General features: G+C 42.3%; 1 protein-coding gene across 1 annotated transcript; it reads left to right on the forward strand.

Moving 5' to 3' along the window:
• Nucleotides 1-612: 612 nt before the first annotated feature.
• nudt8 (nudix (nucleoside diphosphate linked moiety X)-type motif 8) lies at nucleotides 613-31,933 on the forward strand. Its single transcript, XM_056243815.1, has 4 exons — nucleotides 613-1,806; nucleotides 1,908-2,040; nucleotides 31,444-31,521; nucleotides 31,648-31,933. The coding sequence occupies exons 1-4, from the start codon at nucleotides 626-628 to the stop codon at nucleotides 31,876-31,878; spliced, it is 1,623 nt and encodes a 540-aa protein (XP_056099790.1). The 5' UTR covers nucleotides 613-625; the 3' UTR covers nucleotides 31,879-31,933.
• The last annotated feature ends 40,156 nt before the right edge of the window (nucleotides 31,934-72,089 follow it).

A 72,089-nucleotide genomic window follows, 5' to 3' on the forward strand; every position in this document is an offset into this window, starting at 1 on the left:
TACTCCACACGGCTCCGGGGGGTTAATAAAGTACGCATATTACGCAAGTCGACTTGCGCCACAAGAGTAACCCGTGGCGCATGTATGATGTAGGAGTAGCGTAAGCTTAGACGCATCTCGCGGTTTAAACAAATAGGGCTGTGCAACAAACTGAAGCTCCTCTTCTATTATAGATAGCTTATCCTCCAACATTTTTGTTCAAAATGTCTAATTCACGACCAGTGTTTTGTTTTGCTCTTTGCTCTGAGTTTCCACTTCGTCATTACGCTGTGCATTGGGTCAGGGGTTACTCTTCCACCATAAATCGATGGGTACGGCTGTCTGTCGGAAACAGCATTTATAGTTTAAAAAGTTTTAAATATGGATATTTTCCTTACACCAACGCATGGTTTCACTTCAGAAGGCCTTTATTAACTCCCTGGAGCCATATGGATTACTTTTATAATGGATGGATGCACTTTTATGGACTTCAAAACAGAAACAGCAATTCACTGCCATTATAACGCTTGGAAGAGCCACGACATTTTTTAATATAACTCTGATTGTATTCGTCTAAAAGAAGAATGTCATATACACCTAGGATGGCTTTAGGGTGAGTAAATCATGGGCTAATTATCATTTTTGGATGAACTATCCCTTTAATGTTGGACTGTGTTATCACAGGATGTTCAGGACTCCACACATGAAGACTTGTGTAAACCAGCTGAGGTTTCAGAGACTGCAGTTGATGCTCAGAGACGCTCGTGTCCAACATGAACACGTCTGCAGCCGCTCTTCACATGTCCTGCGGGAAAAACACACCCGCTGCTCCGTTTCTAGAGGATTCTCTGTCGTTCTGGACTCTTCTGAACATGTGTGTCCACGGGCCACAAGACGGATATGCATCAGCACTCATTTTCTGTTACCCCACATGGATTTTAGCAGGATTAACTGGGTACACACACCACAGACTCTTGTCCTGTGTTCACACGCCTCTCTGAATGGATCTCCATCCCAGTGCTCCACTAACTGGAGCAAGTGCCTTCTGACCTACAGCAAACTGGAGAAATGCCAACATTCTCCCGAAAGCCATATTAAAAGACAAGCATGCAGCACACACAGCACAGGCAGCTCCCGGTGGTTGGCCGACATTGGCTCAGGCCTGTGGAGGAGGCGTTGTAAACCTGCGGGCCGCTCTGCAGTGCGGACGGGTCAGACCCGCGGGCTGCACAGAGACGGCCAGCAGCGCAGTGTTACGGGCCGGTGTCTGTCCGCGGGGAACGAGGCTCGTGGTGTTACGGGCCGGTGTCTGTCCGCGGGGAACGAGGCTCGTGGTGTTACGGGCCGGTGTCTGTCCGCGGGGAACGAGGCTCGTGGTGTTACGGCCCGGTGTCTGTCCGCGGGGAACGAGGCTCGTGGTGTTACGGGCCGGTGTCTGTCCGCGGGGAACGAGGCTCGTGGTGTTACGGGCCGGTGTCTGTCCGCGGGGAACGAGGCTCGTGGTGTTACGGGCCGGTGTCTGTCCGTGGGGAACGAGGCTCGTGGTGTTACGGGCCGGTGTCTGTCCGCGGGGAACGAGGCTCGTGGTGTTACGGGCCGGTGTCTGTCCGCGGGGAACGAGGCTCGTGGTGTTACGGGCCGGTGTCTGTCCGCGGGGAACGAGGCTCGCTGCCGACGCTCTCTGCAGGCCAGCGCTGCTCTGTACGAGCAGGAGGGGAAGAGCTGGGCGGCAGTGCTGGTGTGTCTCTGTGCTGTGAGCGGGGATCCCGCACTGCTGTTCACCCTCAGATCGGCCCAGCTGAAGGGGCGGCACAAAGGGGATGTCAGGTAAAAGGTCACCTAAAACTCGTTTCTAATGCTAAAAGCTGCATAGAGTAGCTCACGTGTCGGCCCTCTGCTGAATGCCCTTCTCATCCCTCTTGTGTCAGTTTTGCAGGGGGGAAGAAAGACCCGTCAGACAGATCTGTGGTAGAGACGGCTCTCAGAGAAGCTGGTGAGGAGCTGGGAATCCACATCACAGAAGATAAAGTGTGGGGTGTGATGAAACCGCTGCGGGATATGGTGAGTTTACAAATGTGCTGTTCAGTATAAGATTAAGAATTTCACCATTAAAGGGACCCTATTATGCTAATGTAAAGATTCCTAATGTTGGTGTCTCCTACAATAGATTTACATGCATCCAAGATTAAAAAACACTGTCTTTTTCTCATAATATCCACTGTAGCATCAGCTCTTTCCTCACACTGAAACGTTTTGTTCAAGGATTCAGTCTCTCTAAACCCCTCCTTCCCGAGAACTGCTCTGCTCTAATTGGTCAGATGGCCCAGTCTGCTGGGATTGGTCAGAAACCAAATGCTCATTATCATATCTGAATTTCAGCACTTGATACACAGTGATACGAACAGTAGCGATGGCATGGGTTTTACCGTACCAATCTCATCACAGTGGATTTGCTTTGGCAGCAGAAAACAGCGTCTTCTCGACATGAACAACACGAACCAAACTCTTCCAGTCTCAGATACACTACAGTGTTTGAGGGGGGGGGCAATGAGACGCTGTTCAGTTAATCAAGACCAGAGGCTGCTATTATGAAAATGTGTTAAAAATCTACATAGCTTTTTTTTTAGGAGACAATAACATTCACAAACTGCTATATTACACACTACATGAAAGGTCATATCCGAAAAAGCATAATAGGTACGCTTTAAATGGATAAGGTATTGGGCTAGAAACATACTTTGCTCAGATATGTGAATACAGCACAAGTGCTTGGCCAGTGCCCTGCCACCCTGTGGTCCGATTAAACACACTATATTGCCAATAGTTTTGAAACGTCTGCCTTTACATGACCATGAATATTAATGACATCCCATTCCTGATCCGTAGGGTTTAATAAGGAGTTGCATCTATAACAGCTTCAACTCTTCTGGGAAGGCTTTCCACAAGGTTTAGGAGTGTGTTTATGGGAATTTTTATCGCATTTGTGAGGTCAGGCACTGATGTTGGACGAGAAGGCCTGGCTCACAGTCTCCGCTCTAATTCTTCCCAAAGCTGTTCTATCGGGTTGAAGTCAGTACTCTGTGCAGGCCAGTCCAGTTCATCCACACTAAACTCCTCATCCATGTCTTTATGGTCCTGCTTTGTGCACTGGAGCGCAGTCATGCTGGAACAGGAACATCCCCAAACTGTTTCCACAAAGTTGGGAGCATGAAATTGTCCAAAATGTCTTGGTATGCTGAAGCATTAAGAGTTCCTTTCACTGAAACTAAGGGGCCAAGTCCTGAAAAACAACCCCACCCCATAATCCCCCCTCCACCAAACTTTACATTCGGCACAATGCAGTCAGGCAAGTACCGTTCTCCTGGCAACCACCAAACCCAGACTCGTCCATCGGATTGGCAGACCGAGAAGCGGCCATTGAAACCCATTCCATGAAGCTCTCTACGCACTGTTCTTGAGCTAATCTGAAGGCCAAGTTTGGAGGTCTGTAGCTATTGACTCTGCAGAAAGTTGGCGACTTCTGCACACTGTGCGCCTCAGTATGCGCTGACTGTGATTTTACGTGGCCTACCACTTCTTGGCTGAGTTGCTGTTGCTCCCAATTGCTTCCACTTAGGTTCAAGGTTCTTTATTATTTGTCACATACGATGCAATGTAGTGAAATGTTTTCCCCCTAGTTTCTCGTCCCACAACGCAAAATACTAACAACAATATATTTAAAACTGCTCACCCTTTCAACTGTGGCCCCATCGATCATCAAATGATCAAATCAAATGAAGTAATTCCTCACTTCCTCCCATAGTTGACGATCATCTCCTTAGTCTTAATAACATTCAAAGAGAGATTATTAGTATGACACCATGTGGAAAGAGCATCCACTTCCTCAAGGTAGGCCTTCTCATCGTTTTTACTAATGAGGCCTAAGACCACTGTGTCATCGGCAAACTTCACCAGTTTGTTAGAACTGTGTCTAGCCACACAGGTGCTGGTTTAGAGGGAGTAAAGCAGGGGACTGAGGACACAGCCCTGAAGGGCTCCGATGTAGAGGAGGTGTAGTTTCCCAGTTTAACCACCTTTTGACATCCCGTCAAAAAATCCATTAAAGGGGGGGTGAAACACTCAGTTTCAGTCAATCTCATGTTAATCTTGAGTACCTATAGAGTAGTATTGCATCCATCATATCTCCAAAAAGTCTTTAGTTTTATTATATTTATAAAAGAAAGATAGGCTGTACCGAGTCTTTCCGGAAAAAGCAGAGCGGGTGGAGGCGTGCCGTGTGGGCGGAGCTAAATAATCACGAGCGCACGAAGTTTTAGAACATTTGTGTGTCTACTCGTGGTTTATGAAGACATGATTTGGTTTTACAATAAACAAACAGACACCTACAGTAGCCACCTAAACAAATGTATTTAAACAAACACACAACATACATCGCATACTCCATAGATGCATTAACTATTCGTGATCATGTTGTTTAGCCTACTTGCTGTGCTTAAGTTACACGCCGATAGACACACACAGATATTTGAAGCAGTTCTACTCACCGCCTGCGGTTCCAACGCAAGACCGTTAACCTTTAGTGTTGGGACTGCTCCATCCTTGAGAACTAAACGATTAGCAAATCCGGCTTCGAACTGGGCCTTGTTTATAAAAAAATCATCCTCGAAATGCATGGAACAAACAAGAACAATTGCACAACTGTGTTGATGTTCTGGAAAAACAAACTCCATCTACTGGCCCCTTAACGCTTGATTCTTTGGGAATCTGTGCAGTGTTGTCTTGCCTTGGCAACCGAAAACACACTTCTTTGGTGACATATTGCAGCGCAGCTGCTGCACAGCGCTTTGATGGGCATAGGTTACGGCTATCGCTCTACAGCTGCGCGCGCGCGCCCTTCCGAGAGAAGTGCGCTTAGGACCGTATAAGGACATTCCGGCGCATCTGACGTCATACGCGCCCATACTCGAAAAAAACTTTCCGAAACTTGTGACAACCAGGAAGGAGTATTTTGAGAACAGAAATACTCAATCAAACGTACAACTTAATTTTTGAAACTTTGTCCATGTTTAGCATGGGAATCCAACTCTTTTAACAGTGTAAAAAACTCACTATGCATGAAATAGCATTTCACCCCCCCCCCCCCCCTTTAACAGTTGAACGTAGAATATTTAGTAGTGAGGAAATTTCACAAATGGACTTATTACACAGGTTGCAACCGATCACGGTCACACGCTTAAGTTCACTGAGCTCCTGAGAGCGACCCATTCTTTACAAATGTTTGTAACTAGTGCTTGATTTTATACATCTGTGGCCATGGAAGTGATTGGACCATCTGAGTTCAATGATCTGGAGGGGTGTCCCAATACTTTTGGCAATATAGTGTATTTGACATCTTGCACTGGTCTAGCAGTAATACATTTCACAGAATTACATCCAAACCACTCTATGACAACTGCATATCTTATACTCCTATTGATTCTCTTCAAACTCTTGGTCCGCCATGGCCATCGTTTACCTGAATGAGAAGACCTTTCCCATAATTCCTGCCATAGCACTCCTTGCGGCAGTGAATACATCATATGCTTATGAAATGCTTTGACACATTCATCAAAATATATATATTGGGCTATTTTATTTCACTTCAGAATTCTAGATCTGAGCTGTAGATAAACAATTTTTTTTCGTTTTTATTGACTATATCTGTTCTGTCAGAATTTGCACTGCAAAACATTCATGAGTCATGACAGCTGTTATCTTGTCCATGCTGGAAATAAATCATGTCCACCCGACATGAATTATAAATAATTTTAATACCACGGCCATTCAAAACCAGGGTCTACCATGTGGATAGTAAAACGATCACGGAAAATCATTTTGGGGCGTCAATTAATGTAAACACAGATATCGGATACCAGTCATGTCTAAAGTGAGTGTAAACAGTCGGGCCAAAAGATCGGATCTGTGCATTAAGACTTGCAGTGTAAATGCAGCCACATGTGCTGTAAGTAAGAGAGTCATTGTGCAGTGTAGTCGGCTTCATTGATCGTAACAGGAGTTTTTGCGAGACTGAAAAAAGTCAGTGACCGTTTCAGTGATGGGGACCATTCTTTGCTCGCCTTCGGTACATAATTTATTCCCAATTTGAATAACCGTTTTGTTTTTCATGCTACTAAAGCTGGGGACGCACTCAACGACTGTAAGGCCGATTATGATTGCAATTTGATACTTTATGACTGATCATGCCCACACGAGCCAAGTCGCCTTCAGTCGGTGTTTCAAATCTGCTCCGATTGTTGGAAACAGTGTGTAAGTTAGAATATTTCAGCTAGTCGATGAAGTCCCCGGCTGAAGTGAACCAATGTGAAGTCTTAAAGGGGTCCTATTATGCTTTTCCACTTTTTCAACTTTAGTTAGTTTGTAATGTTGCTGTTCGAGCATAAAAAACATCTGCAAGGTTACAAAGCTCAAAGTCCACTCCAAAGTTATTTTATTGAACAGAATCCACTTTCCAAGAACTACAACGAACAGCTCGTTTGGACTACAACGCAACTTTTCTGGGCTTTATGAAGTCACAATGTTACTCATTTGAATAATCCCTGGCCACTGAATACTCGAAAAAGCTGACGAGGCCTGGACGAGCTAAAATTCTGTCATCATTTACTCACCCTCATGTTGTGTAGTCAATGGGGCACATCAACTGTCTGGTTACCGACATTCTTCAAAATATCTTCCTTTGTGTTCAGCAGAACAAAGAAATTCATACAGGTTTGAAATAACTTGAGGGTGAGTCAATTATGACAGAATTTTAATTGTTAAAAGACCTATTCCTTTAACTCATTTGTTTGACCTTTCTAAGGCTGACAAACTTAGAATGGGTAAAATGTATTTAAAATACTGTTCCTGAACATTATAATCCCAACGTTTATCTGTGCGCTGCACATTTTATGGAAAACAGCTTCCAGAACCTAAGATGAGTACAATGCAGACTTCTCCTGATGGAGCAGTTCCCACTTTTCCCAGTTCTAAGTTTTATGTAGTTACTACGCTCTCCTGCTCGCCAACATTAGTGTTGATATAGTGTTTACTGTAGCTTTTGTAAGCTCTTGCTTTTATAAGGCTGTTCACCACCCCTTAGGAAAATCTCCATGTTCTTGTGATCGATTACTGTTTGTATAACCATAGTTTTCTGAAAAATATCTTGATTAAATGGTGGATAACATCATACCTATAATGTATAAGAAAAACATACCACTCTGAAACGTCCTGTGAAATCCGTGCTTGCAAAGTCCACACGTGAAATCTGTTCAGCACAATCCTCTTGTTTGTTGACAACAACACTGTCAGGGTCTAAATCGGGCTTGAATTGGTTTGAAATTGCCACCATCCTTTATTTACACTAGAGCAGAACTCGGGGCGGGACATTTCCCGAACACACGCTAAGTGCTGCCAATCACAACACATTGGGCCAGCTGACCAATCACAGCACATTACGTGTTTCGCAAGGAGGGGCTTCATCGAAAACAACGCGTTCAACCAGACTGGGGAGAGAGGTGCTGTAATAATATGAAATTAGTGAAAAATAATGCGTTTTTTGAACAATCAAGCATGAAAACATATTCTAGTACATCCCAAAAATAAATCAAGACTTAAAAGAGCACAATAGGAGCCCTTTAATTTACTAATGCATAAAACAGCAATAAAGTAATTCATAAAGGGTTCTTAGCTTGTTTTGTATGGAAGCAAATGGGTAGCAATATTCAATTTGAAAATGCAATATGTAAAAGGCAATGCATTTCTGTATTTAAATTGACATTTTCCATTACATCTGTGCAATGTTTGGTGCAAAATTAAAATTCAATTATGTAATTTACATTTGCCATTGCATACACTAGTTTTAATATGTAAATTGAATACATATTTTTACGCTTTATAAATTGCTAAATTAAAATGTATTATAGAAATGATGAGATATGTTTAGCGTGTTCAAGCAAAAACTGTAGCAAAATGATCATTTAAATGTTATTTTTCTTAATTCCATTTACACTCACAGTTAAGACACTTGCAATTGCGTTTTCATTAAAGGGTAACTAAACCCCTGGTCAGAGCCTGACTCCACCCACTGGCAATATTTGAAAAATGCTGGAAAAGTGGGCGGAGCCCAGCGGAGATAGAGGGGATGAACGGATACTCTATCCTGATCGTTTTCAAAACTCGCAATTCCAACTCCTGACTCGCTACAGTGATTTTGACGAAACAAGATGGTTTTTATACTGCCATGGTAGCTCGTACCAAGGGCGTGGTAAGCTGAAACCTGCTTACGTCAGCTCTCACCGCTACCGTCACGAACTACCGCAAACATCCAATAAGAAAATTCAACTGCAGTAGCCACCGTTCAACCTGAAGAGGGCAGCACTCAGACGTTTTTACACCATATATTGAAGAAATAAAACACTTTATACTCAAATGTCAAAAAAGTTATTAGAATCAATGAACAGCACAAATAAAGCCCTAGTCTTACAGATCATTAATTTAAAAAAGTTGGTTTAGTGTTTAGTTACCCTTTAAGTGTTCCGCAATGAATGTAGCAAAATTCAATGTACAAATTGAAAATTGTATTAATTGATTCAATTGAAGTATTTCACATAAAATATAAAACAGATACATTGATTATTGTAATTATAGAATTTGTCCCCTGAAATTCAATGTAGGATTGTTTAGATATTACAGTGGTGTGAAAAAGTGTTTGCCCCCTTCCTCATTTCCTGTTCCTTTGCATGTTTGTCACACTTAAGTGTTTCGGAACATCAAACCAATTTAAACAATAGTCAAGGACAACACAAGTAAACACAAAATGCAATTTGTAAATGAAGGTGTTTATTATTAAAGGTGAAAAAAAATCCAAACCATCATGGCCCTGTGTGAAAAAGTGATTGCCCCCCTTGTTAAAACATACTATAACTGTGGTTGTCCACACCTGAGTTCAATTTCTCTAGCCACACCCAGGCCTGATTATTGCCACACCTGTTCACAATCAAGGCATCACTTAAATAGGAGCTGCTTGACACAGTAAGGTCCACCAGAAGATCCTTAAAAGCTACACATCATGCCGAGACACAAAGAAATTCAGGAACAATTGAGAAAGAAAGTAATTGAGATCTATCAGTCTGGAAAGGGTTATAAAGCCATTTCCAAAGCTTTGGTAATCCAGCGAAGTTAAGGTCAGCGTTCATGCCTCCACCATCAGGAAAAGACTGGGGAAAAATGGCCTGCATGGCAGAGTTCCAAGGAGAAAACCACTGCTGAGCAAAAAGAACATCAATTTCTCCACAACACATCTTGATGATCCCCAAGACTTTTGGGACAACATTCTGTGGATCGATGAGACAAAAGTGGAACTCTTTGGAAGGTGTGTGTCCAAGTATATCTGGCGTAGAAGGAACACTGCATTTCATAAAAAGAACATTATACCAACAGTAAAATATGGTGGTGGTTGTGATGGTCTGGGGCTGTTTTGCTGCTTCAGGACCTGGAAGACTTGCCGTGATAAAAGGAACTATGAATTCTGCTGTCTACCAAGAGATCCTGAAGGAGAATGTCCGACCATCTGTTCGTGTACTCAAGCTGAAACGAACTTGGGTTCTGCAGCAGGACAATGATCCTAAACACACCAGCAAGTCCACCACCGAATGGCTGAAGAAAAACAAAATGAAGACTTTGGAGTGGCCTAGCCAAAGTCCTGATCTGAATCCTATTGAGATGTTGTGGTATGACCTTAAAAAGGCCGTTCATGCTCGAAAACCCTCTAATGTAACTGAATTAGGACAATTCTGCAAAGATGAGTGGGCCAAAATTCCTCCAGGACGCTGTAAAAGCCTCATTGCACGTTATCGCAAACGCTTGGTTGCAGTTGTTGCTGCTAAGGGTGGCCCAACCAGTTATTAGGTTTAGGGGGCAATCACTTTTTCACACAGGGCCATGATGGTTTGGATTTTTTTTCACCTTTAATAATAAACACCTTCATTTACAAATTGCATTTTGTGTTTACTTGTGTTGTCCTTGACTATTGTTTAAATTGGTTTGATGTTCCGAAACACTTAAGTGTGACAAACATGCAAAGGAACAGGAAATGAGGAAGGGGGCAAACACTTTTTCACACCACTGTATATGATCCAGTACAAAAAGCTAAATTGTAATGTTGTTGGTTTACATAATCAAAATTGTGTAATTATTGTCTCAGAAACATACTGACATACAAAACCTTCCTTTATGAGTCTGTTAGCTGCTATATCTAGAGTGTTGTAGCCAAGAAAAAAAACTATTCTGATTTTAATCCCTGAGCTCGTACTGATGATACTGATGTAACAAGATGGAAATGGATAGATGTTATAGTGTTGAGTTCACACAGCAAACTCGTGCTTTTAAAAAAGTGTTTTTCGAATATTCCCCTTCATGCAGTGTGTAATACAGCTGTTGGTGAATGTAAAAGGTCTGCAAAGTTGTAAAGTCGAAAGTGCAGATAAATAAAGTTATTGTCTCCCAAAAGAAATAATCGACTCCAAATATACTGGGTACTGACCCATCTTTCAAGAGAAAGTGTTTTGCGTATCCTGCGTTAAACTCCAAAAGCAGTCGTCAGTAAAACGACATTTAAGGGCTGGTCAAGTTGTTTGTGGGCCGGCATTATGCAAATGTGTCTTCTAGTGACGTAGAACCGTAAAGCAGTAGGATTTGAAACACAAACGACACGAAAAGGAGATTCGGACTAAATTGCTTCTCAGAATCACAACCTGTAAGTGTGAGTATTTATTAGGGGTGGAACGGTACATGTATTCGTACCGAACCGAAACGGTACGGGCGTCACGGTTCGGTGCACGAATTTACACGGAGAATACACGGTATAAAAATAAATAAAACTCGCATGAAAATTAATTAATGTAATGCGGAACTACTGTTAGATACGCGGGTTCTTTAGGGACACATAATCTGTACCATCGGCTTAGCTCTGAACGCGCGTTCACTTCAAACGTTGGCTTTATACGCGCGTCCTATTCGCTTTGGGCTAGCGTCGAACTAGACGCGAATTTGAAGCTCTATTCGCGTTTGGTGTGACCGCATAATGAACAGGATGCAATGTCAAGATTGCAATGCTGGAGTGTGTGTGTGTGTGTGAGAGAGAGAGGCGCGGCCGCGATTGAACAGTGGAAACATAAAAAACATACTCCGTCATTTTGTTCATACAGATCATTAAACCTGCAAAGTGTTTACTTATATTTGTGTACACTCGCAATAAAACACAACATGTGCTTTTGTCACACTGTAAACTCTTGTCAAACTGCAACTGTCACCCAACCAAAATCTCTCTCTCTCTCTCTCTCTCTCTCTCTCTCTCTCTCTCTCTCTCTCTCTCTCTCTCTCTCTCTCTCTCTCTCTCACACTCACACTCACACACACTGTTTTAAAAGCAAAACATATTTATCAAACTCCATTTCAAAACAGTCTGTGGGTCCCATCTTTTAGACATTCATCATATCGCATTGGTTTTCATTTCTCGTCCTCGGAGCACTAATCTTAAACATTCTACATTGATTAAAAAAGAAAATCGAATGCTTTTTTAATGGTAATATTATTTTATACAGAAATCAATTATTTATAATTCAGATGAGAATAATGTTACATTGTTAATTAATAATGTTAATTAAAATTAAGGAAAACAAATATATTTATCTGAAATATAGCAAATTAATTTTAAATTAATTCAGGTACAATTACCAAACATATCGCAAGGTCTTTTTGTCTTTTTATTAATTTAATTAATAAACGAATTATATAAAACTATTGTCAGTGCACTACAAATAAACTGGTTCTATGCCTTTATTAATAAAACTTATTTAAAAAATACAATGCCTTCTGCATTTTTGTTTTGCTTTTCCCTCCACTGTACCGAAATCGTACCGAACCGTGATGTCTGAACCGAGGTATGAACCGAACCGTGACTTCTGTGTACCGTTCCACCCCTAGTATTTATAGATGTACATATTTTCTACCGGGTGTTCAAAATACTGTGTTTTATATTGTGTAGGTCTCCTGCTAACTGGCTAACTCACATTATTACTGTCTTACTGAAGTACCTCTGCTAATCAGCTGTGGGCCACTATTATCTATGAAGGCTAAAATTTCATCTTTTAAAATGTTTTCATTATTTAATATTATCTATCTGTATTATTATTCTTTATTAATATTCATAATCAGTTGTATTATCTTATGGAGTTTTAAATGCATGTGTTTGAATGCATGAAGAGACTACAGATAGCATGGACCTATTGTAAGGAACCCACGTCAGACAGAGGGATGCTATATTTTGCTTAGAGGTATGTGTGCAGCATGTTCACTGAGCATAGATGTTTCTATTGATACAAATGTATCATGTGTATGTATGACATATAAGTTCTATTTTTAACATAAGCAACATGTTTTGTTACCTTACAAGGCAGTTGAAAGTCTCTCTGTGATGTACATAAGCTCAATCTTACTATACTGACTCAAGGAACCGCATAGACCTGGCATGAATACAACATCATCTAAAAGTTTCTCTCCTGACATATAAGAGTAAAGATTTTTCTTGGCAAGATAACTGGTGTCCGGTCCCGTGAATCAAATAGCAACGGGGAAAGGCTTAATTCCAAGTCTACAACCTAAATCTGTGTCTATTAATGCAGATTATCTGTCGTTCTTACTACTTTCAGGAAAGATTAAGGATGGAGCCAGATTTGTTTTACCAACGTTTATGTTACATCGGTCATTCACGCTAGAGCTTGGCTAACTTATGCATCGTTATTGATACAGTTCCCACATGTTTACCGCAATAAATGAGCAATATTCACATGGGTTTGTTGATGGAAATACACTTGTTGATGCTGATGGTGAGGAATTACAGTACATCTCATAATGTACCTCAAACTGAGTAGTGTATCACTGAGAAACGTCCTGCTCAAGTCGTCCTTGCGATGGAAGTTCTGGTTGAATAACTAGTTCTTCTAATCATTCATCATCGGACTCGTGGTCAGATTCAATCAATCAATCACATTTATTTATATAGCACATTTTAAAACAACACACGTTTGCCAAAGTGCTTTACATACAGCCCAGCACATATAATCTAAGATTATAAAACAAAGTATGATACAATTACAAAAGTTTATTTACAATTACAAGAGAGAAGAGATGAGTCTTTAAATAAGATTTAAATGCATCAAGTGTGGCACAAGATATAACATGGAGGGGTAAACTGTTCCATAAAGAAGGAGCTGCAACAGAGAAGGCCCTGTCTCCTTTTGATTTTAGTTTAGACTTTGGACTGGTTAACTGAAACCTTTGTACAGATCTTAAAGGTGTGTTGCTGAAGAAGTTCACTAATGTAACTTGGTGTCATCCCATTTAAGCCCTTAAAAACAAATAATAGGGGGGCGCTAGCGAGCAGGCAATGGAGTAGGTTGCAAGTTTAGAGAGCTCTGCACAAAACTATATTTTTTACCCTTTAAATGGTGCTTTGGTCGACTGTGTCACACAAAAAGACTATCTTAGACTGTCCTGCATCTTCAAAGACGATTTATTCCCTGATAAATGTAAATAGCGAGCAACCTGCGTAAATACAAGTATAAGGGCAAGGCCTCTGCTAACAAGACGAGCACCGACACACCTAGCGTTAGCAACGAAGCTAACACAACACCCGGGATTGCTGAACAAGCTCAACAAACTGGAGAACAGATTGATATGATGACGGAGATGAAGGAAGAGTTATTGTCCTCTATAAAAACGGAGATGACCACGCTCTTCCAATCCGAGTTAAAGTCAATCATGGCTAAAGAGTTTGATGGAGTTAGATCGGAGCTACAAGCAGTTAGACAGGAGATAGCTGGCTTATCGGTCAGACCTGGAAGTGATTAGAACAACCGTGTCGGACATGGAAAGAGGACTCTCAGGATGCTCGGATGATATCACGGAGCTACAAAACTCTGTGCGCAAGCTGGAGGAAAATTTTCAAAATCTACAGGAGAAATGTTTGGACATGGAAGGTCGAATGCGGAGGTCAAATATCCGTATTTTGAATGTAGCTGAGGAAGATGGCTCCAGCACCCCTGCTTCCAAGGGCGTAGGTTTAGGGGGGGACGCTAGGTACTAGTCCCAATCAATATTTTAAGATGACAAATTTGTCCCCACCAATATTTAGCAAGCTCCTTTGAACTTTGAACTATTTTGATATTTGCGCTGCATTTGGATCTTTGCGCTGCTATTTGGATTGATTCCAACGGCCAGGACGACGACAGTACAAGATACGCCGTAATTTGATTGGCGGCGGGCTATCTGACAGGCTACACGCGCGGGCCGGGACTACTTTTTGTGCTTGCACTCACTGGCAGCGAGCGGGTGGTGTGTGTGTTTGCGCGCGTGACGACGCCGACGGTAAGTTACCAGGGCTGTCTCTCTGCCTGCAATATACAAAGGCCAGAGTAAAACATTTTAATATTCCGTTTTTTTTGCCCCTTTTTGTACTTTGTAGATCAGCTATGTCACCCAAGAAGAAGAAAGGGGACATACGAAGCTTTTTCATAAAGCAGAGTGTAAGTAGGCAAAATAACTAGCCACACAAATAACTAGCAGTAGTAGTGACTGACCAGGCTTTCAAATGCAGATTCTACTGTGGGAAATAGTATTAACCCTCTGGGGACCAGAGTGTTTTTGGGGCCCTTGGGATGTTTTGACATGCACTGACATTTGTGCTTTTTTCAGTTATTTATAAACATGTTAATGGCAAAGGTGTAAATTCACTCTATATAGCACAGACGGGACTACCATGATAAGTGAGCAACATGTATGTACATGTTTGTATTTTTAATAGAATAATGTTTATGCGTGGTTATTGAAAAAAATAAAAATGAAAGTTGCTGAAATAAGACCACAAAACACATATTAATTATTTCTTCACAAGACTTTTGAAAATTGTATCACATAGCCTAGAATATTTGCTCCAAAACTATGTGAGAATCATCCTGACTGCTCATTCAGATAAGTCAATAAAGTCTTTTACATTTTTAATGACGTGTTTTGTTTGAGAAAGCTTTATGCAGGAGGCTTGATCTCTCATTAATATGTGTGGCATTCCACACCTGAGAAAGACAAAGACCCTCCCCATAATAACCCTATTAGGTGCTATCAAGCCATATCATTACAGGAGCCTTGCACAAAGAATGAGGAGATTTAAAAAAGAATGGCTTTTAGATTGTTTGGATTTATATAAGGAAAATACAGGGTGCATACGTCTGGACACTTCTATCACACACCCTTCACCATATAGACATGGTTTTATTTCAGTTCAAAGTTAGAGTTGGAAACATCTTGAAAAGAAAATAGTCTTTTTCCATAAATGTCTTAGTTTGATCATACATATTTCAAAGTTGAGGATTCATTATTTTGATATAGCTTGCATTGGAACAAACATCTTAGTTGATTAGTTTATTGACAAAACATAAGCTTATTTGATGTCTTTATTTTGAAGCTTATTTGATGCTTATTTGATTTGAAAAACTTTATCCAAAACTAGTCAAAGAAATGTTATTTTATTTCGTCTGTAACAGTGCGTATCTGTGCGTTCATTCATTCATTCACACACACACACACACACACACACACACACACACACACACACACACACACACACACACACACACAGAGAGAAACATAATTCACAATTAAACAGTAGGATATGCTATTTGTCCGTTTACAGACTCTAACGTTATTCTATATCGCGATTAGAACAAAGCACAAAACACTTACACTTCTCAGCTGAATCTGTTGCTCCTCCTCGAAGTGAAACCAGCACTTGTTCTGTGGTAAATGTCCCAGGATTATTCCTCATAGCCGCGCAAGACGAATCTTAATCTGACTAAAAAATATTGTGTGTTTACAGCATTTGCCTGGGGGCGTTTATCTATTTTGCAAATGGCCTCAACACATTATCTTATGAATAGCGCGCTCTGCGAGTGGGTGTGAACAAATTAACGATAATGAGCTGAGACAGGAGAAACTGTACTTCTCTTTAGTTTTTGACAGATTACATTGCAGGAGAATATTTGTTTTAAATGTGAATTGTTTTATTTAAAAGTAGAAATTTAAAGCGTTCTTTAGACGTATGTTTCATGTTTGTGTGATAAGTATTAGTGGAGTTTCCGTTCATTTTCCAGACATGTTTCAGAAAGATTTTTGCGGAGACAGAGTGAGCTGAAAGCGCACCCTGTTTATTTTATTTATTTTTAAAAAAGCACAAGGTTTTGATGTTAATGTGAGTGTACACAAAAAAAGAAGACCCTCTATAGTTTATAATCATGTATTGATTTTATTTATATGACCATAAATGACGGAGTATTTTAAGTCTATGTTGCTGCTATGTGAAAAAAAAACAGCAAAACGCGCGGGCGCGTTCTTGGTCCCCAGAGGGTTAACTGGTGATTCTGGTTACCCAGGATATTGTTACAGTTAAACCTAGCTTCTGCAATCTTTCAAGGTTAGGAGCATTAATTAGGGGTGTGCAGCACGGAAACTAATGTACATAATAATTTATGTTAAATAAAATGTTTGGTTGTTTGGTCTCCTGGTTTGGTTGTCTCAGGTTTTTATTTTTTGAGAGTGCATTTTTGAGATTATACAGTATACTAGCTCTTTATTGACAGTATACAGGATGGTGTATCGGGGTCAGGATACAATATAATGAGATGAAGTAGATTAACTTCTGTATTGTGATATTCTGTATTGCCAGCAGTCTGAAATGACAAAGGAAATCGCCATTAAAGCACTGTTATCTTACAACAAAATAATTCCCGGGGTGGGGGATGTCCCTACCAAAGCTGAGACCAAACCTACGCCCATGCCTGCTTCTGTTTCAAGGCTGATTAAAAAAGTCCTTAAAATGGATAAAAACGTGCTGATTGACAGATCCCATCGCACTTTACAGGCGAAACGAATGGATTGCAAATCAAGTGCGATTATAGCAAAATTACACTACTATCAAGATTGTCGAAATCCTCCGCCTCGCACGGGAATCAACACAACGGCTCAACCATTCTCATCTTTCCTGATTATCCACCGAGTGTAGCCCGTGCCAGGTCGGCGTTTAACGAGGTCCGTAAACTACTTCGAGGACGAGAGGGGGTCCTCTATGGTCTCCCACATCCAGCCCGATTTCGGAGTACGTATAACGGAACGGATAAGCCGTTTCAAGACGCAGCGACGGCCATGGCATATGTTAAGGATAGTGCTGGGCAAGTTAACGCGTTATTATCGCGTTAACGCATTTATTAATTAATGCCGACAACTTTTTTATCGCGCGTTAACGCAGTTTTTTTTTGTTTTGTTTTTAAAGTCCGTTGCTCACTGGCTCTGAATACACATAGGCCTACAGTCAAACCATGATCACGGGAGGGGTGGGATGTTGGTCAGCCAGCAAATAACCCACCCAAACCAGCAGTGGAGAGGCTTTGGCAGGTTCTCTCAGGTGATCAGAAAGGGAGACAGCGCTCCGCGAGTGAATGACAGGCGCTCTATGGATAGTAACCATGGCAACGGCTTCTGTGCGCTACGCAGCTGTAGTCTTTTTAACTTAAATTAAAATTATACATAACTTTACCTGATAGGCCTGCGTTAAGTTTAGCGGGGATGCTCTGCCATGTGAATTCCCTCCTGTTGATGTCCTGATAACTATTTAGATTCTGGAAACTCACAAACAGCGAGCCGAGGATCAGTCTCTCTTCCAATGATTTGTGCTGCGCGTCGTGTACAAAAAGTTAGACAATTCAACTTCGGCAACGCGCGGGCGCGGGCGTGAGGCGAGCATGACTGCAACAGTTTCACAGGAACGCACCGCACCCGCTTGTCGCTGCACCTGTGCTCGACCACTTCACCTCACTCTAGGCTGATTTATACTTCTGCGTCGGACCTACGCCGGAGCCTCTACGCTATAGACTGGTTTTCATTTATATATCTGCGTCGTTGTCCACATGCAGAGGGAGAGTGTGAAACCCGGGGAGCGGTTCTAGCAATCACAGCGCTTGCGGTACGCGTAGAATTGACGTTATATTTTTGGAGAGATGCACGTCAGGGTACGCGCGCTACACAGCTACGGCGTGAGTTCGACGCAGATGTATAAATTGGGCTTTACCTCTGTTTAATGTAATCTTACGTGGGAAACCATGGCATGCCATGACCAAACCTAAGCTGCTATCAGAGAAGCAACGTTGGTCGACTTATATCTGTAGTAGTGATCATGACCCTTTGACTACATAGACTGTTTCTGCTGCTCCCTGATACAAGATACCTGTTCAGAAAGAAAAAAAAACACAAGAAAACAGGACTCGTTTTAACAAGCTAGATAAAAGGTAATGCCCTGGCAGTGGCAAATAGCTTTGTTTAAATATTTGATTTGATTACATTAATGTTTAAGTTGAGATTTACAAGAAATATTTTATTGATACTGAGAATACTGCTGGTATAAAAGCACCTTATTTGTTTAAGGTTTCTGCAAACCACATGTTATTGCACTTTTGTAGCAGTACATTTAAATCAAAAGTGCGCAATACACTACTTTAGAATTCATTATTTAATTTTGCGCGTAACAATGCGATTAATCGCAAGAAAATCATGCGATTAATCGCGATTAAAATTTTTTATCGTTGCCCAGCACTAGTTAAGGACAACATTTTGCGTGAGGTGGCTTAGCTTCGCTTCTTTCTTTTTTTCTCTATTGACAGCAGACTGTTTTTTTTGGTGAGTGCACAAACTTAAATTTGGTAAACAATAATGCAAAAGACAACAATGAGGCGTGTTGATTTGGGACTAGAGTTAAGTTAATTTCTTTTAAGGCCTTTTTTCAGTCTTAAGGCCTGTACACACCGGGACGAATATCGGCTCGCGTTATTCGTCAGCGTTTTTCAACGCATTTTTTGTGTTCACACCCAAGCGATTTTCGCTGACGATGAGCCGAGTGAACACGCAAATTCATTCCCTGACATTAGATGGCGCTTAATGTAAAACAGAAATACCCCGGTCCACAAAGTGGCGCTGCGCAACTACGCTTCTGACACTCGCTTGTCACTCAGAAGAAGAGAGCAAGTTTGTCGCGTTTGTCATATAGTTCTTTATTGTCGTTGGTGTCTCTTTATAAAGACACCAACAAGACCAGCAGCTCTACATTCATCTAGCCTTGCATCTTCCTCGTCTTATTTCTTCCCGGCAGAGTATAGACGCTGTATATCTTCTTCGCCATTACGTATGTGTGCTCAGCAAGACCGTTTTGTGTTTGAGCGCCCCCAAGTTGTGTTTTACTGTAACTTCAGAAGCTCCAGACACGTGAGCAAAAGCGGCAATCTCATTGGTCGGATAGTTTTTGACGTGGCGCGTCAAACCAAAAAAACGAACCCGAGGCGTTTTTTAAAAAATGACGCTTTTACGCGTGGCGTTTTACGCGTCGGTGTGCACACTCGCATAGGCGCCCTTTGTTTAGTCACGAGGCGTTAAACGTCGGCGAATAACGCGCGCGAAATTCGTCCCGGTGTGAACAGGCCTTTAAGGTCTGCTAGAAGATAAAAAGCACCACTCTTCCTTTATTTTTATATTTAATTTGAAATATTGGGGTAATATTAAAATATTTTGTTAACAAATCTGTGCAGAGCAAGCTGGATAGCTAGAGTTCTTTTAAAAAGCACTTCATGTGTGGATTTGTTATTTGCGAGGGGTTATTTTTTCACCATGTTCTAGTTGGTGAATGGGGAAGTTACTGTTGCACTAAATTGACTGCTCCTATTTTTTGTTTTGCTAACTTTGGGTTAGTGGAGGGACTCTCTTCTGGTTACGTGGCACAAATGTTACTTAGGCTGGATTCGTACTACTACAATTTATAAATACTTAACACTAATATAAATGAACGCTCACACTGATGTATCAGGTACTTGCCAGATAAACTTTGTTAGTTGGAATGTTAAATCTTTAAATCACCCAGTGAAACGCCGAAAAGTACTCACACCTTAAGGAGTTGAATGCAGATATTGCCTTCCTGCAAGAAACCCATTTTAACACATCTGACCATTTTAGACTAAGAGGGGGATGGGTGGGACAAATTTTTCACTCTATTTTTCATTCTAAATCTAGGGGAACAGCTATTTTGATCAAAAAGACTATCCCGTTTGTAGTGTCAAAAGTTGATGCTGACTCTGCTGGCCGTAATATAATAGTAGTGGGCAGACTGAACAGTACCCCAGTAGTTCTTGCGAATGTGTACGCACCTAACTGGGATGATAGTGCATTTTTTACCAGCCTCTTCTCTCGAGTACCTGATATAGATACGCATCATGTCATATTAGGAGTAGATATTAATTGTGTACTGTCGCCCTCACTGGATCGTAGTTCACCCAAAACCATGCAACTAACTCGCTCAACAGTAGTACTCAATCAGCTTCTTAAAACTTATGGAATAACTGATGTTTGGCGCTTTCAGAATCCTGGGCGCAGATGCTACTCCTATTCACCGGTTCACAAAACATATTCTCGTAACGATTATTTTTTTGTTGATAATTGTTTACTTCCATTAGTCAGTAAATGTGAATACCAGGCAATAGTGATATCAGACCACGCACCACTGTTAATTACTTTAAACTTGCCTACTACAAGCAGTGGATATCGGTCGTGGCGATTAAATACATTACTTCTCTCGGAAACCAGGTTTGTTACATTTATTTCTAAGGAAATATATGAGTTTTTAGAGTATAACCGGACCCCAGGGGTGTCCTACTGTCTAATTTGGGAAACGTTAAAAGCCTATCTCAGAGGCCAAATCATATCGTATAGTGTAAAAACAACAGGAAAGGCTTAAAAAGATAGAAAGAGATATCCTGCAAATCGATGGGGTTCTCTCACACTTGCCATCAGTTGATTTATTTAAGGAACGATTGGCTCTTCAGACAGAATTCAATCTGTTATCTACGAAACTTATTGAGAACCTTTTGAATAAATCCAGACACAAGTCTTATGAACACGGCGAAAAAATAGGAAAAATCTTAGCTCATCAACTACAGCAACAAAGTGTTTCGACCAGTCAATCTTCGAAATTATTGATGAACATGATAAAAGATTAATTAAAAATGAACTGATCCATTAGAGATTAATAATAGGTTTATGGAGTATTATTCGCACTTATATACATCTGAATCCAGTAGAAATGAGGTACTGTTTGATTCATTCTTTAGCAAATTTACTCTACCCACTATTGATGAACAATATGCCTCAGATTTGGGAAGACCATTTTCAAAGGCCGAAATATTGAAAGCAATTGCCACCATGCAAAGTGGAAAATCGCCGGGGCCAGATGGCTTTCCGAGCGAATTTTTCAAGAAATTCTCCTCAGAACTTTCCATTATCTTACTTGCTGTCTATGATGAGTCCTTCATCTCAGGGTCGTTACCAGAAACCATGAGACAAGAAGTTATTTCTCTAATTCATAAAAAGGGTAAAAGTAAATTAGATTGTAGCTCATATCGCCCTATTTCATTGTTAAACGTTGATAGTAAAATATTTGCCAAACTTTTAGCATGTCCATTAGAGATTGTTATACCTTCAATAGTGTCTGATGATTAGACTGGCTTTATCAAAAATCGATATTCATTCTACAATATACGCAGACTTTTGAATATCCTCCATTATCCCACTCCACCCGATATACCTGAGGTGCTTCTGTCACTTGATGCTGAAAAAGCATTTGATCGGGTGGAGTGGGACTACCTCTTCTATGCATTGAAGAAATTTGGCTTTGGTGCCAAATTCATTTCATGGATTAATGTTTTATATTCCTCTCCTGTAGCAGCAATTCGGACAAACAATAATATATCATCCTTTTTCCAATTGGGCCGTGGGACTAGGCAGGGTTGCCCATTATCCCCCTTACTATTTGCACTGATGATTGAGCCCCTGGCAGTGGCAATACGGTCCGATAATACTATTAAAGGCATACTGAGGGGTGAATCCGAACATAAAGTGTCCCTTTATGCGGATGATACCCTCTTGTTTGTGTCTGAGCCGCTTAAGACCCTGCCTCGTCTACTGTCATTACTTGGTAGTTTTGGGAAAATATCAGGATATAAAATAAACATGCAAAAAAGTGAACTTATGCCGATTGACACTGCAGCCAGACTTATCACATTTAACTCCTTGCCATTTAAATTGAGTAAAGACAAATTTAAGTATTTAGGTATATGGGTTACTAATAATTACAAGAACCTTTATAAAACAAATTTTATTCCATTAATAGATTCTATAAAACAAGACTTTGAGCGTTGGGGTACATTACCGCTATCACTAGGAGGCAGGATAAACACCGTCAAGATGAACATCCTACCTAGATTTCCATATTTGTTCCAGTGTATCCCGATATTTTTAACCAAATCGCTTTTCCTACTCGATAGACAAGCTGATATCAGCTTTTATATGGAATGGGGAAAATGCACGCATCCGTAGAAGTGTTCTGCAGCGACATCGAGAGCATGGAGGACTATCATTACCCAATTTTCAGTACTATTATTGGGCAGCCAATGCTCGTTCTATGTTATATTGGTTTAATTCGCATACTGGTGGTCCTAAGTGGCTGTCCCTTGAGAATTTATCATGCCATCCTGCTTCTTTGCATGCATTGCACTGGTCAACATTGCCATCACCTCATCCAATTTATAAATACTCTCTGAATCCAGTGGTTAAGCACTCCTTCAAAATATAGGGACAGTTTAGAAGACATTTTTCACTTAACGATGTATCAGTCTATGCTCCCATAGTAAGAAATCACGTTTGCTCCTTCTATTATAGATGATTCTTTTGTTGCCTGGTCTGTAAATGGTCTTAGGGTACTAAAGGATATGTATATTGAAGGCACTTTTGCAACCTTCAGCAAGTGAAAGCTAAATTCCAAATTCCCAACACGCACTTCTTTAAATATCTTCAACTTCGCAGTTTTGTTGCATCATCTGTTAGTCACTTCCCCTCATTACCACCTGAGTCACTTCTTGAGACTGTTCTAAAAGTGAATCCATACTCCAAGGGGGCCATTGGTAAAATCTATAGTGCAATGAATACTCATAATATGGGACCTCTGGCTCACGTGAATAGATTGTGGGAAGAGGAACTGGCTATAGCCAGAATCTTTGAGGATGTATGGGAATTTATATTGAAAAACATTCATTCATCTTCAATATGTCAAAGACATCGAGTGATTCAATTTAAAGTTGTTCATAGATTGCATTGGTCTAAAGTAAAACTGGCAAAATTTAAATCAGACATAGATCCTCACTGTGATAGATGTGAAGCCGAACCATGCACTCTGTCTCGCATGTTTTGGCTCTGTCCAAAACTCAAAGATTTTTGGAAGCCTATATTTAAATTTATTTCCGACACATTGGGGACAGTCATAGAGCCTGATGCCATGATCTCTGTATTCGGCATTGTACCGCAGCATCTTCACTTAAATCAAAACAACAAAAGCCTCATAGCATTTACTACTCTTTTAGCTCGATGGCGGATACTGCTTAAATCCAAAGACAAGTCCCCTCCAACTTTTAAAATGTGGCTCATTGATCTTTTATACAATCAGACCATGGAAAAAATAAGGTACGCTACAGCAGGCTGTGCCTATACATTTTTTTATATCTGGCAACCGGTTCTGGACCAAATTAGGAAGGTGGATCCCTCTCTAATCTCAATTTCAGAGGAGTAACATACACAAGTATGCCTTCTCTTAATAATTTTTTTTATTTTTTATTAATGTGTATTGGTGCAACGGGTGGGGATTGTTCTTGGGTGGGTTTATTTAACATAAAATAAAATGTATTGTAAAGTGTATCTTATGTTTGATAAGATGTTTAATAAAAACACTTTGGAGGAAAAAAAACAAATAATGACATCTTATAATCCTAAATTTGACTGGAAGCCAATAAAGGGATGCTAGTACAGGTGTTATACTCTCATAGTCCCGGTTAAAAGCCTTGCAGCAGTATTCTGAACCAGTTGTAGACGTGAAAGTGATGCGTGAGAAATAACATAGTACAATGAATTACAATAGTCCAATCTGTATGTAATAAAAGCATGCATTACAACTTCCAAATCAGTAAAAGACAAAAAAGGTTTCAATTTCATTATATTCCTTAATTGGAAGAAGCCACCTCTAACCACTGAATTTATATGCTTATCAAACTGTAACTCGGCATCAAAAAGAACTCCAAGACTCCTCGCGTGATTATGTACCTTCCATTTAAAAAGGCCTAATTCATTAATTATATGTTTGGTAGATATCGGAGGGCCAAACACTATCACTTCAGTCTTTGATTCATTCAATTGGAGAAAATTGGCTGACATCCACTCCTTAAAATCGTTAAAACAATCAAAAAGAGACTGCAGGGCTGAATTATTCCCCATTTTTATAGGTAGATAAAGCTGAGTATCATCGGCATAAAGATGATAATATACATTGTTTTTTTTTATACAAATATCAGCCAGTGGAAGCATGTAAATAGAAAATAAGACTGGACCCAATATTGATCCTTGTGGAACCCCACACTTCATTAGAGCAGAAGGAGATGAAAAAAATCCTAATTCCACAGAAAACGTTCTCCCAGAAAGATATGAGTTGAACCAGTTCAGAGCTTTTCCTTGAATCCCTGCCCACTCTCTTAGACGCTCCAACAGTATAGCATGGACTATAGTATCAAATGCAGCAGTCAAATCAATTAAAACTAAAATTGCACACTTTCCTGAATCGACAGCCAAAAACAAGTCGTTTGACACTTTGAGAAGGCTTGACTCTACTGTGTTGAGCCCTAAATCCTGATTGGAACTTATTAAAAATACCCTTTCCATTTAAATAAATAGAAAGCTGTTGAAAGACAGCCTTCTCTAAAACTTTTGACAGGAAAGACATTGATATGTTATGGTAAAATATCGATATGGTAAAATCGATGTCATCGTTACTGTCTTTACAGTGTGTACAATCTCTAAGGACTGAAGAAGCCTCCTGACAGAGCTGAAGTATAGTTATAGTATTGGGCGTGTAGCTTCCGACAGGCGCTGTATGCGGTAGACCAATCACAACAGACTAGGGTTGTGAGATATAACGATATCGGATGGACGAAATAAAAAGTCTATAGTTTCATATTATGCTCTATCGTTTATTACGTAGTGTTGCAAAAATACCTTGTTTACGGCAAAACTTTTTCATAATTTGGATGACTGCAATCTTACACGCCACCATGTTGTAATGGTGATAATGAACATGCTGCGATGCTAGAATCCGTTGTGAGGCGCCGGCGCAATCAGGGGAATTTTTGTCCTTCTGAGGAACCTGTTCCTCCGTAATTTATGGTCATATGGATAGAAGTGTAAGACTGGAAAACTGGAAACTGGGTGAAGAGATAGACCACTGGTCTATGAGACAAAGGACCTTGGCAAATTAACATTTGAACTCTCTCACACACACACACACACTTCTTCCCCGCATCCCCCACTCTCGCAGTGACACATAAGAATATATATGGTTTAATGTGAATGATTATCATTGAGTATTGTGTTTAGTATCATTTAAACTGTCGCAGGGTAAGTGATACATATGTCTCATTTCAAGTAAAACAAAAGGAAATAAGGGTTTTAAGAGTTTAGGGATATCTGGCACACAAATGAATGTGGTCTCCTACTCCCAGAAGGTGTGAACTCAATGCTAATTTCCACTGTTAGCAAATGGTACCATGTAAATCAACTTCGGCCCCCAGTAAGTCTGGGGGGATGAACACAGTAAATTTCCACTGTGAATACAGGTTTACATATGAAATGAGGTCTGGCTATTTAATGGAAGGCAGCAAGGGATCGTGGCTCTTTCTGTTTCTCAGATAGCCCGTGGATGCGGAGTCGCCGAGACTCAGCATTCATGTATTTCATGTCGGGTAAAAGATTTTCCTCTTTGTTCTAGAACATTTGATGATTTGCATTGATTATCTTTCAATTATCAGGTGTATCCGGCACGTCAGGGGCGCTGGTTGCGTTTTTAGTTTATAATTTTATTTTAACGTTCTTAGACACAGGTCCGCCTCTTCAGATTAATTATATCTGTGACAAGCGCGATTTCTCTACATCTATCATTCGAAACTACAATCAAGGTATTAGGCTTTACGGGAAAAATGCTGTGATTAATGCATTCATCTACTTAGGTCAACATAAGACTCAAAAACCTTATCATCAAGCCAAATACCACGCAAGCAACCATTGTATCATTACACTCTGTTTGCTCCTCTCTGGCGATGTTCATCAGTGCCCCGGTCCAAATTCAAACGTTGTGGACGGAGCGATGTGGCCTGGTGTAAATCAGCCTGGACTAGAAACTGCATTTGATGTCCAGGTTCAACAAGTTGAGGATTGCAGAGACCTCGCCGGTGGGCCTGTGGATCGGAGGCACAGTGTCTCTTCCCTCTACTGTTGTTTACACGCCGGGGAGTCGACGCCCAGCCCGGTGGATGTCTCATGCGCTGCCGTGCGGCTTGCGGCGGGTGGTGGGGGCTGGGAGTGCGCGGCGGCTGCGGCGGAGGGAGAGAGTCGGGAACACATGGCAGCTGCTGCTACAGATGAGGATAAACAATGCTGCACGATGGCTACGGTGAATGATGAGGACGGTGGGTGTCTGCTGGTGAACGCAACGGGCATGGCGGTGGATCTGGATATCTGTCCTAGAGGTGCTTGTTTACCTGCAGCGTCAGGCGCACTTTTGTCAGTGGCGTTGTCCCGTCCAAGTAGTCCTACTAGATCTTTGCTTCCAAGAGGTTTGAATTCGGCAAAATGTAAGTACTCTAACACACAAAATGAAAGAAATGACTGTTCATCAAACTCTAAACGGCGAACTTGCACCCGGGGAGAACAAATCCATCAAGGAAACAAACATACCGGTAGTAACTGTAAAGACATCCATGGACCTATTCCTGTAAACCCCGTTTTTAAAAAACATCGCAGTTTTAAACTTTTTAAAACAGTTAATCATTCTAGAGTAATCTGGGATCCCCAAAAGAAACCCAGGGGACTATTAGGAGGGCATTTAAATATCCGTAGTGTAATGTCTAAAATTGAACAAGTCAAACATTTGTTATGTGACTCCAATCTAGACTATCTATGTCTTTCAGAAACATGGTTAAATAAGAACTCACCATCGGCAGCTTTGAATATACCCGGATATAATTTATTTAGACGAGATAGAGTTAAGGGAAGAGGTGGTGGAGTCATGGTTTACCTGAAGAATAATATTCACTGCACCCAGATTCAACTATCTAATGTAAATCTGGAATGTATTGGATTAACTATTACTCTTTCTTCACAAATGTCTTTTGTTATGTTTTTACTCTATCGTCCACCTTCTTCTACCAATACCTTCTATGATGAATTTAAAAGGTTACTCAAAGAATGTAATTCAAAACAAGAAGTTTTACTCTTAGGTGATTTTAATATAAATTGGGATGACAAGAGAAACAGGAATTCCTTAAAAAGAATTACAGATAATATGGACTTTACACAACTAATTAAAGGTCCTACTAGATTAACCGCTTCCTCACAGACGCAAATTGATTTACTTTTCACCAACAGGCCAGAAAGAGTTGAGAAAACATATAACCTCATTACTGGATTAACTGACCATAACCTAATTTTATTCTCAAGAAAGCTTACAAATAATAGATTTAATACAAATAAATATCATTCTCAGCATTCTAGAATTCCTAAAAGTGAACTTGAGAATTTTCAAATGACTATAAATAAAATAAACTGGAATGAAATTATAGCTGGGAGGAAGGTAGAGGAAGATAGTGAGAGATTTATAAACACAATTCAAAGTATAGCACAAGAGTTTACAAAAACATCCCAAGGTACGAAAAAAAGTAAAAAGAACTGTCTACCATGGTTGAATACAGACTTACTGAAACTGATGAAGGACCGAGATCATGTATTAAAAGATTTTCTTAAGTTTAAGTTGCCAATTGATAGACAAAAGTTTATAATGTTACGTAATAGGGTCACTCGAGAATTAAGAAAGGCTAAAGCAAACTTTTTTATTAGTATTATTCATGAGTCTAGAGGTAATACTACACAAATCTGGGAGCATATTAAGAAATTAATTGGTGTAAATAACAGTGGATCATCAAAGCAACTACAGTTAAAGCTACATGGTAAAATATCTGAGGATCCCTTTGAACTGGCTGAAGCCTTTAAAAGATACTTCATTGACTCTGTAGATGAGATTACTCAAAGTTTCACTGAAACAAAGAATAACATTTTGGTGGACTGTCAGCTCCAAACTTCTAAACCCCAATTCTGTTTAAGTAACATCTCCGAGCAAGAGGTATTAAGGATAATTAAAACACTTAAGACTTCCAAAGCTAAGGATTGTTACAGAATGGACTCTATAATGCTCAAGTCGTTAAAGGACTGCTTAGCTCCAACCATTACAAATATCATAAACCTTTCAATATTTCAAGGGATTTTTCCAAACACATGGAAAACTGCTATTGTGTCACCAATTTTTAAAGGAGGAGATCCCCAGATTATCAGTAACTATAGACCTATCAGCATTTTGCCTGTTGTATCCAAGGTGATGGAGAAGTGGGTTTCAGAGAAAATAGTTTTTTATTTGAACAACAGTGACTTTAGCCTGCATCCTATGCAATTTGGTTTTAGAGCTCACCATTCAACAGAGACTGCTACCCTTTTCCTTCTGGAAAACATTAAATCTATGATGGATGCGGGTGGTATTGTGGGGGCAATTTTCTTGGACCTTAAAAAGGCCTTCGACACTGTGAATCATGGAATACTTGTTAACAAATTAGCTTCTTTTAATTTTTCCAATGATACCATTAAGTGGATTGATTCATATTTAAAGGGAAGAACAAATTATGTAAAGGTTCAAAATCATAAATCCACTGCTTATACAAATAATACTGGTGTTCCGCAAGGTTCTATACTTGGGCCATTGCTGTTCAGTCTTTATGTTAATGATTTGCCTTTAGTTTGTCCCGATATAGAAATCCTATTATATGCTGATGATGCTGTTATTTATGTACATAGCAGCACAAAACAGCAAGCTGCTTTAAAACTAACCAGTGCAATGAACTATATCACTACATGGCTTGACATTTCATGTCTAACGTTAAATGTTTGTAAAACAGTTAGCATGTTCTTTTCAAAACGACCATGTAGCGTTCCAGACCCTGACATAATGATATCAGGTCAAAATTTGCAAGTTGTGACTGAATACAAGTATCTGGGTGTTTGGATTGATTCAAATCTCAGTTTTAGAACTCATGTAAAAAGTATGTGCAAACGAGTTAGATTTAATTTAAGTAATTTCAGATTTGTTAGGGAATCATTCAACTTTGAAACTGCTATGATATATATGAATGCCATGATTATCCCGCATTTTACATACTGTTTGACAAGCTGGGCACAAGCTAACAAGTCTACAATGAAGTCACTTGAAAGTCTTTATAAACGTACTCTTAAAGTTTTAGTTCAGAAACCTAATAGTTTTCACACCTGTCAAATTTTAAATACCCATAGACTTCTGAGTTGGGAAAACTTGATCACTTATAGTAACCTTTGTCTAGTTTATAAGATATTGCATAGCACGGCTCCACCTCCACTGAAGAGATTTGTTATGCAGAGAGCAGGCACTCATGTCACCAGAGGTATCACAAGAGGGGACTGTATCATTCCCACTCGAAAAAGCGCCTTTAGTCAGTCAGCGTTCTCTGTAACTGCAACTAAACAGTGGAATCTATTGCCAAGTCTGATAAGAGAAACAAAGACTTATCGTTCTTTTACTGGTCAGCTTAAGAACTGGCTAATTGATAATCAGAAATGTGCACATTAGACTACTGACTGCCTACTGATAATTGTTGCTTGCTAGCAGATTGTCTTGTGTCAAACTTGTTTATCTCTCATTTTATAGGCTATGTTGTGTGCTGATGTTACTTGTTATTTATTGTTGTGTGTTGTATCTGTCTTATCATTACTTTTCTATGCTGTTATTATTTGTGGACTGTAAAAAGTCATTTTTGTTTTTATATCTTGATTTTAGGTTGCCTTCATAATAACTGGCCAGGGACAACAGATGAAAATTAGCCTGTTGAGCTAACTCTGGCTCATTTACAGTTATTTTACTGTTAATTAATGAGCACTGTCCCTGTAAAATAAACAAATAAATGAAATGAAAATGAAATTGATTATGGAATTATTATAATACATTTACCTGACATAATAAATTGTTATATTTGATTATTCTAACAGACTTTGACTTTATTTTCATTGGAGTTAAAATGAATAGTCAAACATTAACGTATACTTAATGATGCACAGATATCATTGAAAAACACTTTCATTTTATGGAGTCAGATGAAACGAGTTAATACATAAGATAGAATGTATTGTATTTAATTATAAATCCCTTTGCCATTGGAAGAGACGGAACGCGCATGTGACCTTCACCGCTAATTTGAATGCCGCCCTTGGATCGAATTAGTCGGACTTACAGAAGCAAGACATTATTCAAAACTGTAAAGCTTTTTTAAAATACAGAAAACAAGCAGGATGTCGTTTTCTGCCCTCTGTGTCCTTTCCTCTAAGCAAACCTCGTCACAATGAACCGAAAATTCTTTAGAAAATGTTTTCCTTTCGGTTTGTTAATCTGTATTATAGCCTATATTTCTCATATAGGCCTATATTTGTTTTATATATTTAGTTTTATTCAGTTTTCTCCATTCATAGAAGCGCTTTAAGTGCGTGATATATGTGACGTTGTGTGAATCCATGTTCTACACTATCCTGCAATTTTCACTGGTTTCAAAACACACAACAAGCTGCACATTACCTGCTATTCATTTTCACTGAAATGTAAGCCTAATTGTTTGACAGTTGGTAACATATCCAGTTTATCCTCGGGAAAACTAACGCCAGCGCATTGCCATTGTGACTCACCTATGATGACTTGACAGCTGAGCACAGGCATTTCACTCTTGTTGGATAGGCTATGCTTCAATATCACATTTGCACAGTCTGTACTATTTGAATTTGTGATTGGTTGACTGCTAAATTAAAATTTTACAGAACTATAAAATAACGTTATTAATGTAATGTTTACATTTGGCATTTTATATAGCAATATTTTATGTTTTGCCTGTAATCATTTGTTTTTTTAGAAAATTGTTTTATATTTCATTCATATTTTATATTTCTACATTCTTAATCAACATTTTCCCAGGAATTCTAAATAATGAATGCACAGTTGAGTGTCAGAAAGCTTTTAACTATTTCTGAAGTAAAGATCAGTGCAATTCTTCATCTAATTTTATGTTTCCTAATTTGCAGTCTGGAATGATGATTGCGCCTGTAATCGCCAATCTTGGACCATTGGAGAGACTCTCTTTTCGACCTAATCCAAGTGAGGTACAGGCAGACCACTGCACATTTCCCCAATTTACATCATCACAATCCATTCAGTTCTACCACATCATGGCAGACTGTTTGTCCTGAGATAAGGGTTGAGTAACACTGCACTTCTTTGATTGACAGGTGGAAGAGATTTTTACCCTGACACTTGAGCATTTATGTCAAGCCCAAAACAGAGGATACACACACTTCCGTACTGGTGACCGTTATGGGTACACACTCCCTGTGTTTCACAGTCCGAAGTATCGAATCTGGGGTCTGACGGCAGTGGCCTTAGATCAAGCACTCAAGCTTATTGTGCCGCCAGAGCATCTGTTGGACCACACCACCTTCACCACAGAGGCTGCCTGCTAAACATCATCAACTTACAGATCTGCTTTTAGGAAGAATCTCACGGAAAACTCTCAAGAAAAGTCTGGGTCTTATTTCATATTTTGGTATTTAAAATGGGTTTTATTTCCTGTATCCATAAGGTCTTTGAGGTGCAATATGTCCTGGTCATTTCTCTGAGATTCCCCCTTTGCTGTTTAGGCTTTAGGGTTAATGCCCACTGAAACTAAATGAGTTGCATTGGTTAGCTGGTGCACTGTTATGAAAAGTGTCAAGTTTGTTTGACATCATGCCTCCAGTGAAATGAAGAGTGTTAATTTACACAACACACATTGAATGTATTTTTAGGATTTAGCATTATGAGTTTTGTTTTCATCATCTTAACCTAGATGGTTGTTTTATGTGAGTGTCCATTTATTTAATCAATGCTTATAATAAAAGTGTTCAAATGCTTTAAAGATTCAAGGTATTCGTACTGAATTTAAATTTTTTGACAGCAGGGATTCTCAATCCTGCACATGGACAACCATTTTCCAGAAGTTTAGTTCTACCTTTAATAAACTGTCCACACCACTGGATGTCTGTGCTCCTGTTGTGTGGTGTTCAACATCTGTGTCATGCTGCCGATGACCACGGGAAATTCTCAAAAACAGAGACATCTATTGCAAAGAGATTTTCTTTATGAGGCAATATGGGGGAACATTACCATATCAATCAATTATATCATATCAACCTGTTCGTCCAGCAAACTCTCATTATTGATTGTATTATCAACTCTAAGAAAGAATATTTTTCATGGCCACAGAAAAATAACTTGGTCACACTTTAGATTATGGTACAATCCTCACTTTTAACTGACATTTAACTGCCTCAATAAACTCTAAATTACGGCTTATTAACCCTCTGGGGTCTCAGGTGTTTTTGGGGTCCTTGAGATGTTTTGACATGCCCTGACATTTGTGCTTTTTTCAGTTGCTTGTAAACATATTAATGGCACAGGTGAAATTACACTCTATATAGCACACACAGGGCTACCATAATATGTGAGCAACATGTATGTACATGTTTGTATTTTTGAGAGAATATTGTTTATGCATGGTTATTGAAAAAACTAAAAATTAAAGTTTCTGAAATAAGGCCACAAAACACATACTAAATATCTGTCCACAAGACTTTTGACTAATGGATGTTGTCGCCTAGAGTTTTTTCTTCAAAATGATCTGAAAATCATCCTGACTAATCATTCACATAACACAATAGATTGTTTTGGAAAGGCAATATGCGGATGGGCGTGAACGGCCCAACCCCCTCATGAATAATTAGGTGGTTCTCACCTGAGAAGACAAAGACCCGCATAATAATGAGCCTTTCATTCAGGTGTGTCACACAAGAAAGAATGCAAGGGAAAAAAAATAAAATAAATATATATATATATTCAAAAGCACATTTTTAGTCATACCTGGAAACAAATCCTGTTCAAATAAGTTATATGGGCCACTCTACAGAATTGGTTCAAAGTTAGAGTTGGAAACATCTTGAAAAGAAAATAGTCTTTTACCATAAATGTGTTATAAAGTATTATTTTTTAAAGTAGGCCAATACATTTTATCATACATATTTCAAAGTTAAGGATTCATTATTTTGATATAGCTTGCATTGGAACAAACACTATAACATCTTAGACAGTTTCTGCTCATATGTTAACCCCCTGGGGTCGGCTATCGCGCCGGCGCGATTGTCTCGCTTTTTTTCTTATCAGTGTAAAAGAGACTCAAAATACTCGGTTAATTTTGATCTTACATATAAGTGTTGTACATCATTAGATCCTGTTAAGTTTCTATTTTTTTTGTGGATACTCACAATAAAAACAAAGTGTTGTGCTTTTCACCAAATAAAGAAAAACAAACATGATGCGAGTTCTGCGTTCTCTCTGTCAGTGAAGTCCATTCTGAAACGCGTCCTAAGATTAACTGTAACTCCGCGATTACTTGTCACACAGGCACGAGAGGTTTTTCTTTATGAAGCTTAAATTCTCTTCTTTTAAATGAAGTAATTTATATAAAAAACAAATATTCTCAGTTTATGCAATCTGTATGAAAAGAGAGTGCTGTCAGTATTTTTTTCCCCAGCTCATTACACTTCATTACGCGTTAATCTGACACGCCCACGGAGGACGCGCGCTATTCAAACGCAAATGTCGAGGCAAGCCATGACAATGCCCACATCAGCCGTTCCACCGCGGCGGTAAAATGTGTGGTGTATTTGCTGCCTTTTACCGCTAAGAGGCGCTACAATCATAGACTCTGAAAAGTGTTCGTTTATTCCGGTTTATTCTCTCTAATGTGTAATCTGCTGCCGCACCGCGCTGATTCAGAGCGATTGAAAGCTGGTAGCAGAAGAATTCAACAAGTGAAATGTAGTTAAAATAATTCATAATCACAATACTGAAATTAGGCTACTGAAATGTAATTGAATAAATAATGAAAACATTTCAACATAAAACATTGCAATAAAAACATTTAGGCTACATGAATGAGGCTTTACAACTTTATCAGCATACAGAAGACAGCTCAATGATCAACGCAATGACACGAGCTTCGAGGAGCTTCATTCGACCCGAGATCGAATCTCAATGTAGCATACATGTTGTTAACCGATGTTGTCCTACGTTTATATTTTCCCACCTTGATGCTTAAATAGGTAACTGTTTATATCTGTTTACTTATTTAAAGTCAAGAGTTTTGTTTGATTATCATTACAACATAAATTTGCTACATTCCTGTAGAACCACAGCCGCTGCACAAACGACAAAAACTGATGAAGGAAGATTGTCAGCCGATTGCATCAGAAAATGAAAATGAAGAAGCTCGTCTTTAGTCTGCTAAATTATTGTGTAATGTAAAAGAACACTAAAATTACTTAAGTTTGAAACCAAGTTCGAACATTTCAAGGTTTAAATTTTTTAATTTAAAACAGGGTTGCATCTTGTTTAGAGTTTATTTCTTTTGCGATGCAAAATAAGAAACACTAGGCTAATCTTATTCTTGCGACATTTTAAATTTGTATTGCCAAAGAAATTACAGCTAAATTAAACAATTAAAACAGTAGGCCTACAAAACGAAAATTGTCCAAAGAAACATAATTAAATTAAAAACATGCGTTTCTCTTTGCCTCTCTCGCGCTGGATCTCTTTTTAACAAGTTTATTAATGCCTCGTTTCCACTGAGTGGTACGGTACGGTTCAGTACGGTACGGTTCGGGTCGGGTCGCTAAACCATGATCGGGGCTCGCGTTTCCACTGCCAACAGTACCTTACTTGATAGGCGTGGTGTATGCCGGAGAGAAGCGATCGACGTCATTTTCGCGCGAACAAAAGCGACATAGTAAACAACAATGGATGACAGACAGCAGATCTTGTTCTTGCTTCTCGGGATGTTTGTCACAAGAAACAAGCGCTGGCATTAGGCGTTTCTCAATACCAAGTAGCCACGCAAAGTCCGACTCAGGAGAATGATCCCGAGGACGCGAGTCCAGTAATTCTGCTGATGGAACAGCGCGTTCTTGAATGCGCCACTCAGCTCGCTCTGCTACTCCGGTTATGTACATTTTAGGCAACAATAAAACGAAATATGTTATAAAACACCACTCTGCTTCTTTTCGATTTAATTTAAATACATTTTAAACATTATAAGCACACAAATGTGGTTCAGGCAACGCATAGCCTATTGATTATATTCACTGCATGTATGTAACGTTATATTTATAACAAAACTAAATATAAAACACAATCCTGCCTCTTTTCGTTTAAATTTAAAAATATTAAACATATTCCAGGCAATGAATTGCATATTGCATTGGTACAAATGTTGCAATAAACAACATTACAGATGATCTTGTAATAAAATAAAATAAATGACAAAACTATCTATTTTTGGTGAATTTCAGTTTTATAATAATAGCCATTATAAAAGTATAAGTAAAAGGTACAAAAATATATACAGTAAAGCTTTAATCACAAAGCAAACAATTCAGTCAAATATACAAATTCAGCGCTCAAATAGCCTATATGAAACTTCACTTAGCCTTCTGCCAAAACTATTGGCCAGGGAACGAATTATAGATTCACGAGACCAAAGATCGCCTGTTAGGTCTGTACAAGACGAATTATATCTCATGTTTAACCACTGTACAGAGACGTCAGAGTCAGCGGCAAACATCAGAACGGCTAGCCGGGTAAAGGCTGCTCCAGGCGGGGTACTTGAGCGCCGAGCACCCGGTGATTGCTTGGAATGGATCTTCAAATGATCATAAATCTATAAATAAACCACAGATTTGAGCTTTAAAAAACTACTTTCTCGCCTGAAAAACTCTTAAAACTACATTTCGTGACACAATAACAGTAGTATTATATTTTAACTGTATGCTTCTAATGCCCTTGTAGCACGCGCAAGTGACGATACTCTGTCAACCAATCACCGTTCTGCAGTGAGTCTAGCTCCACCTTTTAGTACCGTACCACTGTGCTAGGTACCCCAACGGAAGGGTACCCAAAAAGTGGTACGGTACGGTTCGGCTTTTTGGTACCATTCACAACTTTTGACAGTGGAAACGCAAATAATTGCGTACCGAACCGAACTGTACCGTACCGTACCGCTCAGTGGAAACGAGGCATTAGCCTCCCTCGCTGTGCGCGCGGGTCTCTCTCTCGAAATTAAACATTTCAGGGTAAAAACACATCATACAGCTGATATACTCTTATCTGTATGACCAAAAAATTACGGGGGGGATTAAAATAATTCAGCAGAAGCAGGGATGTTTAGACCAGAAGGAAATCCTAGTCCCCCCTGGCAAATCACACTTTACTTAAAACCATGTTTTTAAAAACTCTAGGTTGTAGGGAACAGACCTCTCTGCCATGCGCGCGCATGGTTTGGAGCACAATATCTGTCTCGCATGCACGCTCGCTCTAGATAGATTACGGGATATTTTAACTAATGTGCGGTATAACTAGTCGATCACGAGTGGCTCAACAGATAGATCTATAGATAAACTATATCTTTTAGGAATTTGACCGACCGGGTTGACACTTCAGCGTGAGAAATCGGGGGTGTGGCGTGAGAGCGTGAGATTTGGGTCAATTGCGTGAGTAGCCTACTCTCACGCTCAATGCGTGAGAGTTGGCAGCCCTGAAAAAAAAAAATATATATATATATATATAGTATATATATAGTATATACACTCACCGGCCACTTTATTAGGTACACCTGTCCAACTGCTCGTTAACACTTAATTTCTAAGCAGCCAATCACATGGCGGCAACTCAGTGCATTTAGGCATGTAGACATGGTCAAGACAATCTCCTGCAGTTCAAACCAAGCATCAGTATGGGGAAGAAAGTTGATTTGAGTGACTTTGAACGTGGCATGATTGTTGGTGCCAGAAGGGCTGGTCTGAGTATTTCAGAAACTGCTAATCTACTGGGATTTTCACGCAGAACCATCTCTAGGGTTTATAGAGAATGGTCCGAAAAAGAAAAAACATCCAGTGAGCGGCAGTTCTGTGGGCGGAAATGCCTTGTTGATGCCAGAGGTCAGAGGAGAATGGCCAGACTGGTTCGAGCTGATAGAAGGGCAACAGTGACTGAAATAACCACTCGTTACAACCGAGGTATGCAGCAAAGCATTTGTGAAGCCACAACACGCACAACCTTGAGGCGGATGGGCTACAACAGCAGAAGACTCCACCGGGTACCACTCATCTCCACTACAAATAGGAAAAAGAGGCTACAATTTGCAAGAGCTCACCAAAATTGAACAGTTGAAGACTGGAAAAATGTTGCCTGGTCTGATGAGTCTCGATTTCTGTTGAGACATTCAGATGTTAGAGTCAGAATTTGGCGTAAACAGAATGAGAACATGGAACCATCATGCCTTGTTACCACTGTGCAGGCTGGTGGTGGTGGTGTAATGGTGTGGGGGATGTTTTCCTGGCACATTTTAGGCCCCTTAGTGCCAATTGGGCATCGTTTAAATGCCACGGCCTACCTGAGCATTGTTTCTGACCATGTCCATCCCTTTATGGCCACCATGTACCCATCCTCTGATGGCTACTTCCACCATGTCACAAAGCTCTAATCATTTCAAATTGGTTTCTTGAACATGACAATGAGTTCACTGTAGTAAAATGGCCTCCACAGTCACCAGATCTCAACCCAATAGAGCATCTTTGGGATGTGGTGGAACGGGAGATTCGCATCATGGATGTGCAGCCGACAAATCTGCGGCAACTGTGTGATGCCATCATGTCAATATGGACCAAACTCCCTGAGGAATGCTTCCAGCACCTTGTTGAATCTATGCCACGAAGAATTGAGGCAGTTCTGAAGGCAAAAGGGGGTCCAACCCGTTACTAGCATGGGGTACCTAATAAAGTGGCCGGTGAGTGTATATATATATATATATATATATATATATATATATATAGGCTATATATAATTAATTTTTTTACATAACTGCTTTTGAAATTACGATTGGTAGCCTATTATTATACAGATGCAAAGTCGTTCTGTTGGATACTATTTTTTTTCCTTAGTGTAAAATGGAAATGCATGATAATTGTATTTTATAAATATAAGCACAAAAAAACTGTATGGTGTAACAGAGTTTTAGAGCTAGACAAATCTAAATAAATATAAAAAATACAGCAGACCTTGTTTGTGCGGGATTTGAACCCGTGTCATCTTGATGATGAACCCTAAGTTCTACCGCTCGGCTATGAATTTTCTCACTGAGAAATACCCAAACGTCTGTTTCTCACATGAGCGATTTTTTCATTTAGCCTGTGAGTGTAGGCCTATACTTTAGCCTTTTACAGTTTTAAAAGATTATATCTTATCTGTATGACCAACAATTACGGAGTAGGCTATAAATGTTTGTTGTAGGCTTATTTGGAAATTACCATAACTTGTAGTATTTCATCCTTAGGCTACAGACATTAGCCCCACTTACGTTTTGCTAAATGTCCCTTTGCGCCACCTGGCGGTCGTTTCGCGAACGACTTTGAAATGCGACTGGTTTATTTTGACCGCGGTGGTTGGCTAAAAATGGTATGTGGATGGCTAAAAGGTGTGACTAAAAATGTGCTTTTGGCTTTCATTTATATTTTGATTGTTTGTATATATATACACACTACCGTTCAAAAGTTTGGGGTCGGTACGATTTTAAATACTTTTAAAAGAATTCTCTTCTGCTAACCATGGCTGCGCTTATTTGATTAAAAATACAACAAAAATCAGTTATAGTATTAAATATTATCTCCAGTGTAAATCAGCTGTTTTCTGTGTGAATATATAGTAAAGTGTAATTTATTCCTGTGATCAAAGCTGAATTTTCAGCATCACCAGTGTCAGTGTCTTCAGTGTCAAATGATCCTTCACAAATCAGTATAATATGAGGATTTGATGCTCAAGAAACATTTATTATTATTATCAATGTTGAAACAGTTGTTGGTCTGTCAGTTGTACAGTTTTTTTTTTGTTTTTTTTGTTTTTGGATTCTTTGATTAATAGGGTTAGGGTTAGAATCTTTTGTAACATTATAAATGTCTTTACTGTCACTTTCGATCAAATTAATTATTCCTTGATAAATAAAAGTATTGATTTCTTTCCTCCAAAAAATAAAAATAAAATTCTCACTGACCCCAAACTTTTTAACGGTAGTGTATATATATATATATATATATATATATATATATATATATATATATGTGTGTGTGTGTGTGTGTGTGTATACATATTTATTTATTTATATATATATATATATATATTGTCCTTGCATTCTTTCTTGTGTGACACCACTGAATGAAAGGCTCATTAGTATGCAGTCTGCTCAGGTGAGAACTGCCTAATTATTCATGAGGGGGTTGGGCCGTTCCGCCCATCCGCATATTGCCTTTGCAAACAAAAAAATGTTTTTCACAATTTAAAACAATCTATTGTTTTATGTGAATGATTAGGCAGAATGATTTTCAGATCAATTCGAAGCAAAAACTCTAGGCAACAACATCCACTAGTCAAAAGTCTTGTGGACAGATATTTAGTATGTTATTTGTGGCCTTATATTAGAAACTTTATTTTTTAGTTTTTTCAATAACCACGCATAAACAATATTCTCTCAACAATACAAACATGTATTAACATGTTGTTCACATATTATGGTAGCCCTGTGTGTGCTATATAGAGTGTAATTTCACCTGTGCCATTAATATGTTTATAAGCAACTGAAAAAAGCAGAAATGTCAGAGCATACCAAAACATCTCAAGGACCCTGAAAACACCTCAGATCCCAGAGGGTTAAATATATAGTATGTTTTGTCAAACATAAACTAATCAACTATCAAAAGCTTATTTGATGTCTATTTTAGAGTAAAAAATGTATAATCTATCCAAAACTAGTCAACGGAATGTTGTCTTTCATATTTCGTCTGTAACAGTGCGCATATTTGATGCGTGATTCATATTTAAACACTCTTTTTGCGTTTACAGACACTATTCTATATCGCGATTAGAACAAAGCACAGGAATAAAACACTTACACAATTCTCAGCTGGATCCTCCTCGCTCCTCGAAGTGAAAATAAACCAGCACTTGTTCTGAGGTAAATTATTCCTCACAGCCTCGCAAGACGACAGTACATTAATCTGACTAAATGTAGTGTTTTACCGAGTTTATGTGGGTGTTTACACGTCTCCGTGTGTTGCTTCAGATCATTAGCGTTTGAATAGCGCACGCTCTCCGTGGGCATGTCACATTAGCGGAATAATGAGCTGAGAGAACGATAATTAGAACGGCTGACCTCTCTCTTTTTAAATAGATTACATAAACAGAATATTTATTTTAGTTTTGAATTAGATCATTTAAAAGTACACACTTAAATTATTATAAAGATACAGTATATTGCTCATGCCTGGGTGAATAGAATTCGCTGAGTTTTGTGTAAGTTTAGAGACGTGCTCCAGAAAAAAAGTTCACGGAGACGGAGAGGCAGAACGCACACCCTGTTTGTTTTCTTTATTTTACAAAAGCGCAATATTTTATTTCGATTGTAAGTGGACACATAAAAAAGTAGACAACAGTTTATTTTTTCATATATCTTAACTCTGTATGACCAGAAATTATGGAGTATTTTAAAGTCCCCGTGAACCGGAAGTTGCAAACGACTTTTCTCCAGTGTTGTGACATATTTCCGAGAGAAACGGAATACTAAATGAGGAAAAATAGTGGGCGTGGCTTTTTTTCCAACTAGCACCTGATTGGATCTAGAAAAGTAGGTGTTTTCATTCAGCCTGTCTACTGTCAGCTGGAGGGGCGTGGTTACGGATGTTAAGCAGACACCCAAACCGTAAAACCTATGTCATCGGGCAAGGTCCTCCAATGCAGAGGGGAGGGGACATTTCAGATTTTGATTAAAGATTACTAAGCCAAAACATTTTTTTGTGTGGATTGACTTGCATGGATGAATTGTTCACCACAAAACGATCAATTTAGGCAAACATAGTAAGTATGGTCAATTTTGAATTCATGGGGACTTTAACGTTAATTTTTCTGCTATGTGAAAAAAATCGAGCAAAACGCGCCAACCCCAGAGGGTTAATAGTCAGTTATGTAGTTGTTAAGTTTAGGAATTGTGTGAGATTAGGGATGTAGAATATGGTCATGCAGAATAAGGCATTAATATGTGCTTTATAAGTACTAATAAATAGCCAATATCCTATAAATATGCATGCTAATAATAGTCCAGTCATTTTATGAAAAAAGGTTGAACAAATTGCAACAGAAGCAAACTCAACTGATTTTGTATCTGCAATATGTCCTGAGTAAGGGAAAAAAAGCCCAGAAGAATCGCATTAGGGGAAAGTTTAGAAAAAGACCCAAATATCGCCTATTCATTCTCTTTCTCACGTGAATAGGGTACAAATTTTAACCTTTAAATATCACCATGAAAATCACTGAGTTGATTACTTACATCAAGACAAACAAAAAATGTATTACAAGTTTTTTGAAATTGTTTGTTAACATGGACAAACGGTGCATAATCTAATTACATATGTGCTAATTTGCATAAATACCCAAACAGATCTAAACATTGGGTATAGACGAATCCGGCGAAACTACCGGAAGTAAGCGGGCGCCATAACTGAGCTGTTGCTGGGTAGCGTTGCGCCATTGCCTCCTATTGTTTTAGTTGCAACTTGCATCCACTGGAATAAACAGCCCGGGATTTACTACTGTCACTAACGTTACAACTTTTATAATGTCGAGTGGGAAAACATGTTCCGTTATAAATTGTTTCAATGGCGGCAGTAAAATTTCAATTTGGAAGAGAAAACATTGTGAGTTACATAAAATACCCCGGGTCGACTGGCTCTATCTGGTGCCATACGGTTTACACAGATTTCCTGGGCGAGTACAAGACGCGGACATTCGGCAGACGTGGGTGAAAAATAATATGCAGGGCTCGACATAAGCAATGGCCCGATGGCCCGGGGCCAGTAAAAGACTATGTCGGGCAAGTTGATTGGCCAGTCACTGGCCCGTGCGGGCCAGTGACTGGCCATCAGCAAAACAAACAGCAAACGTCATACACAGTGGCGCGAAGAGTGTAATGGTGTGTTCACACCGAACGCGAATAGAGTGTCAAATACGCGTCTAGTTAGACGCTTGAACATTCGCTCGAGTTCAAATTTTTTAACTTGCGCGGAAGACATTCGCGGCAAACGCGTCGCCCAATTCGCGTCATTCGCAACGCCCGGCGCAAATGATGCGTCTATTCGCGTCTTTGCATTGATTTTGTATGTAATCTACTCGCGCAAATAATTAAATTCGCGTTCGGTGTGAACACACCATTAGTGTTACTTCAGGTTATTTTAACGTGTTAAAATGTCAAAGAACTACGAGGCTGATACGAGAAAGAGGACATTCCCAGTGTGGAAAACACAGTAGGGCCTACACTGGTAGGGATGGGTACCGAAACCCGGTATTAAACGAGCCCGGGGCTGAATTTTGAAAGACCGCTGTATCGATAAGCTCGGACGTTATTGGCTCTGCTGTCGGTACTGGAGAAATACACGTAGGCGGGGTGATCAGACGTTATTGTTTTGTTTTTTTACCATCTCGCTGAGTCACCAGCTATTTCTGGATATATTAATATTAAACCATTAGTCTGTGATGCATTTTTGCTATTCGCAGTCCAGATAGAGAGAGATCTCTCACGCGGTGCCACAGTGCGCACAGCCCCGCTTAATGAGTGACCACAGAGCAGAGGACAGAACTAAACATTCAAACGTAGCACACTTTAGATCTGTGATATTACTCTGATTTTATTTTAGATTTCGGCTTCCAAAGATTATAGAATATTTGAGGTAAAACCATTAAAAACTATAGCCGCATTCTGTCTAGCGCAACTTCCGTCCCATCGCAGCAGTACGCTGCCATTTCACCTTAAAACTAAAACTTTAAGACAGAATCAGCACGATCGGTGATTGTTGTAAAATGCAGTCTCTACTGTTGCTAAATTGCGGGACGCGTTTAATAATAAAAAGAGCTATTAAAAGCACAAAAATCTGCGCAAGAGATGCAGTTCCAAATGCGGCGCGCGCTCCGAAACATACCGTAACGAGACAAGCAAATTACACATTGGGCTTCATGTGCGCGTCTAAACGATCAAATATACACAAAAATATGTCAAAATGACCGCCTTGGAGATTCACTTAAACAGTTTATGTCTAAAATGGACGTAGTTATGGAAATATTTGGGAGAAAATATGGTGCATCAGTAGACTATTAGATCTGCACTCGTTCTTAAAGGGGAACCAGTCTAATAAACATGCTAAGGATTGCGCCATTACTGAGAATTAAACAACAAAAGGCAAAAAGAAAATCAGCTCTTGAATGAATAACTTTAGCTTTAATAAGCATAAGTAAGGTGAGGAGACTGAGAAAAAAAAAGGAGAGAGCAGGTATTGACAAATAATCTACTGCAGGCTGACATTTGGTTATTTTTGCATACAGGGACTCTCTCTTAATTCCTGTACTCCCTTTGCTGTATTGATTAATCCTAATGTATACAATAAATATGCCTACAGTTTAATGGAAAAGTGCTTTTCCTTATATTTCTTTCAGGGCCAGTAAAAATATAGAAGGGGCCACCAAAACTCTGATCTACTGGCCCCGGGGGTAGAATTTTTTTTAATGTTGAGCCCTGAATATGGCTTGTATTGAATCCCATTTCCTTTTCAAATTGTGACAATGTTAATGTGGGTAACCCACCTAATGTTACCTAGCTGGTCAACGTCAGCTTGCTAGCTAGCTGTCTGTTAGCTGCTAACTTTAAGCTAGTCTGTCTTTTCACTGACACGAAACACTGTTATTTGTCTAAAATATAGACAGTACTGTTAGATAGTAGCCTATTGTTGTGTACTGTTGTATTCAATATGTGTTACTGTCCAACTAGGCATGCCTGCTTATTATTTTTATTTGTCATGTTTATGTTTAAGGTGTATGGTATATAGCAGCTATGTGTGTGTGTGTGTGAGTGTGTGAGAGAGAGAGAGGTCAGAGTGTGTGTGTGTGAGTGTGTGTGAGAGAGAGAGACGTCAGAGTGTGTGTGTGTGAGAGAGAGAGAGGTCAGAGTGTGTGTGTGTGTGTGTGTGATCGTGTGTGTGTACTAAGACCCGAAATTCTCCTTTGGGGATCCTTAAAGTATCTATTTATCTAACGTTATCTATCTATGTTATTTACTATTCAAGGTCTGTGGGATACACTTCCCTGATGGCAGACCAACTAAAGAGCACCCATTCCCAGCATTGCACATGGGATATGAAACTCATGCTGTAAGTTGATTTCTTTACCATATTCATATCTGAGGGCAAGGGACATTTGTGAGATGGGGGTATTGTAGCTGTATCTTGCAGGGAAGAGGGTGGGAATACTATGGGGTTATCCAGCTATGCTGGTGTAGCAGTACTGGTTACATCTGTCGGAGTCACTTCATATGAGGGGGAGTGCCCCTTTAATTGCGTCCTTCTGCGACATATAAGTGTCACGGTAGACGTTTTCTCTGTCCCTTCTTGTCTCGTGTTTATGTTGTTGTATGAACGCACGTGTGTGAGGGGCGTGTCTGTATGGCATTACCTGATCCGCTCCAGCTGTTCATCATCACATCACCAGCTGCCGTTGATCACCACCACACTACTTATACTCACTGCTGTTCTCTCATCCTTGTCAGATCTTTGTTTGGTGTGTCCCTGTCTGGTTATCCTGTTCCTGATCGTCTCGTGTCCCGTGGAGTGTTATCGTGCCTAGAGTGTGTTCTTCGTTCACCGTGGATTCTTCGCACCGTTTGTCTTCACTCACCGAGTTGACCATCCAGTCCCTGCGTCACCAATTATTCTGGCTATTGCCGTGGACTGAGCTAATAAATATTCCTTCACTCGCATTTGCTTCCTGTGATCCATTGCACCATGACAGAAAGATCTGACCAGGAAATGGGAGCAGCGAGTGCGTCACCATCCATAGAAGAGTTTGTACATCACAGCATTCAAAGGATGAATTCCCAAGAGAAGGAGATCGGCGACACGGGTCGCGCAGTTCAAGCCTTGGTGACGCAGGTGTCTGAGCTCACCCAGCAGATCGAGCGCCTACGTGTCCCCGCTGCGCCCCCCACACCAGCCGTTCCTCCCGCACCACCAGGAAGCCCCTCCCAGTCGGAGCCTCGATTACCGGTTCCAGAAGCTTATTCGGGTGAGCCGTCTCATTGCAGAGCATTCTTAACCCGGTGTTCTATGCACTTTGCCTTACAGCCACGCACTTTTTTCAATGAACAAACGAAAGTGGCATTTGTATTGACACTGCTGACTGGGAGAGCGGCACTCTGGGGAACGGCGGTGTGGGAGAACCAGAACCCATGCTGTTCCTCGTTCCAGTCCCTCGCGGAGGAGATGAGGAAGGTCTTTGATCGAGCGGTGTCCGGAAGAGAAGCGGCCAGGACGTTGGCTGAACTCCGCCAGGGTGAACGCTCAGTATCCGATTACTCGATCGAGTTCAGGACCCTGGCGGCGGAGTGTGGCTGGAACGAGGAGGCGCAGTGGGACATGTTTCTGCATGGGCTGGCTGACCACGTCCAGAAGGAGATCTATGCCCTGGATCTCCCCACCAGTCTCAATGGCTTAATCGACCTTGCCCTGCGGGTGGACGCTCGACTGTCCAGAGTCGAGCGCAGAACAACTTCCACCCGCCCTCTCGGAGATTTCGACGGCCGGCGGTCCAGCGGCAGGGGCGTGGTCAGCCCTGTCGACGATCACGAGCCCATGCAGGTGGGTCGAGCTCGGCTTTCCCGAGAGGAGAGGGAGAGGCGGAGGTCCCAGGGCCTTTGCCTTTACTGTGGAGGGACTGGTCACTTTGCATACAACTGCCCGGTAAAAGGCCAAGCCCGACAGTAAACATGAGGCTACTGTCGGGTGGGATCTCCGCCAGGAAGACCTCATCAGCTACATCAACCTCCACCCTCCTCTCGGTAAGACTGAGATGGTCAACCAACCAGCACGACTGTTCTGCACTATTGGATTCCGGGGCGGAAGGTAATTTTATGGATTCTAATTTCGCACGCACCTTCCAGATTCCCCTTCGACCCCTCACTCATAGGATTTCTGTTCATGCATTAACTGGTCATGAACTTCCCATCATTTCGCACACCACTGAAGACATCACGCTCATTACTTCTGGCAATCACACTGAGACTATTTCTTTTTTTATTTTGGACTCACCTTTGGCACCCGTTGTTCTCGGACATCCTTGGCTGATCAAACACAACCCCCGTGTGGACTGGATTCATAAAACTGTGCTGGAGTGGAATAAGGAATGTCATAAGTCTTGTCTTGTGTCTGCTTGTTCGTCTGTACCTGTTTCTGTGTTGCAGGAGGAAACAGGGGATTTGTCTAACGTGCCCGCAGAGTATCTGGATCTGAAGGAAGTGTTCAGTAAGTCTCGTGCTGCTTCTCTCTCTCCGCATCGTCCCTATGACTGTGCTATAGATTTACTGCCAGGTAAGTCTCCGCCTAAAGGCAAGTTATATTCACTTTCGATTCCTGAAAGAGAGGCTATGGAGAAATATATTTCTGATTCTCTAGTAGCCAAATTCATTCGCCCTTCCTCTTCTCCAGCGGGGGCGGGGTTCTTTTTTGTGGGGAAGAAGGATGGATCTTTGCGACCTTGCATTGACTACCGAGGGTTGAATAACATCACGGTAAAGAATACGTATCCTTTGCCGTTGATGTCTTCAGCCTTCGAGAGGTTGCAGGGAGCATCTATCTTCACAAAATTGGACTTACGTAACGCTTATCATTTGGTTCGCATTAGGGAGGGAGATGAATGGAAAACTGCTTTTTACACCCCTAGGGGGCATTTTGAATATTTGGTCATGCCGTTCGGGCTGTCCAACTCCCCAGCAGTTTTCCAGGCACTGGTCAACGACGTGCTGCGAGACATGATCGATCAGTTCATATATGTCTACCTGGATGACATATTGATTTTTTCTTCGTCTCTCCAGGAGCATGTGCAGCACGTCCGACGAGTGCTTCAGAGGCTGCTAGAGAATGGGCTTTTTGTCAAGGCGGAGAAATGCGATTTTCATGCACAGTCTGTTCCTTTTTTAGGTTACATCGTGTCGTCCGAGGGAATGCGGATGGACCCTGAGAAGATCAAGGCTGTGGTGGATTGGCCAAGTCCAGATTCCCGCAAGGCCCTGTTGAGGTTTCTGGGGTTTGCCAATTTTTACCGGCGTTTCATTCGCAATTTCAGCCAGCTAGTCACGCCTCTGACTGCCTTGACCTCCCCCCGAACTGCGTTCAGGTGGTCCGAAGCAGCCGAGGCTGTGTTCGTTAAACTGAAGAGCCGCTTTGTTTCAGCTCCTATTCTTATAACCCCTGATTCTTCACGTCAGTTTGTGGTGGAGGTCGACGCGTCAGAGGTGGGAGTAGGAGCAGTGTTATCCCAGCGTTCACCTGTGGACGACAAGGTGCATCCTTGCGCGTTTTTTTCACATCGATTATCCCCAGCCGAACGCAATTATGACATTGGTAACAGAGAGTTGTTGGCAGTCAAGTTGGCATTGGAAGAATGGCGCCACTGGTTAGAAGGGTCGGGGGTACCTTTTATCGTCTGGACTGATCACAAGAATCTAGAATACATCAGAACTGCCAAAAGATTGAACTCCAGGCAGGCTCGGTGGGCACTTTTTTTCGGTCGATTTGATTTTACTCTATCTTACCGTCCGGGTTCTAAGAACATCAAGCCGGACTCTTTATCTCGCATATTTGATTTTTCCGAACGCCCGTCTACTCCCGAGTGTATTTTACCCGAGACCAGATTTGTTTCAACACTCACATGGGAGATCGAAGCGAAGGTCAAGAGAGCCTTGGAAGGGGTAACGCCTCCGCCCGGGTGCCCACCGAACCGTTTGTTTGTGCCGGAGGGATTACGGTCAGACGTCATCCAGTGGGGTCACAATTCCAACGTTGCTTGTCACCCAGGAGTTAATCGCACTGGTTTTTCAGTCAAGCAACGGTTTTGGTGGCCACGTATGGCTCGCGACATTCACGATTTTGTTTTGGCTTGCTCAGTTTGTGCCATTGGTAAGTCTTCCAATCGACCTCCGGATGGGTTACTTCAGCCGCTGCCGGTGCCTTCGAGACCCTGGTCCCATATCGCTCTAGATTTTATTACCGCCCTTCCACCCTCTCAGGGTAACACAGTGATTTTAACTGTGGTGGACCGATTCTCGAAGGCAGCACATTTCATCCCCTTACCCAAATTACCTTCAGCTAAGGAGACAGCGGTAACTGTCGTAGATCACGTCTTTCGGTTACATGGCCTCCCGATAGACGTGGTTTCCGATAGGGGTCCCCAATTTGTGTCCAAATTTTGGCGAGAATTTTGTAGATTACTGGGGGCGACTGTTAGTTTGTCCTCTGGGTTTCATCCCCAGAGCAATGGTCAGACTGAGAGAGCCAACCAAGATTTGGAAAGAACGTTGCGATGTATGGTTTCCAGGAACCCTTCCTCTTGGAGTCAGCAACTGTCAATGGTGGAGTACGCCCACAATACGTTACCAGTGTCATCTACGGGCCTATCTCCGTTTGAGTGTAGTGTAGGTTACCAGCCACCAATTTTTCCTAGTCTGGAATCCGAAGTCGCGGTCCCCTCCGCTCATGCCTTTGTCCAGAGGTGTCAGCGCACTTGGACTAGAGCCCGTGAGACTCTACTCCAAGTGGGAGCTCGCACCAAGGCCAAGGCCGATCGCCACCGGCGGAGGCCTCCCGTATACGTCGTCGGTTCCAAAGTGTGGCTTTCTACCAAGAACATTCCTCTCCGATCCGTCTCGAATAAACTTGCTCCCAAATTTATTGGCCCGTTTGCTGTTACCAAGATTGTTAGTCCGGTGGCAGTCCGCCTCAAACTTCCTCTTGCGTACAAGAGAATTCATCCCGTGTTCCATGTATCCAAAGTCAAACCCGTGTTTTATGCTCGCATTAATCCGCCAGTCCCGGTTCCCCCACCGCCGCGACTCGTAGATGGGGAACCATCCTATTCGGTCAATCGCATCCTGGACTCTAGACGGAGGGGACGCGGGTTCCAGTACTTGGTGGACTGGGAAGGTTACGGTCCGGAGGAGAGAAGTTGGGTTCCTGCTAGAGACATTCTGGATCACTCTCTTATCGATGATTACAATCGACAGGTAAGGGAGTCTGAGAACGCCAGGAGGCGTTCTTAGGAGGAGGGGTACTGTCACGGTAGACGTTTTCTCTGTCCCTTCTTGTCTCGTGTTTATGTTGTTGTATGAACGCACGTGTGTGAGGGGCGTGTCTGTATGGCATTACCTGATCCGCTCCAGCTGTTCATCATCACATCACCAGCTGCCGTTGATCACCACCACACTACTTATACTCACTGCTGTTCTCTCATCCTTGTCAGATCTTTGTTTGGTGTGTCCCTGTCTGGTTATCCTGTTCCTGATCGTCTCGTGTCCCGTGGAGTGTTATCGTGCCTAGAGTGTGTTCTTCGTTCACCGTGGATTCTTCGCACCGTTTGTCTTCACTCACCGAGTTGACCATCCAGTCCCTGCGTCACCAATTATTCTGGCTATTGCCGTGGACTGAGCTAATAAATATTCCTTCACTCGCATTTGCTTCCTGTGATCCATTGCACCATGACAATAAGGGCGTCGCTATGAGTGTGCGTTCTCTCTGTGGCATTGAGCGAGTCACCGTGTTTCCGGTGGGACGCGGGACGCACGCATGTTTGTAAGGGTGGACGGAGGAGCTTTGTGGGATGCCTTCGAAGTTGATTCGTTTCATGGACTGTGTGTGATGCGCAGCAGTTTTGGTGCCGTTTGAATCGCACAACAGGTGCGGGCCAACGTGCAAGAGGCGTTATAGTGGGCTGCTGTTTTGGGTTAGCTCAACTTTTGTGCAGATACTGTTTATTGTCTGCTTGGTTTGGCTACCTGTACTGACATCGACTTATCAGCGTGACTTTCCTGTCGGTTTGAGGGAGACCGGTCCATACGGGTTCGTCTGCGTACTGAATTAGCAGACGAGCGAAGTAAACTCCGTTTCAGTTCGCGTGGTGCATCGACACGCCGGGTCCCGTCTCATCGCTTCATCCAGTTCCGAACGCTGTCGCTGGATCAGCTGGACTGTTGAGAATATGGGCTGTGAGTAATTTGAGTTTCCAGTGGCGTTTAACCATTAGATTAGCCATCTAACTGTCCCCATCTGTTCTGCATTGTTTTGTTTTCTTTAAATATTATTTTCTTTCCTTGTGAGTTGATTGGTGTGAAACTTATATTTTCTTGTGTTGAATTATGGTTAGTATGTTATTCATGTAATGTTACCTATTTTGTACGTGAGATCAGTTTTCCTTGTTCGCTGTTTATGGGTGGCCAACCTGAGGGCGGCCTATTGAAGGTGTTTTCTTTTTTTTTCTTTTTTTGTAATATTGTTGGCTGCTTTTGCCCATTCTTTGCCCAGCCCAAAGATTGGTTGTCGGGGTGACCGGACGCGGCACCTTGAGTTGACGAGCCAAGCTGGTGTGGTGAACTCTTTTAGTATTGTATTTTAGACTTGTTTGTAGTGACTGTTTTGTATATGATTGCTTGTGTGTGTGTGTTTCGTGTTACTTGGTCTTTTTTTTCTCTTCCTTCAGAATTGGGGCGATCAGTGGCAGAGAGATAAGCGTCTCTTCCCGATTGTGGTGGTGGGTTCTTTTGCCTGAATGCTGTGCTCCGAATGCTGTGCTCATATTGAGGTGTGATGTGAGTGTGCACGTATGATTGCTGTGTCATTGCTGCCACGGGAAGCCAGCGCCCAATTCTGAAGCAAGGTCTGTGTGTTATTTGTGTGTATTCTTCTTTTTTGATTTATTGGTGTCTTGTTAAATAAAATTGGAAGACTTTTGATGAGAAAATAAAGTTTTTATTGTTTGTACTCAACCCAAGTCTGATACCTGACTCTGTTAAAACGAGCCTGTGAGCCTTGCTCTAGTGCGAAGGGAAATTCCCCGGAAGTAGGCCCCGGGGTGGCGTAGTCGGTAACTTTATAACCGCCCACCTCACTTGTGGCCCAGTTGTCTGGGCTAACGTGTAGGTTGAGCGAAATTTTCTAAATCTTAGTGCATCTTTACTCGGGTCGCCACACTTGGCGTAGTCGGCAGGATTTGTTCAGCTGTTCAGATTCAGACTTGGGGAGTTTTTTTTGTATGTTTGCAGAACATTGGTGACTGTGCAGTGGTGTTTTGACTAGGTGAGTGCCCTTTACAGCACATTTATGGACAACGAACTACAAGAGATGAGGGATCTAGTAGCCCAACTAAGGGCAGATAATGAGAGACTGCGGCAGGAGCGGGCGACTGTGGAGCACCCCGATCCTGGCGCAGCTTCTACTAGTACAGCGCGGCCCGTTACGCCTCGGTCAGCTGATGCGGGTGCTGGCATGGTTGAACGATTTGTGTTCATTCCGAGAGACAGACGCTGTCCAAATTTTAATGGCAGGTCCGGTATCCGTATTGATGAGTGGATTGACGAAGCCAGAGCGTGTATGCGTATTCGTAATATGACGCCGGCCGAGCAGGCCTTTTTCCTGTATGATCATCTTGAAGGGGAAGCCCGAGACGAAATTAAATAACGGTCAAGTGCCGATAGGGGTGATCCAGATAAAATTATTTCTGCGTTGCAGGAAGTGTATGGTTGCGCAGAGTCATACGTCACACTACAAGAGACATTTTTTTCACGGCGGCAACATGAGGGAGAAACTTTGTTAGAGTTCTCCCTGGCTTTATTGAGCCTTTTTGAGAGGGTGAAAAGCCAGTCGCCGCACGTTATTTCTAATAGCGATATTGTTGTGAGAGATCAATTTGTTGAGTGTGTCTCCGATAATGCGCTTCGACGAGAGCTGAAACAATTGATAAGACGGCAGCCCACTGTAACGTTGTTAGAGGTCCGGGGTGAGGCAATCCGTTGGGAGAGAGAAGGAATGCCAGGTGGTGTCAGGGGTCGAACTCAGTCGGTCCCTTTGGTGAGTGGGTTCCAGTTTGAGGTCCGGGGAGGTCCTGAGCCAGTTCGGGGAGGACAATCGTTCGAACTGGGTGAGCTGCGAGAGATGCTGCGTCAACAGCAACAGCAGATAAATCTGCTCACCCAAACTATGACCCGCAACCAAAATACCTTTCCCCGTGGTCGTGCGTCTCATTCAACTCAATTGATCTGTAGAAGGTGTCAACAACCAGGTCATTTTGCACGGGAGTGCGATGGGGAACGTTGCCCCCTCGCCCCCCGTCGCGCCCTCTTGTTGCCCCCTTGTCCAGCGAACCAAGGCCATTTTCTGGCCATAATTCTTCAAAAAACTCGATCCTACCGGGCTTCGGAGCCACAGTTCGGTAGGAGGCGCAGGTGGCTCTCATGTTCAACATGGTAACGAATCGGCATCCCACTTAGTTTCCTCTTGTCCACACCTCATTGTTAATATTGGGGGTGTCCAGGTACCCTGTTTGATAGATACTGGCTCCATGGTGTCAACCATCACAGAAACCTGTTTTCGGTTGGGGTTTGAGCCATGGGGTCAGGATCGCCTGCGGTCGCGTCATTGGCTGCAGCTCCGTGCAGCTAATGGGCTTGAAATTCCATATATCGGGTATCTCGAATTAGATATTGAATTGTGCGGTAGTACAGTCCCTGATTGTGAGGTGTTGGTGGTCCGTGATCCCCCCGGTGGTGGCACTGATATTCCGGGTATTTTGGGAATGAATGTGCTCGGTCGCTGCTACCGGGAGCTCTTTGGTCGTCATGGATCCACTTTATTTGAGCTGCCAGTTGTGGCTCAGGATTCTGAGATTTCCCGGGCATTTCAAGATTGTCAACAAGTCACTTATGCCTTGGATCGTAGTAGCAACGCTAAGGTAAGAGGGCGTAGCGTGTGTCGTATTCCAGGCGGCACTTTGAAATTTGTGCCTGCAACGTGTTCGCCCTCTCTTGCGGGCAAAGCAGTGCTATTTGAGCCCCCTGAGACGGGTTTGCCTGCGGGATTATTGGCTTCACCCTCCTTAGTAAAGGTAAATGGAGGTACTGTTTTGGTGCCCGTTGTTAATGTTGGTACTATTGATGTAGTGCTTTACCCCACTACGGTGATAGGAAAGTTGGGAGAGGTACATTTGGCGGGTCTACCCAGTGGTCTGATTGAGGTTTTATCGGCGACCGCAAGGGTGGCCTCCTGTGGAGCTTCGGTTAGGTTGGAACCCATAGACTTGGTCGATTTGGGGGGGTTATCGATTGAGGAACAGGAGCAGGTTAGGGTTCTCCTTCATGAGTACCAAAGCGTGTTTTCAATGCACGAAGGGGACTTGGGCTGTACTAACCTTCTCTCTCATGAGATCCCCTTGGTGGATGATATCCCGGTCCGTCAGCGCTATAGGCGTATCCCGCCGTCCGAGTACGAGTTGGTAAAGACCCATATTAGCCAGCTGCTTAATGCACAAGTAATTCGGGAGAGTTGCAGCCCATATGCCTCTCCAGTTGTGTTGGTAAGGAAGAAGGACGGTAGCCTGCGCATGTGCGTAGACTACCGTCAGCTTAATTCCAAGACACGTAAGGATGCGTTTCCGTTACCTCGAATCGAGGAGACATTGGATTCACTGGCAGGGGCCCACTGGTTTTCTACTTTAGATCTTGCCAGTGGGTACAACCAGGTCCCTGTCTCTGAGTCCGATCGTCCTAAGACCGCCTTTTGCACGCCCTTTGGGCTATTCGAATGGAATCGAATGCCCTTTGGGTTGTGCAACGCACCAAGCACGTTCCAACGCCTGATGGAGCGGCTTTTTGGGGATCAGCGGCACCAGGCTGTCCTGTTGTACCTTGACGATATTATCGTGTTTTCCTCCTCTGTGCAACAACATCTGCAAAGATTAAGGATGGTGCTGGACCGCTTAAGAGCCGAGGGCCTTAAAGTAAAGCTTGAGAAATGCGCGTTCTTTCGTGAGAAGGTAAGGTATCTGGGGCATGTAATTTCGGCCCAGGGAGTGGCGACGGACCCAAGTAAGGTCGAGGCCGTAGCCCAGTGGCCTTGCCCTGGGACCGTGTCAGAGTTGCGAACCTTCTTGGGCTTCGTCGGCTATTATAGGCGCTTTGTGGAGGGGTTCGCTAGGCTGGCGGCCCCATTGCACAAAATAGTGGCCGAACTAACCCGAGGTAGGTCTGGTAAGCGTAGTCAGGAATTGACAGCTGTGTGGTCTTCACAGTGCGAGGAGGCATTTCAGAGTTTAAAGCGCACACTTACGACCGCACCAGTCTTGGCGTACGCAGACTTTACGCAACCTTTCATATTGGAAATTGACGCTAGCTACGCCGGGCTTGGAGCGGTGTTGTCGCAGGAGGTTGATGGGAAGGTTAGACCAGTTGCCTATGCTAGCCGTGGCCTTCGGCCGGCTGAGCGGAACACCGCCACATATAGCTCTATGAGGCTCGAGTTTTTGGCCCTTAAGTGGGCCATGGCCGAGAAATATAGAGAATATCTGTTAGGGCATAAGTGCGTTGTACGAACCGACAACAACCCATTGAGTCATTTGGCCAACTGCCAAGCTGGGTGCTACAGAGCAGAGATGGGCGGCTGAGTTGGCCGCATTTGACTTTGAAATCCAGTACCGGGCGGGTAGAAACAACCAGAATGCTGATGCACTGTCTCGCCTGCCTTCTGTGGAACAGACGATTGACAGTAGTGATTCGTCGGGATTGATTGTGCCAGAGCTGTTGAGGCGGGCTGTGAGTATGGAACTGGTGCAGGCTACCACGTCGAGTGCCATTCAGGTTTTGCCGAGTCGTTCGGCACTTGACCTTATGGCCCTACAAGAGGCAGACCCCGTTATAAAGGAAGCTTTGAGGTTTTGGAGGAAAGAGCAATACCCAGGGCCGCAAGAGCGGAGACTTCTTCCTAAACCGGTGACTACGCTCCTTCGACAATGGGATCGGTTAGTACAGCAGGAGGGCCTATTGTACCGTAAGGCTTTCCGCCCTGATGGAGGGGAAGTGGTGCTTCAGGTAGTAGTTCCAGGGACTTTGCAGCCTGAGGTCTTAACGTCATTACATCAGCACCATGGACATCAAGGCGTTGAACGCACTCTCGAGCTGGCACGGCAGCGGTGCTACTGGCCGGGTATGTCAGCTGATGTGGCACGATGGATTCAGAGGTGTGAACGGTGTCAGCAAGCCAAAGATGTGGCACCAGTTGCCCGCAGTTATATGGGGCATCTATTGGCTTCCCGCCCGAACGAAATAGTGGCTATCGACTTTACAGTGTTGGAGCCATCTCAGGCCGGCCAGGAGAATGTGTTGGTAATGACTGATGTGTTCAGCAAATTTACTGTGGCGGTTCCCACTTGGGATCAGCAGGCCACGACTGTAGCCTGGGTCCTGGTGGAGGAGTGTTTTTTTAAGTTTGGGGTCCCTGGGCGGATTCATTCCGACCAGGGCCGCAATTTCGAGTCTAACCTGATCCAGCAGTTGTGCAGTCTCTACAACGTGGGTCGGTCTCGCACCAGTCCGTACCATCCGGCCGGTAACGGCCAGTGTGAAAGGTTTAATCGGACCCTACACAATTTGCTGCGAACCTTGCCCACCGAGAGGAAAAGGGACTGGGCATCCTGCCTGGCGCAGGTGTTGTTTTGTTATAATACCACTCCCCACCAGGCCACTGGTGAATCTCCCCACTTTTTAATGTTTGGGCAAGAACCAAGGCTACCTATAGATTTCTTGCTTGGCCAGATCCGAGAACCTGTGGAAAGTCGCGTACACCGGTGGATTGAGGAGCACCAGGCACGGCTACATGTTGCTATTGAGGGTGCTCGAGAACGGCTGCAGGCTGTGGCAAGCCGCCGCAAGGCGGGACACGACCAACGGGTAAAGGCACTGCCATTGAGCGAGGGTCAGTTGGTCTACCTACGAGACTATGGGGTTAGGGGTCGCCACAAGATCCATGATCTATGGAGTTCCACTGTGTATCGGGTAGTCAGAGCCCCTCGGACTGGTGGTTCGGTGTATACAGTGGCCCCGGTAAAAGACCTGAGTCTAGTTCGGAATGTCCATCGTTCTGCATTGAAGCCTCGAGCCCAGGGGGAGGCACCATCGGTTGATCTCCCAGAGAGTCTGGTTGAGTCACCGGTGCCCTTGGAGACCGAGGTAGAACTAGAAGATGGTGATATGGCCTATGTTCCGCCTAGGGCCCCTTCGTTGGCTGGTGAAAGGACCGACGTAGGGGTGCTCCCATTAGAAGAACTTGCCACTGCTTCCCAGGCGAGTGATCTGGAAGTAGTGCCTACATTAGAGGTCAGCATAGGTCTAGTGCCTGTGCTAGGGCCCTCTGCCCCCGGACCGTCTAACCCTTCGGTGATGGTCCCACGCCGTACGGGACGAGTAGGGGCGGGTCAACACTCTAATGTGCATCATTTACCACGAGCTGCAGGGCCTGGAGAGGTAGGTGCTCCAGATCCTCCGGTATGTGGTGTTAATACTGTCACTGTTCTGTTTAGGCCGTGGAATTAGGATCTTGGGGGGGTTATACCCTTGATGTTTCACCGCCGGGACGACGATGACAAAGGGGGGGGTAGACTGTAGCAGTACTGGTTACATCTGTCGGAGTCACTTCATATGAGGGGGAGTGCCCCTTAAATTGCGTCCTTCTGCGACATATAAGGGCGTCGCTATGAGTGTGCGTTCTCTCTGTGGCATTGAGCGAGTCACCGTGTTTCCGGTGGGACGCGGGACGCACGCATGTTTGTAAGGGTGGACGGAGGAGCTTTGTGGGATGCCTTCGAAGTTGATTCGTTTCATGGACTGTGTGTGATGCGCAGCAGTTTTGGTGCCGTTTGAATCGCACAACAGGTGCGGGCCAACGTGCAAGAGGCGTTATAGTGGGCTGCTGTTTTGGGTTAGCTCAACTTTTGTGCAGATACTGTTTATTGTCTGCTTGGTTTGGCTACCTGTACTGACATCGACTTATCAGCGTGACTTTCCTTTCGGTTTGAGGGAGACCGGTCCATACGGGTTCGTCTGCGTACTGAATTAGCAGACGAGCGAAGTAAACTCCGTTTCAGTTCGCGTGGTGCATCGACACGCCGGGTCCCGTCTCATCGCTTCATCCAGTTCCGAACGCTGTCGCTGGATCAGCTGGACTGTTGAGAATATGGGCTGTGAGTAATTTGAGTTTCCAGTGGCGTTTAACCATTAGATTAGCCATCTAACTGTCCCCATCTGTTCTGCATTGTTTTGTTTTCTTTAAATATTATTTTCTTTCCTTGTGAGTTGATTGGTGTGAAACTTATATTTTCTTGTGTTGAATTATGGTTAGTATGTTATTCATGTAATGTTACCTATTTTGTACGTGAGATCAGTTTTCCTTGTTCGCTGTTTATGGGTGGCCAACCTGAGGGCGGCCTATTGAAGGTGTTTTCTTTTTTTTTCTTTTTTTGTAATATTGTTGGCTGCTTTTGCCCATTCTTTGCCCAGCCCAAAGATTGGTTGTCGGGGTGACCGGACGCGGCACCTTGAGTTGACGAGCCAAGCTGGTGTGGTGAACTCTTTTAGTATTGTATTTTAGACTTGTTTGTAGTGACTGTTTTGTATATGATTGCTTGTGTGTGTGTGTTTCGTGTTACTTGGTCTTTTTTTTCTCTTCCTTCAGAATTGGGGCGATCAGTGGCAGAAAGATAAGCGTCTCTTCCCGATTGTGGTGGTGGGTTCTTTTGCCTGAATGCTGTGCTCCGAATGCTGTGCTCATATTGAGGTGTGATGTGAGTGTGCACGTATGATTGCTGTGTCATTGCTGCCACGGGAAGCCAGCGCCCAATTCTGAAGCAAGGTCTGTGTGTTATTTGTGTGTATTCTTCTTTTTTGATTTATTGGGGTCTTGTTAAATAAAATTGGAAGACTTTTGATGAGAAAATAAAGTTTTTATTGTTTGTACTCAACCCAAGTCTGATACCTGACTCTGTTAAAACGAGCCTGTGAGCCTTGCTCTAGTGCGAAGGGAAATTCCCCGGAAGTAGGCCCCGGGGTGGCGTAGTCGGTAACTTTATAACCGCCCACCTCACTTGTGGCCCAGTTGTCTGGGCTAACGTGTAGGTTGAGCGAAATTTTCTAAATCTTAGTGCATCTTTACTCGGGTCGCCACACTGGTAAGAACTATTGCTTCCTGACATTGTATCCTTGTTTTTCTTTGTTTTCCAGAATAGATCCTAATTAAAATTATTTTCTTATTACCTCTCTGTGTCTAACCATTTCCAATAATACAGTGTATTATATGTTACATAATGTGAGCAAATGTTTGTTGTTTTCCTGTCCTTCCACAGGGACTTCTGCCATCTGGTCGAGCCCCCCCCAAAAGAAGATCTGTTGAGCCCCTTACAGTCAACACCCTGCAAGTCAACAGATTTGCTGCTGAACCTGCTGATGTAGAGGTTGATGTGGATAATCTGGAGAACAGTCCTCTGCAGAAGTGTGACGTTGGCGTCCAGTGGCCAGAGATTTCAGAGCACAACTATTGTTCAAGCAAGTCAACAAAAGACAGTGCAACACAAACAGATCCTGCACCATCAATCTCAGCCTATGACTTTGATGACAAAGACAGTAGGTTTTTCACAGGCATACATATCGCCAGTTTTTGGCAGCTTTTGTTTGCCCTCACAGATTTTTTACCGCAGCCAATGACCATTAAGTTGGCAGTGCATCACCAATTGTTACTTGTTTTGATGAGGCTCTGCCTTGGTTTGATGTTCACGGATCTAGGAAAGCGGTTTGGAATAAGTAGGACTACATCTTGTGAGATCTTTGCGGTCTGGAGTCCTTTACTCGCAAGGTTTATTAAAGAAAAAATAAAAGCCTTCAGCGTACATTACCCCAAAGCAACATGCATTATAGACTGTACAGAGATATTTGTACAAAGGCCAAAGAACTTAAGGAAACGAGCCCAAACATACAGCAATTACAAGTCCCATAACACATACAAAGCCCTATATTGCATAGCTCCCAATGGCTTTGTGATGTTTGTGTCCAAATTGTTTGGTGGGAGGGCTAGTGATACTTTTATCACACGGAACAGTGGTCTTATTAGTCATCTGATTCCTGGTGATCAAGTTTTGGCAGACCGTGGATTCACCATCACAGATGTTTTGCCTCCAGGAGTGACATTGGCCATACCAGCGTTTACACGTGGCTGTAAAGAACTTCCGGAGCATGAAGTTACACAGACACGTCGCTTGGCAAATGTCAGAATTCATGTAGAGCGTGCTATTAGACGATTGAAAGGTTTTAAAATGTTGAGTTATATTATCCCAGGTAGAATACAACATGTTGATGACATTGTAACTATTTGAGCGGGGCTTTGTAACTTGCAACCTCAGTCAATTCGAGAGGAAACTGAGGGAGAAGCATCTGAAATAGATGAAGATGAGCATATTGACGAGCAAGAAGAAGGTGATGAATACTCATGGGACATGGCAGAGGACATTGAGGGAAACCACTTGTTTTAGTATGATTGTGTACTGTATAGTTACATATGTGATGTGAAGAGCTGCCTGCCACACACACAGACACACAGAGACTCCAGTCTCATACAGTTCTATTTTAATCTTAATCTTTCATTGCTCTGAAAATCATTAATTTCATGTTAATTTCAATTGGTTGTGGCCTCATTTAACAACTTAACAAGTGGCGGTTTTAATCACATACAGTACTATGAATAAATTTATGTACTATGAAAAAAAATCTTACCAACATGTGTTGACTTTAGTTTGATTCAGTTGACTATTATTAAAATCAAGAGCTACATCACTTGAGTCATTACACCATTACACCATGCGCAATTCTGGTAGCTATTGCTGGTAACAAATGCTCGAAGTAAACCACCTTCAGGTGGGAGATGTGTTTTTCAGTCCACTCTTGGTTGTATGGTACATCTAGGATAATCTGTTCATTTGGGGTCCATACGAGGAACTTGCTTTTTTTTTTTTTTTTTGCACAATACATTGCCACCTGAATCTGGTAGTAGTAGCCTAATCCTGACGCAGTTTCCCTAAGGCCATACATTCCGTTTACATATTTCACATCATATAATCATTTTTTGCAGACTGCTATCATGTGCCTCAAGTTTCTTTGGTGTAGGACACTTAATCTCAAGGATGGTATCTTTGTCAACTACTCCATCTAGACTGGCACCAAGCCAGTTTTCCTTCTCGTGTACAATAAGACCTGTGGTCTCAACTGTCTGCCCTGTGATCCCTTCAAACCATTTTCTAGCTAAAGGCTCAGCTGATTGACCATATCTCGTAGCTGTGCATCCAGCAAACACAGCATTTAATTTTCTTTTTGACCCAGTTGCTTGGGTCTGTTTTTTGGGCACGTCTGATGCCTCACTGCTGGTAATCCTAACTTTTCAGTCCCTCCAGAAAAACGCGATTATGCGATCGCTGAATTCAATGCAAAATCAGCCAAAGTCCGCATATTTTTGCGGAGGTCGCATTTTTTCAAATACTCCGCAATTTCGCCGCATAAATTGCTGATTTCCGCGCAAAATATGCGGGGCTTGCATGATTTCATAATCCCCGCATTTTCGTCGCAAAAAAGTCACATATATCTTAGCAGAAAGTTGGAAAATGTTGCGTTTGCTTCACACAAGAGCAGCCACTTCCCCCTGTTGCCATGGGGACGTTATGAAGTGACGTAATTACGCGACGTGAACATCATTGAAAAGCTGTAAAACAGGAGCACACTTTATTTTTAAATATTTCATTTATTCATTTTTACTGAAGCTGTAGCATATTCCTCTAGTAAAGCTACAGAACTGGTTTGACTCAATGTTTTGTAAGTTTAATGTGTTTATTAAGGTCTTGTAACGCGTTGTGTCGGGAAGAAAAATAGGGATAGCTCACAGCTGAAGTTATTGCAGAGGCCAGACAGACTCACGGAGGCGATTGGCATCTCACAACTCGCACTTTATTCCCAAATCGAACTCGTAACTGTCTGTCACACGTTCTACCGTCCACATCGTTACTTAATAAACAAAATAAGATAAAAGTAGCATCAAACAGAAATTACCCGCACACATGGGGTGTTCGAGGCGCATGGCACATACAAATATAATACTGCAGACAGTTGGGAGCGCGCAGCTCTTAAAGGGGCCACACCTTATTTCCACTCGTTACAGTCTGAAATAAAACAAGATGAGAAATTAAATATTTCCAGCACTTTCTGTGATGTAGTATGCTTGCTTATCATAGGAAGTAATAAGAAAGGACTCTTTACATTAAGGTAGTAGCCTAGTGAGAACAGGGTGTTGGGGGAATCACTTTTTTTTCTCTTTTTCATCAAACCTCAGTTTTTGCAAGTTCCCGCAATTTTTGCAAGCTCCCAGGTATCATGGCTAAGCCGGCCAACTCAGGGGATGAGAAGTGTTGTATGACCTCTGCATCAGTCTCAAATGCCATGGAGATAGCTTTCATACTTATACCCTCATGGTCTGGCCCTTGAATGTTCTCAATCGTGTCTGGTACCACATTCCTCCAAGTTGATTGGTTCCAGGCACACAGTTGGTCCGTGCAGGCTGTACCTGTGAAGCCTCGAGACACAGCATCTTTCAGCTTGTAAAGTAGACCTGCCGTATGACTGCAACACTTCCCTCTGTTAGCCATGCAATCACAGTGCAGATCTACAACTTTCCCATTCTTCCTCTGCAGAGTTATTTGCACAGTATGAGTGTTGTTAATGGTCTGTGAAAATCGGACAGGTCCTTTTAGAACTATGTGTTTATCATCTGGTAGAGTGTGCATTATTTGACCAACCCATCCGGAGCTCAGATCATTTTGACCCTCTATCAGTGGCTGTAGTTGGCATTTTGTTGATCATCGGATGCCAGGCGAAGGAGAAAATACTCTTGAATACCTTTAAAACAACAGAAGGGGCGCATTGGGGCAGTAACGTTAGTAACATTACTCTTATGTCTGTTGTTAATGTTTGATTTGCTTGACTGTGACAGATTTTTTTTTTTATAAATTAAATTAAATATAATGCAGTTTTTGTTATAATAACAATTATTTAATGACATAAGTAAAAAATATAATAAATATGTAATATAGTGCTCAGCAAAATCTCCTCTCTATCTATTTTTTCTATTCAATTAACATGCTATGGTCATTAAATGGCTTTCCTGAGCTAAATGTAACGTTATGTGACATAATTGTTCTCCTGCTGTTATATTGACCTCTTTCCATGGTTTAAAAACACTAATTGGTCGATATTATGTATACTTTCTAGCTGTACCTTACCCTTGCCTTTTGCAATGTGAAAATGAGATAAATAATGGACACAAATGAAAAACATGAATTTGTTTATTTGATGTCATTCATTTATTTATTGTTGCCAAATGGACAGATCTTTTTACAGTTTCCTCATTAGCTAACGTTAGCCTAGCTAGCTTGCCAAGCTATTTTCATAAATAATCTGTAAGATCGTTTGTACCTTCATCTGTGACTGGAGGCCACTGTCTAACATCATCAACCCAACAAGTCATTCTGCCTGGCTGTAGCTGTCATAGAGGGTGCGTTATCACGGAGGTTTGTTTACATACCGGTAACAGCTCAGTAATGGCGTCGCCACAAGATGGCAGCCTACACAGAACGCTCGTCGGATTCGTGTATAGCAGGTGAACATGTCTTGTTGAATCTTGTTGACATATAACAGTAAAAGACTTAATGTTAAGGTCTGAATGGAACACATTTAGGCTGAACTACAAACACTACATCGGGCATTGTCTGCAAGATATGTGAAGGTGTGTCCTCTGTAAATGGTTTCAATTTGTGGTTATGGTGTAGCTTTATGGAACTGTATTGTTTAAGGCCCCATTTACACTGCATGGTTCAAGTGACCCAAATCCGATTTTTTCCTCTCATGTGGCACAGATCGCATATGACCGGTGAACGTGTAAGCAAGAAAAAACTGCATGGATTCTGATTTTCTCAGATCGGATTCAGGCCTCACTCATATGTGGTAATAAATCGGATATGAATCGGATACGTGCATTTGCGGCAGACAAATCGGATATTCCCCAGTAAATGCGAGTCGTACGTCATTAAAAAAGTGACGTCAACTCAGGTGGACACCACCAACTGAGATCACATGACTTATTATAGGCGCGATGGAGGACGAAGGATACACACAGTGGAGCAATGCGGAGGTTTCATGTCTTTTGAGTGTTTGGGGCGAAGAGACAGTGCAGGCAAAAATGCAGGGTTGTTACAGAAATAAATCCGTGTTTGAAGACATTTGAAGAGATATGGGGAGGCACGGTCTTAAGCGCTCGTGGCTACAGTGCCAACAAGGGCTCTCCTCTTTTTTCTCCGCCGTACGAGACCAATGTTTTGCTGACTTTTTTGATGACTTTTCAAAATATTGTGGAAAGCAAAACAGTGGATAATTTTATTCGCATCTGCATCCATTGTATTTCGTGCTGTGTTACTTCCTTTTCCGGGTCAGAACGTCTACATTTGGTTGTTTCAGCAGTGTATAGTGTAAATGCAAAAATCGGATACGGGTCACTTTTAAAAGATGATGTAAGCGGGTCGTCAAAAAAATCGGATATAGTCAGAAAATCGGATTTGGGCATCAAGACCTGCAGTGTAAATGCAGCCTAACTGTCGCATTAGACTTGCCAGAGGCTTCAGGAGGAGACTAGTGGAGCTTAAAGAAAGCTTGGCTTGCACAGATGAAGCAGTGTGGGTGTCTGATGTGAGGGAATGGCCAGCTGGTGGCAAGTTTGAACCAATAACATGTTTCACTTTGTGCTTCCTCATTGGCGGCGATCATTTAGATCATGATATTTAAGCTGCCTACTGCTTACTATACTGCATGCCACTATCTCTGTAAGCCTTTTTTGGCACCCACCCCCTCCCAACTCGTCCTTTACACTAATCTGTTTTTGTGTTTCCAGACTAGGGGTGTCACAAATCTCCAAATCCTCGATTCGATTACATTTTCGATTCTAAGGTCACGGTTTGATTCGATTCTCGATTTTTACTTTTATTTGATTTTTTGTAAGCACAGGTTTCTGTTGCTCCTAAAACGCTGACACCAGTTCATCGCGATCTCACACATCTCTGTTATTAGCAGGGGTGGAACGGTACACAGAAGTCACGGTTCGGTTCATACCTCGGTTCAGACATCACGGTTCGGTACGATTTCGGTACAAGGGAGTGAAAAGCAAAGCAAAAATGCAGAAGGCATTTTTATAAATGTCTTAAGCCTTGTATTTTTTTAAATAAGTTTTATTAATAAAGGCATAGAACCAGTTTATTTGTAGTGCACTGACAGTAGTTTTATATAATTAGTTTATTAATTAAATTATTAAAAAGACGAAAAGACCTTGAGATATGTTTGGTAATTGTACCTGAATGAATTTAAAATTAATTAGCTATTTCAGATCAAGATATTTGTTTTCCTTCATTTTAATTAACTAACTTTATTCTCATCTGAATTATAAATAATTGATTTCCGTATAAAATAATACTACCATAAAAACTTTTGTTAACAGGTGTAGGTTACAGTTTGGCAAGAGTTTACAGTGTGACAAAAGCACAATGTTGTGTTTTATTGCGAGTGTACACAAATATAAGTAAACAATTTGCAGTTTTAATGATGTCCTGTATGAAAAAAATGACGGAGTATGTTTTTACGTTTCCACTGTTCGATCGCCCGTGCCTCTCTCACACACACTCACACACACACACACACACACACACACACACACACACACACACACACACACACACTGTTCATCGCGCGATTCGCGCCCGCGCCTCTCTCTCTCTCGCACGCGCGCGCACACACACACACACACACTGTTCATCGCGCGATTCGCGCCCGCGCCTCTCTCTCTCGCGCGCGCGAACACACACACACACACCGCGCCTCTCTCTCTCGCACGCGCGCGCACACACACACACACACACTGTTCGATCGCGCCTCTCTCTCTCTCTCGCACACACACACACACTGTTCATCGCGCCTCTCTCTCTCTCTCTCTCTCTCTCTCTCTCGCGCACACAGACACACACACACACTCCTGCATTGCAATCTTGATCGCAGCCTGTTCATTGCTGCGTTCACAGTCACACCAAAAGCGAATAGAGCGAAATTCATCGCTATTTAAGAGGTTTTTTTTATTTGTACCGTGTATTCTGCGTGCAAATTCGTGCACCGAACCGTGACGCCCGTACCGTTTCGGTTCAATACGAATACATGTACCGTTCCACCCCTAGTTATTAGCAATGAAGCTGACTGCACAATGAATCTTTCATAATATTCACACTTTGTTTGTTATAATTAGAGGATTTGCCAGCATACAGAATTCAGCACTGAACAGAAAGTCCGTTTTGAGCGGTGAGGGGAGTCTATCTTAAATGCTTCTGATTGGCCATTGCGTTCAAGAAATCAACACATATGTCTGTGATTGGCTACATCGCTCAACGCTGCAAACATGTTATGAATAGAAACTCTGCCCTGTAAATCGTTTCTATTTTGTTTTAGTTGTTCTTGTTGCTTTTCTGCAACAGATAAATAAAAATATATTAGTTTTTATATGTTTTATTCATATATATTTCTAGTTTGCGGGAGTCCCGCGAATCGTTTTATTCTCCAGCACACACAGAGTGAGTGCATTACCGCTCGCGCTCGGACATCAAATCTAGTACCGCGCCGCACTCTATTGCGTTGGGAGTGCGCGTAGATCAAGGGCCCGGTCCGAGGATAGTGACGGGAAATATCGGCCCAGGTTGGGTCAAGTTCGGGGTCGGGCAGAGAATCTAAGCTCTAAGCTAAGTTAGAGGACTCACAGCCTTTCAACACGTGTTTTTTTTCCGCGCCGTGATGAGTCGTTCATGAACTATCCGTTCACTGCCTCTGTCACAAAAGACTCGGAAGGTAAAGTAATTATTTATGTTCCCTGTAAATTATTTTTGACTGCATTAAAATGATTTCTTAATTCAGAATATGATGAAGATTTTGTAGGTGGATGTGTTCAGGGAATTAGGCTGTTAAAAGTATAACATTTAAAGCCCCTGAAATGAACGAAATGACTAGAAAAAAAGATTAGGCCTAGTTCATTTTGATGAATGAGATCGACCAAGAGAGTCAGTAAAATGATCCGAACTTGCCCATTGCTAGCGGGCAGGTGTCTGTAACTGCTAGCGGGCAGGTGTCTGTAACTGCTAGCGGGCAGGTGTCTGTAACTGCTAGCGGGCAGGTGTCTGTAATTGCTAGCGGGCAGGTGTCTGTAACTGCTAGCGGGCAGGTGTCTGTAACTGCTAGCGGGCAGGTGTCTGTAACTGCTAGCGGGCAGGTGTCTGTAACTGCTAGCGGGCAGGTGTCTGTAACTGCTAGCGGGCAGGTGTCTGTAACTGCTAGCGGGCGGTGTCTGTAACTGCAAGCGGGCAGGTGTCTGTAACTGCTAGCGGGCGGTGTCTGTAACTGCTAGCGGGCAGGTGTCTGTAACTGCTAGCGGGCAGGTGTCTGTAATTGCTAGCGGGCAGGTGTCTGTAATTGCTAGCGGGCAGGTGTCTGTAACTGCTAGCGGGCAGGTGTCTGTAACTGCTAGCGGGCAGGTGTCTGTAACTGCTAGCGGGCAGGTGTCTGTAATTGCTAGCGGGCAGGTGTCTGTAACTGCTAGCGGGCAGGTGTCTGTAACTGCTAGCGGGCAGGTGTCTGTAATTGCTAGTGGGCAGGTGTCTGTAATTGCTAGCGGGGAGGTGTCTGTAACTGCTAGCGGGCAGGTGTCTGTAACTGCTAGCGGGCAGGTGTCTGTAACTGCTAGCGGGCAGGTGTCTGTAACTGCTAGCGGGCAGGTGTCTGTAACTGCTAGCGGGCAGGTGTCTGTAACTGCAAGCGGGCAGGTGTCTGTAATTGCTAGCGGGCAGGTGTCTGTAACTGCTAGCGGGCAGGTGTCTGTAACTGCTAGCGGGCAGGTGTCTGTAACTGCTAGCGGGCAGGTGTCTGTAACTGCTAGCGGGCGGTGTCTGTAATTGCTAGCGGGCAGGTGTCTGTAACTGCTAGCGGGCAGGTGTCTGTAACTGCTAGCGGGCAGGTGTCTGTAACTGCTAGCGGGCAGGTGTCTGTAATTGCTAGCGGCCGGTGTCTGTAATTGCTAGCGGGCGGTGTCTTTAATTGCTAGTGGGCAGGTGTCTGTAACTGCTAGCGGGCAGGTGTCTGTAATTGCTAGTGGGCAGGTGTCTGTAACTGCAAGCGGGCAGGTGTCTGTAATTGCTAGCGGGCAGGTGTCTGTAACTGCTAGCGGGCAGGTGTCTGTAACTGCTAGTGGGCAGGTGTCTGTAACTGCTAGCGGGCAGATGTCTGTAACTGCTAGCGGGCAGGTGTCTGTAATTGCTAGCGGGCAGGTGTCTGTAACTGCTAGCGCGCAGGTGTCTGTAATTGCTAGCGGGCAGGTGTCTGTAACTGCTAGCGGGCAGGTGTCTGTAACTGCTAGCGGGCGGTGTCTGTAACTGCTAGCGGGCGGTGTCTGTAATTGCTAGCGGGCAGGTGTCTGTAACTGCTAGCGGGCGGTGTCTGTAATTGCTAGCGGGCAGGTGTCTGTAACTGCTAGCGGGCGGTTTCTGTAATTGCTAGCGGGCAGGTGTCTGTAACTGCTAGCGGGCGGTGTCTGTAACTGCTAGCGGGCAGGTGTCTGTAACTGCTAGGGGGCAGGTGTCTGTAACTGCTAGCGGGCAGGTGTCTGTAACTGCTAGCGGGCGGTGTCTGTAACTGCTAGTGGGCAGGTGTCTGTAACTGCTAGCGGGCGGTGTCTGTAATTGCTAGCGGGAAGGTGTCTGTAATTGCTAGCGGGCAGGTGTCTGTAATTGCTAGCGGGCAGGTGTCTGTAACTGCTAGCGGGCAGGTGTCTGTAACTGCTAGCGGGCAGGTGTCTGTAACTGCTAGCGGGCAGGTGTCTGTAAATGCTAGTGGGCAGGTGTCTGTAACTGCTAGCGGGCGGTGTCTGTAATTGCTAGTGGGCAGGTGTCTGTAACTGCTAGCGGGCGGTGTCTGTAATTGCTAGCGGGAAGGTGTCTGTAATTGCTAGCGGGCAGGTGTCTGTAATTGCTAGTGGGCAGGTGTCTGTAACTGCTAGCGGGCAGGTGTCTGTAACTGCTAGCGGGCAGGTGTCTGTAACTGCTAGCGGGCAGGTGTCTGTAATTGCTAGTGGGCAGGTGTCTGTAACTGCTAGCAGGTAGGTGTCTGTAATTGCTAGTGGGCAGGTGTCTGTAACTGCTAGCGGGCGGTGTCTGTAATTGCTAGCGGGAAGGTGTCTGTAATTGTAACTGTAATTTTATTTTTTATTTATTTATTTATTAAAGTGTCTTCCACTTACATGCCCAGCCCTTAGGCTTAAAAGACACTAATGACATAAAACAAACATAATACACAAAGATGACCATCATACAAAGCACATAGGAAGATGACTATCAAAAAAAGATATACCACCATCATTTTCACAATATAAACAAACAAAACAAGACAAGACACCGTCAATTTAGGCCAGGATATAAATTCCTTTGCCTAAGTTTCCATGCCTTTTCCACATATCTAGCTAAACTATCAATTTCATTTTCAAAGAGCCAATTCAACATATCCCCATCCGTCATCCAAAACAAATCAGGCTTTTTATGTTGAATTCTCTCAAACATAACCATTCTTAATTCATGATATAAAGGACAAAAAAACAAAAAATGCCATTCATCCTCAACAACCATTAAATCACACAAAACACATAATCTATCCTCTTCTGGGACACCTTTATAGCGCCCCACCTCGATCTGCAAGGGCAACACCCCAGCTCTAAGCTGGGCACACAAAGACCTCTGTGATCTAGTTAACCAGCATTTGACATAAGGCTCTGTGGCAAGGCAAGGCAAGGCAAGTTTATTTATATAGCACATTTCATACACAATGGCAATTCAAAGTGCTTTACATAAAAAAAATCAAAAGAAATAGGAATAATTAAAACAGTTAAGAATAAAGAGATTAAAATAATCAAAAGAAATAAGAATAATTAAAGCAGTTTAGAATAAAAATTAAATAAAATACAGTACAAACAGTCGGACACAGTGGCACAGTGCTCATTCAGTAAATGCATAGCTAAACAGAAGTGTCTTGAGTCTGGATTTGAATGTGACTACTGTAGGAGCACATCTGATCTCCTCTGGAAGCTGGTTCCAGCTGCGGCTGGCATAGTAGCTAAAAGCAGACTCACCATGCTTAGAGCGAACCCTTGGTATTTCTAGCTGATGTGATCCTAATGATCTGAGTGATCTGTTGGGTTTATATTCAGTGAGCATATCTGCAATGTATTTAGGTCCTAGGCCATTAAATGATTTATATACCAGTAATAATACTTTAAAATCAATCCTAAATGTAACTGGGAGCCAGTGTAAAGACCTGAGGACTGGTGTGATGTGTTCATATTTTCTGGTTCTGCTCAGAATCGTGGCAGCAGCGTTCTGTATGAGCTGCAACTGTCTTATGGTCTTTTTAGGAAGGCCAGTGAGGAGTCCATTACAATAATCCACCCTGCTAGTGATGAAAGCATGCACAAGTTTCTCTAAGTCTTGACTGGAAACAAAGCATCTAATTCTTGCAATATTTTTCAGATGATAGTATGCTGATTTAGTTATTGATTTGATATGACTACTGAAACTAAGGTCTGACTCTAGAGACACACCCAGATTCCTCACTTGATTTTTAGTTGTTAGACCCCTAGCGTCAAGGTATGCATTCACCTTGAGAACTTCATCTTTGTTGCCAAACGCAATGACTTCAGTTTTGTCTTTGTTTAACTGAAGAAAGTTTTGGCACATCCAATTGTTTACTTCCTCAATGCATTGGCACAGGGAGTCAATGGGGCTGTAGTCGTTAGGCGATAGGGCTAAGTAGAGCTGTGTGTCGTCTGCATAGCTGTGGTAAGAGATTCGGTTCTTTCTCATTATTTGGCTCATTGGGAGCATGTACAGGTTGAATAGGAGTGGCGCAAGAATTGAGCCTTGAGGGACTCCGCATGTCATGGATGTCCACTCAGACTTATGGTCTCCTATACTCACATAATAACCTCTCCCTTCTAAGTATGACCTGAACCATTTTAGGACTATCCCAGAAAGCCCCACCCAGTTTTCCAGCCTGTCAAGAAGTATGTCGTGATCGACAGTGTCAAATGCAGCACTGAGGTCGAGTAGTACCAGCACTGATAATTTGCCGTTATCAGTGTTTAAGCGAATATCATTTATTATCTTTATGAGCGCTGTCTCTGTGCTGTGATGCGATCTGAAACCAGATTGAAAATTGTCAAAGTATCCATTCGAGATTAAGAATTTGTTCAGCTGATTGAAGACAACTTTTTCAATGATCTTGCCTATGAAAGGAAGATTTGAGATCGGTCTATAGTTGCTTAATATGGTCTTATCCAGATTGCTCTTTTTCAGGAGGGGCTTGACAACTGCAGTTTTCAGGGAGTTTGGAGTGGAGTATTCATTTTTAAAGTGAACATAACTTCTCAATTTGGGCTTATTTAACACCTGCCATTGCCATTGCTCTTTGTAAGAATTAAACAAAAACTGCCTGACCTGAGATATATCACATTGTAAAGTATTTGTAAATATATACTGTGCTTTTACTGATAAGAGTATTCCGAGGACCTCCATTGACCAAAGATACTTGTGAGCTTTATCCCAATCAAAAACTTTCCGAGTAAGTCTATCTTCAGGTAATCTTATAAAACGATTCCATAATCTTATTAATTCCACCTTTTGTTTCACCATACAAGGCTCCCAGCCCATATCTCCCTCTAGCGCCGCTCTAGTAGTGAATCTGTGCACTCCAAGGAAACACCTAATGGCCCTGCTCTGCAATCTATTACATTCAGGAGCATCTTCGAAGCCCCAGACCCCAGCTGCATAAAACAAAATAGATCCCACCATACTGTCAAACAGCTGGGTAAATGTTGCATAACCTATTTCTGGGCAAAGCTTCATCCTACTAATAACGGCTCCCAGGGCCCTCCCTGCAGACTCAGACAAAACCCTTCTCCCTTCTGAGAATGTCATATTTTCATGAAAAAGGAAACCAAGATATTTATAAGATCTGGAATACATAAGCTGTGCTTGTCCAAAAAAGAACTCAAATTCACTGCGTAACACAGATGGTTTCCTAAAATGGAAAACTTGTGTTTTATCCCCATTTATAGAAAGTCTCCATTTATTACACCAATCCTTCATAATACCCAACATTCTTTGTAGTTTAGTTTCTTCATCAGCGCAAACAACAATATCATCTGCATATAATAAAATGCTGAGGTTAAAACCATCAATGTCTATACCCAAATTTGCTAACTTTATCTCTTGAGCTAGATCATTCACAAAAAGCGCAAAAAGAGTGGGTGAAAGAACATCTCCCTGCTTAACCCCAAATGGAGTGGGAAACCATCCTGTCCTCATGTCAGTAATCTGCACACAGGCCACTGGAGCCTTGTACAGAGCTCTGATGGAATTATACAGGTGACCTGTAATACCAATAGAAAGTAACTTATATTTCAACAAATCTCTATTAACCCAATCAAAA

Source organism: Rhinichthys klamathensis, unplaced genomic scaffold, assembly GCF_029890125.1.
Source record: "Rhinichthys klamathensis goyatoka isolate OS25496 unplaced genomic scaffold, OSU_Roscu_1.1 h1tg000849l_1, whole genome shotgun sequence".
In the NCBI taxonomy this organism is placed as follows: domain Eukaryota; kingdom Metazoa; phylum Chordata; class Actinopteri; order Cypriniformes; family Leuciscidae; genus Rhinichthys; species Rhinichthys klamathensis.

Bases quoted from the DNA above. Each gene is read 5' to 3' on its own strand.
- nudt8 (XM_056243815.1), top strand. From the start codon at position 626: ATGAACTATCCCTTTAATGTTGGACTGTGTTATCACAGGATGTTCAGG. The intron at 1,807-1,907 runs GTAAAAGGTCAC...CTCTTGTGTCAG, and splicing joins CGGCACAAAGGGGATGTCAG to TTTTGCAGGGGGGAAGAAAG. The intron at 2,041-31,443 runs GTGAGTTTACAA...CCTAATTTGCAG, and splicing joins TGAAACCGCTGCGGGATATG to TCTGGAATGATGATTGCGCC.